General features: G+C 43.5%; 3 protein-coding genes across 13 annotated transcripts in view; 2 read left to right on the plus strand and 1 right to left on the minus strand.

Annotated features, from left to right (window-relative positions):
- LOC131708097 (zinc finger protein 492-like) overlaps positions 1 to 10,832 on the minus strand; it is a 10,842-nt gene extending 10 nt beyond the window's left edge. The window contains exons 1-4 of one of the 2 annotated variants that reach the window (XM_059010202.1): positions 10,309 to 10,832; positions 9,035 to 9,391; positions 6,716 to 7,069; positions 1 to 1,462 (exon numbers count right to left, since the gene is read on the minus strand). The exon at positions 1 to 1,462 is cut by the window's left edge and continues 10 nt beyond it. In XM_059010202.1, the coding sequence (XP_058866185.1) occupies positions 699 to 1,462; positions 6,716 to 7,069; positions 9,035 to 9,391; positions 10,309 to 10,729 (1,896 nt within the window). In that variant the 5' untranslated portion in view covers positions 10,730 to 10,832 and the 3' untranslated portion in view covers positions 1 to 698. The remainder of the gene's footprint in view (positions 1,463 to 6,715; positions 7,070 to 9,034; positions 9,392 to 10,308) is intronic. The other variant, XM_059010203.1, reaches the window with a different exon arrangement.
- A 6,558-nt stretch (positions 10,833 to 17,390) lies between these two features.
- Positions 17,391 to 35,541, plus strand: LOC117397422 (uncharacterized). Of its 8 annotated transcripts, none has more exons than XM_059010072.1 (9): positions 17,391 to 17,561; positions 18,616 to 18,774; positions 18,946 to 19,091; positions 19,323 to 19,349; positions 20,368 to 20,471; positions 21,001 to 21,108; positions 24,342 to 24,431; positions 27,416 to 29,424; positions 31,250 to 35,541. In XM_059010072.1, the coding sequence occupies exons 2-9, from the start codon at positions 18,639 to 18,641 to the stop codon at positions 32,578 to 32,580; spliced, it is 3,951 nt and encodes a 1,316-aa protein (XP_058866055.1). In that variant the 5' UTR covers positions 17,391 to 17,561; positions 18,616 to 18,638; the 3' UTR covers positions 32,581 to 35,541. The 8 variants fall into 8 exon arrangements, with proteins under 8 accessions (XP_058866055.1, XP_058866054.1, XP_058866056.1 ...); XM_059010071.1 differs by having other exon boundaries at positions 18,634 to 18,774; XM_059010073.1 differs by having other exon boundaries at positions 18,634 to 18,774; positions 21,004 to 21,108.
- Positions 35,542 to 37,541: 2,000 nt separating this feature from the next.
- Positions 37,542 to 53,276, plus strand: LOC117397379 (gastrula zinc finger protein XlCGF57.1-like). Of its 3 annotated transcripts, none has more exons than XM_059010211.1 (3): positions 37,542 to 38,141; positions 44,876 to 45,278; positions 48,532 to 53,276. In XM_059010211.1, the coding sequence occupies exons 2-3, from the start codon at positions 44,891 to 44,893 to the stop codon at positions 49,971 to 49,973; spliced, it is 1,830 nt and encodes a 609-aa protein (XP_058866194.1). In that variant the 5' UTR covers positions 37,542 to 38,141; positions 44,876 to 44,890; the 3' UTR covers positions 49,974 to 53,276. The 3 variants fall into 3 exon arrangements, with proteins under 3 accessions (XP_058866194.1, XP_058866193.1, XP_058866195.1); XM_059010210.1 differs by having other exon boundaries at positions 37,543 to 38,156; XM_059010212.1 differs by lacking the exon at positions 37,542 to 38,141 and adding an exon at positions 39,652 to 39,802.
- The last annotated feature ends 18,651 nt before the right edge of the window (positions 53,277 to 71,927 follow it).

Below are 71,927 nucleotides of genomic sequence, written 5' to 3' on the forward strand. Positions count from 1 at the left end.
TGGCTAACAGCAAATCCGCTGTTATAGTTTGATTTTAGAAAACATTTCATTCAATTGAAATAGTTGCATGTGTTTATTTATTTGACTACATACCAAAGTCAGTTATTTATTGCATTGTGAGGTTTTCAATTGTATTTTTATGCATTTTATAAAATGTAAAGTATATAAACATTTGCAAAACGGTTTTGTTTATTTCATGTGATAAGACATTTAAAAGTGAAAATGAATCAATTGAATTTCCTGGAGACAGTACTTTTATAGTATAGTTACAGTAACATTGTATTAACAGTAAACAACATTTACCATTAGTTATATAAAAACTTAATTCAACATAAACGTTGTTGTATGCATGTACAAATATTACAAGGGTATAGGACAGAAATGTCCCTCCCTTCATAATATTACAAATTATACAGAAGAAACAAGCAATTTCAATACCAAAGAAAAAAAATCCTTGACAATAGAAAAAATGCTTGTCCCGCCTCCTTTTGCCCCAAACTTCCTCTTTCCTAATTAAAGCATATCATTAGTTCCATTAAGGGCTTAAGTAAGTAACTGATAACTCAGTTGGAATGAAAACCAGCAGACACACACTTTACCATGAGTTTGAGATGGTGCTCATCTTAGTAGTTTGTGTGGTATTAACATTTTTACAAAACCTTGAAAGAAAATTGATCCCTGTGAACGCGCTGGTGATATCAAAGGCTTCCTAGCTGTGTGGAACTCTTCCCACACTCAGTACAGTGATAAGGTTTCTCTCCTGTGTGAATGCGCTGGTGGGTTTTAAGCCTTCTTAACTGTGCGAAACATTTCCCACAAACAGTGCAGCGATGAGGTTTCTCTCCCGTGTGAAGGAGCTTGTGGGTTTTAAGATTTACTAAATGACTGAATCTCTTTCCACAGTCAGCACAGTGATACGGTTTCTCTCCTGTGTGAACACGCTGGTGTCTTTTAAAATTTACTAAATCACTGAATCTCTTTCCACATTCAGCACAGTGATAAGGTTTCTCTCCAGTGTGAATGCGCTGGTGGGTTTTAAGATTTCCTAAATGACTGAATCTCTTTCCACAGTCAGCACAGTGATGAGGTTTCTCTCCTGTGTGAACGCGCTGGTGTATTTTAAGCCGTGATAAACGTTTGAAACTCTTCCCACAATCGGCACAAGTTAATGCAGTCCCTCGTGTGGGATTTGTAGGAGAGCCTAGTTGACCTGTAATAGAATGAGGCAAGGTCTTCAAGGTGTCCTGGGTTTCACTATTGTTAAAACACACAGAATGTCCCGTCTCTGTGCTCTCCACAGCATGTCGGTGTCTGTCTTGTAAAGGAAGTTTAACGGAGAGAGTTCTCAACGTCTTCACATTTTCTTCTTGGGGTGTCGTCTCTCTGCGTTTCTTGCACTGTGGTTTGCCACTAGAAGAGTTTTTGCAGTGGGGTGATGGAGTGGAGTCATATTCTCCTTCATCTACAAAGAAAGAAAGGAGAGACTAAGGTTATTGTCCAGCATATTCAGGAATGTAGATAAAAGCCAGGAAAAATTCACGGCTATTTTCATAGAATTCACGGCTATTTTCATAGAATTCACGGCTATTTTCTCCTCTTGCCTGCCTCTGTCCCTGTGTTGAAGACACAAGTGAACGAGCGGTTCAGTGATTGGTTGCTTGAGACGGATTCATTTATCAATTAGTGTCCCGCAAGTTTGAGTGACGGCAAGAATGATGTCAACGTGTCATTAAAGCGGAAAACAAAAAACCAGGAGGATGTGCTTTTTTTTTTTTTTACCCTGTTTAAATTGAATATTTGAATCTATCTGAATCCGCAGTACAGCGAGGGCTGATATAACGAGGGGTGGGTGTATTTGAATCTATCTGAATCCGCAGTACAGCGAGGGCTGATATAACGAGGGGTGGGTGTATTTGAATCTATCTGAATCCGCAGTACAGAGAGGGCTGATATAACGAGGGGTGGGTGTATTTGAATCTATCTGAATCCGCAGTACAGAGAGGGCTGATATAACGAGGGGTGGGTGTATTTGAATCTATCTGAATCCGCAGTACAGCGAGGGCTGATATAACGAGGGGCGGGTGTATTTGAATCTATCTGAATCTGCAGTACAGCGAGGGCTGATATAACGAGGGGCGGGTGTATTTGAATCTATCTGAATCTGCAGTACAGCGAAGGGTGATATAGCGAGGGGCGGGTGTATTTGAATCTATCTGAATCCGCAGTACAGCGAGGGCTGATATAACGAGGGGTGGGTGTATTTGAATCTATCTGAATCCGCAGTACAGCGAGGGCTGATATAACGAGGGGCGGGTGTATTTGAATCTATCTGAATCCGCAGTACAGCGAGGGCTGATATAACGAGGGGCGGGTGTATTTGAATCTATCTGAATCCGCAGTACAGCGAGGGCTGATATAACGAGGGGCGGGTGTATTTGAATCTATCTGAATCTGCAGTACAGCGAGGGGTGATATAACGAGGGGTGGGTGTATTTGAATCTATCTGAATCCGCAGTACAGCGAGGGCTGATATAACGAGGGGCGGGTGTATTTGAATCTATCTGAATCCGCAGTACAGCGAGGGGTGATATAACGAGGGGTGGGTGTATTTGAATCTATCTGAATCCGCAGTACAGCGAGGGCTGATATAACGAGGGGCGGGTGTATTTGAATCTATCTGAATCCGCAGTACAGAGAGGGGTGATATAACGAGGGGCGGGTGTATTTGAATCTATCTGAATCCGCAGTACAGCGAGGGCTGATATAACGAGGGGCGGGTGTATTTGAATCTATCTGAATCCGCAGTACAGAGAGGGCTGATATAACGAGGGGTGGGTGTATTTGAATCTATCTGAATCCGCAGTACAGCGAGGGGTGATATAACGAGGGGCGGGTGTATTTGAATCTATCTGAATCCGCAGTACAGCGAGGGGCGATATAACGAGGGGTGGGTGTATTTGAATCTATCTGAATCCGCAGTACAGCGAGGGCTGATATAACGAGGGGTGGGTGTATTTGAATCTATCTGAATCCGCAGTACAGAGAGGGCTGATATAACGAGGGGTGGGTGTATTTGAATCTATCTGAATCCGCAGTACAGCGAGGGGTGATATAACGAGGGGTGGGTGTATTTGAATCTATCTGAATCCGCAGTACAGCGAGGGCTGATATAACGAGGGGTGGGTGTATTTGAATCTATCTGAATCCGCAGTACAGCGAGGGCTGATATAACGAGGGGCGGGTGTATTTGAATCTATCTGAATCCGCAGTACAGAGAGGGGTGATATAACGAGGGGCGGGTGTATTTGAATCTATCTGAATCCGCAGTACAGCGAGGGCTGATATAACGAGGGGGTGGGTGTATTTGAATCTATCTGAATCCGCAGTACAGCGAGGGCTGATATAACGAGGGGCGGGTGTATTTGAATCTATCTGAATCCGCAGTACAGCGAGGGCTGATATAACGAGGGGCGGGTGTATTTGAATCTATCTGAATCCGCAGTACAGCGAGGGCTGATATAACGAGGGGCGGGTGTATTTGAATCTATCTGAATCCGCAGTACAGCGAGGGGCGGGTGTATTTGAATCTATCTGAATCCGCAGTACAGCGAGGGCTGATATAACGAGGGGTGGGTGTATTTGAATCTATCTGAATCCGCAGTACAGCGAGGGGCGGGTGTATTTGAATCTATCTGAATCCGCAGTACAGCGAGGGCTGATATAACGAGGGGTGGGTGTATTTGAATCTATCTGAATCCGCAGTACAGCGAGGGCTGATATAACGAGGGGCGGGTGTATTTGAATCTAGCTGAATCCGCAGTACAGCGAGGGGTGATATAACGAGGGGTGGGTGTATTTGAATCTATCTGAATCCGCAGTACAGCGAGGGCTGATATAGCGAGGGGTGGGTGTATTTGAATCTATCTGAATCCGCAGTACAGCGAGGGCTGATATAACGAGGGGTGGGTGTATTTGAATCTATCTGAATCCGCAGTACAGCGAGGGCTGATATAACGAGGGGTGGGTGTATTTGAATCTATCTGAATCCGCAGTACAGCGAGGGCTGATATAACGAGGGGTGGGTGTATTTGAATCTATCTGAATCCGCAGTACAGCGAGGGCTGATATAACGAAGGGCGGGTGTATTTGAATCTAGCTGAATCCGCAGAACAGCGAGGGGCGATATAACGAGGGGTGGGTGTATTTGAATCTAGCTGAATCCGCAGTACAGCGAGGGCTGATATAACGAGGGGTGGGTGTATTTGAATCTATCTGAATCCGCAGTACAGCGAGGGCTGATATAACGAGGGGTGGGTGTATTTGAATCTAGCTGAATCCGCAGTACAGCGAGGGCTGATATAACGAGGGGTGGGTGTATTTGAATCTATCTGAATCCGCAGTACAGCGAGGGCTGATATAACGAGGGGTGGGTGTATTTGAATCTATCTGAATCCGCAGTACAGCGAGGGCTGATATAACGAGGGGGTGGGTGTATTTGAATCTATCTGAATCCGCAGTACAGCGAGGGCTGATATAACGAGGGGCGGGTGTATTTGAATCTATCTGAATCCGCAGTACAGCGAGGGGCGGGTGTATTTGAATCTATCTGAATCCGCAGTACAGCGAGGGCTGATATAACGAGGGGTGGGTGTACTGGAATCTATCTGAATCCGCAGTACAGCGAGGGCTGATATAACGAGGGGCGGGTGTATTTGAATCTATCTGAATCCGCAGTACAGCGAGGGCTGATATAACGAGGGGCGGGTGTATTTGAATCTATCTGAATCCACAGTACAGAGAGGGCTGATATAACGAGGGGTGGGTGTATTTGAATCTATCTGAATCCGCAGTACAGCGAGGGGTGATATAGCGAGGGGCGGGTGTATTTGAATCTATCTGAATCCGCAGTACAGAGAGGGCTGATATAACGAGGGGCGGGTGTATTTGAATCTATCTGAATCCGCAGTACAGCGAGGGCTGATATAACGAGGGGTGGGTGTATTTGAATCTATCTGAATCCGCAGTACAGCGAGGGCTGATATAACGAGGGGTGGGTGTATTTGAATCTATCTGAATCCGCAGTACAGAGAGGGCTGATATAACGAGGGGTGGGTGTATTTGAATCTATCTGAATCCGCAGTACAGCGAGGGCTGATATAACGAGGGGGGGGTGTATTTGAATCTATCTGAATCCGCAGTACAGCGAGGGCTGATATAACGAGGGGTGGGTGTATTTGAATCTATCTGAATCCGCAGTACAGAGAGGGGTGATATAACGAGGGGTGGGTGTATTTGAATCTATCTGAATCCGCAGTACAGCGAGGGCTGATATAACGAGGGGTGGGTGTATTTGAATCTATCTGAATCCGCAGTACAGCGAGGGCTGATATAACGAGGGGTGGGTGTATTTGAATCTATCTGAATCCGCAGTACAGCGAGGGCTGATATAACGAGGGGCGGGTGTATTTGAATCTATCTGAATCCGCAGTACAGCGAGGGCTGATATAACGAGGGGCGGGTGTATTTGAATCTATCTGAATCCGCAGTACAGCGAGGGCTGATATAACGAGGGGCGGGTGTATTTGAATCTATCTGAATCCGCAGTATAGCGAGGGGTGATATAGCGAGGGGTGGGTGTATTTGAATCTATCTGAATCCGCAGTACAGCGAGGGCTGATATAGCGAGGGGCGGGTGTATTTGAATCTATCTGAATCCGCAGTACAGCGAGGGCTGATATAACGAGGGGTGGGTGTATTTGAATCTATCTGAATCCGCAGTACAGCGAGGGCTGATATAACGAGGGGTGGGTGTATTTGAATTTAGCTGAATCGAGATTTTTTGTAGATAACTGTTGAGATTGTGTGTAAAATCTCTGTACAGCAAAGCCCTACAATTCGCAGATTCCCTTTCACAGCCTCACAAAGCCTTTCCAGGTTTTATCTTGCAACGCACAGATCCCCCCCCCCCCCCCCGAATAAAATGGGTGTGCGAGAGCCTCAGAATATCACTCACATTTACCACTCACTGATTTCCACCCCACTAATACCACTCCTACAAATACAAGTAGATCAGATTTATATGCAAGTGCTGCACTGAGGTGATGCTAAGGAACCCGATTGGATTTGGCATCACCCAGTGATGAGGCTTGTGATCCCTGCAGCTCTGTAAAGCTGTGGGAGCAGCACAACTGCAAACAGTCTACCACAGGGGCGTCGATCTCCAGTCCTCGAGGGACGCAGGGTCTTCTGGTTTTCATTCCAACTTAAGATCTCAAGTAACTTAACTGATCAAATTATTTGTCCAATTTGACATATTTAACATCTTTCAAGGTCTTTTACAGTTGATGGTTTAAAATGCACTTGACTCAGGTACACTAGCCATGAAACATTTTGAGACCTGGAGAGAAGTGTTAAACATGTCCAATTAATAATTAGGAGAGAACGAAAGCCAGAAGACCCTGCGGCCCTCCAGGAACGGAGTTTCACACCCCTGCTCTACCAGAAATGGGGAAAGGCACAGCTCTGACACAAGGGAGTTCAATGCTGGCCCTTCCACTCCTGGTCTTTGTTCCAACCCTGTTCTAAATTGTTTAACTGAACATCTAGCAGGGGCCTCAGTAGCAAGGACAGTTATGCAGCAAGCCTTTGACATGGTGGTTGGGCAGCTCCCCCTGGTTTGAACATGAATCTCAAGCACACTGCTGGCGTTCAGTACCCAGTTTCTGCAGGATTACTCGGCGGCTCAATGCAGCTTGTTTTGCACGATGACGTTTCAATCCCACTTCACATTCAGATGGAGGATCATCACACAGGTTGGATCCCAGCTTGTTCTCCTCAAGGGTACAGACATTATTTTCTGTGTCTGCGATGGGGACACATTGCTGCTCAATGAATTCCTCTTTAATAGGATCACATTCCTGTTGAGGGACGTCTTCATCTTTATCAAACACCAGCTCTGTAACCTGCATTAGACTTCCACGGCTCTCCTGCTCAAAGGACTCCTCTTGTGTGGAAACTGCTTCCATCTTTGGCCCCTCCTGTGCTTCAGGTTCAGGGATAGCGTGGCTCTCTGTGGGAAACAAAATTGTACAGAATTATAACCTCTTACTTACTGGCTAGGTTCCTCGAGGGAAAGAAAGAAAGAAAGAAAGAAAGAGAAAGAAATAGAAAGAAAGAGAAAGAAAGAGAAAGAAAGAGAAAGAAAGAAACGGGAAGGATGTGCTTTTTTGTTTGTTAGTTTTTTTTACCCTGTTTAAATTGAATATCTGAATCCGCAGTACAGCGAGGGATGATATAACGAGGGGCGGGTGTATTTGAATCTATCTGAATCCGCAGTACAGCGAGGGCTGATATAACGAGGGGTGGGTGTATTTGAATCTATCTGAATCCGCAGTACAGCGAGGGCTGATATAACGAGGGGTGGGTGTATTTGAATCTATCTGAATCCGCAGTACAGCGAGGGGCTGATATAACGAGGGGTGGGTGTATTTGAATCTATCTGAATCCGCAGTACAGAGAGGGCTGATATAACGAGGGGTGGGTGTATTTGAATCTATCTGAATCTGCAGTACAGCGAGGGGTGATATAACGAGGGGTGGGTGTATTTGAATCTATCTGAATCCACAGTACAGCGAGGGCTGATATAACGAGGGGTGGGTGTATTTGAATCTATCTGAATCCGCAGTACAGAGAGGGGTGATATAACGAGGGGGTGGGTGTATTTGAATCTATCTGAATCCGCAGTACAGCGAGGGCTGATATAACGAGGGGTGGGTGTATTTGAATCTATCTGAATCCGCAGTACAGCGAGGGCTGATATAACGAGGGGTGGGTGTATTTGAATCTATCTGAATCCGCAGTACAGCGAGGGCTGATATAACGAGGGGTGGGTGTATTTGAATCTATCTGAATCCGCAGTACAGCGAGGGGTGATATAACGAGGGGTGGGTGTATTTGAATCTATCTGAATCCGCAGTACAGCGAGGGCTGATATAACGAGGGGCGGGTGTATTTGAATCTATCTGAATCCGCAGTACAGCGAGGGCTGATATAACGAGGGGCGGGTGTATTTGAATCTATCTGAATCCGCAGTACAGCGAGGGGTGATATAACGAGGGGTGGGTGTATTTGAATCTAGCTGAATCGAGATTTTTTGTAGATAACTGTTGAGAGTGTGTGTAAAATCTCTGTACAGCAAAGCCCTACAATTCCCAGATTCCCTTTCACAGCCTCACAAAGCCTTTCCAGGTTTTATCTTGCAACGCTTGGCACAGATCCCCCCCCCCCCCCCCCGAATAAAATGGGTGTGCAAGAGCCTCAGAACATCACTCACATTTACCATTCACTGATTTCCACCCCACTAATACCACTCCTACAAATACAAGTAGATCAGATTTATATGCAAGTGCTGCACTGAGGTGATGCTAAGGAACCCAATTGGATTTGGCATCACCCAGTGACGAGGCTTGTGATCCCTGCAGCTCTGTAAAGCTGTGGGAGCAGCACAACTGCAAACAGTCTACCACAGGGGCGTCGATCTCCAGTCCTCAAGGGACGCAGGGTCTTCTGGTTTTCATTCCAACTTAAGATCTCAAGTAACTTAACTGATCAAATGATTTGTCCAATTTGACATATTTAACATCTTTCAAGGTCTTTTACAGTTGATGGTTTAAAATGCACTTGACTCAGGTACACTAGCCATGAAACATTTTGAGACCTGGAGAGAAGTGTTAAACATGTCCAATTAATAATTAGGAGAGAACGAAAGCCAGAAGACCCTGCGGCCCTCCAGGAACGGAGTTTCACACCCCTGCTCTACCAGAAATGGGGAAAGGCACAGCTCTGACACAAGGGAGTTCAATGCTGGCCCTTCCACTCCTGGTCTTTGTTCCAACCCTGTTCTAAATTGTTTAACTGAACATCTAGCAGGGGCCTCAGTAGCAAGGACAGTTCTGCAGCAAGCCTTTGACATGGTGGTTGGGCAGCTCCCCCTGGTTTGAACATGAATCTCAAGCACACTGCTGGCGTTCAGTACCCAGTTTCTGCAGGATTACTCGGCGGCTCAATGCAGCTTGTTTTGCACGATGACGTTTCAATCCCACTTCACATTCAGATGGAGGATCATCACACAGGTTGGATCCCAGCTTGTTGTTCTCCTCAAGGGTACAGACATTATTTTCTGTGTCTGCGATGGGGACACATTGCTGCTCAATGAATTCCTCTTTAATAGGATCACATTCCTGTTGAGGGACGTCTTCATCTTTATCAAACACCAGCTCTGTAACCTGCATTAGACTTCCACGGCTCTCCTGCTCAAAGGACTCCTCTTGTGTGGAAACTGCTTCTATCTTTGGCCCCTCTTGTGCTTCAGGTTCAGGGATAGCGTGGCTCTCTGTGGGAAACAATTGTACAGAATTATAACATCTTACTTACTGGCTAGGTTCCTCGAGGGAAAGAAAGAAAGAAAGAAAGAAAGAAAGAAAGAAAGAAAGAAAGAAAGAAAGAAAGAAACGAGAAGTGAAATGTGCTTTTTTGTTTGTTTGTTTTTTTACCCTGTTTAAATTGAATATTTGAATCTAGCTGAATCCGCAGTACAGCGAGGGGCGATATAACGAGGGGTGGGTGTATTTGAATCTATCTGAATCCGTAGTGCAGCGAGGGGTGATATAACGAGGGGTGGGTGTATTTGAATCCATCTGAAAAACAATAAAGTCTACCAAAAGATTTCACGGGAATTGAGAAATACGGGACTAAACCACAGCGGGAAACAGTGTCGTGAAAAAAACAAAACACAAAAACAGGATTACAATAAAACCAAAAATCCTAACAAAGCGGGTCAGAGCGGCACAATAATTAAATATTATGATTTAATGGACTCAGTTCTTGGTCACAGACCTGCAACGACCGAGATGATCATTTAAAAAAAAATACTGTATATTTACATTGCCTGTATAAAAACAAGTTGTAAAGAAAAATCTCTTTAAAGATGCTACCAACGTTCATGTTCGTGTTCGTATTTTTTCTCAATGTCGTCCTTGTGGACGTCCTCTGAATGCCTTTTAATTTAAATGCAAAACCATTTAAATGCAAAACCATAACAAAACATGTATACAGGCTTTTTTAATTTCTTATTTGTCCAGCGGTTGCCTTTAATTTTTCTGCATGTTCTACTACTTTGTATATGATGCGAGTGTAAATCACAATACTCTTTCATATATTAAATAAGACACATTCTAACCAAGATCTTCCCAATAAAAGGTGAGTTAAGGTGTTGGACTGACCAAGCAATAAATAAAAAATCAATCTTACCTTGAAATATCAGCGGTTGTTTAATGTCTGCATCTGCAGCGTTCATGCATTCTCGCACAGCGTTCAGCTCGCTCTCTGATATTTCCAATCTCAGCCTCAGGATTTCATTCTCTTTCTCCTTTCCAGCCATTTCCACTCGCAATTCAGTGAATTTGCTGCCGACAACTTTTGTAATTTCACGCAAGAGTGTGTCCACAGCCGCTTTCACCGCATGCTGGACGGTAGAGGCGAGCTCGTCTTGAAAGAAGGACACAGAGACACAGGCGTCCATCTTAGCTGCTCGTAAGGGACTGTGCAACAGTAAGCAACTTCCGATAGGAGCAGAGCACGTTAACTTAAAAAACCCGACTTGTAATAGACTTGCATCTCTGATTCGCTCTGAATACTTTAAACACACCACGACTACCGAGTGACGGCACATTGCCACCTTTCTATTGGAGACTCCGCTTGCGAGATTTAAAACGAGATTACAGTCAGGATGGATGCTGGTAACGGGAATTAAAACTGTATTACAGTGAAAATACGGAGGATTTAAAACAGAATTGTGTGCGAAATGTAAAAAAAAAAATGCCTCCACACAAAACCCCCAGAAGAATGTGCCGTGACCAGAAAAGGAAAGAAGGGACAACTTAAGTGTGCAAGTACTGTCGAGTTACAGAAGCCCTAAATATAATATGGACAATGTTTTTAAGTACTTTCCCATCCACTCAAAAATAATCAAAATAATTACATTTTTAAAAAATATATCACAAATAGCTCCCTGAATAAAACGTGTTTAAAATACAAAAGACTAATGCAGCACACCTACCGCCCATTAATGAACAATCTAAGGATTGTAACTCAATAAAAAAAAGGGGTGGGGGTGAAATGTGAACTATTATTATTTATTTATTTATTTATTTATTAGCAGACGCCCTTATCCAGGGCGACTTACAGTCGTAAACAAAAATACATTTCAAGAATCACAGTACAAGTAATAATACAATTAAGAGCAACTAGAGACGTAGGGGGTATAGAAAATGTTTATATATATATATATATATATATATATATATATATATATATATATATATATATATATATCAGATTTACATAATTGTAAATGTTGCTGGGCGTTTAGTATGGCAAAATTCGCCTATGGAGCAAACATACTGCCCATCTCTGAACATCTAAGGATTGTACCTCACTCAGAGGGGGGTGAAATATAATGTAGCGACCCAAACAGATTAGGAAATAATATGGGCTGTATCACTGTTACGTCACTGTAGAAAATAAACCACCATTTACACCGTTAGTGAATAGCTAAAACCATACATTTTTACATAATGATATTTTTAGATTGTAAATAAAAATGTTTCCCAGGGCATTCTACATACATAACTAAATAAAAATAACGTGCCAGGGAATGCTCGTCAAGAATGCTATACTTTAAAACAGGAAGTAACAAATGTTAACAAAATAAGCAGATGTGAATTCCACAGCTTCTCCCATCTGTTTGCCTGGAACACCACCAATTTATTTCTGATTCTGTCGGTTCAGGAAACACTGCCAATATTTTCACAGTAAAGGCTGTTTAATTGTTGACTCCTTTGAACCCACTGCTGGACCTCCTCCCTTTAGCTTCTTCCAATTTTAAATTCACAGAATAAAAAATCTGAACTACATGCTGCAGTATTTGTGTGTGGACTCACTTTGCTCTCTTTACTCACAGTGGTGTTAGAGTGTCTTTGCTGACCATTTCCCTCCCTGTCACTGTACCTGCTCTCAGCCCTTCCTCCTCCCGTCACCTTACCTACTCTCAGCCCTTCCTCCTCCCGTCACCTTACCTGCTCTCAGCCCTTCCTCCTCCCGTCACCTTACCTGCTCTCAGCCCTTCCTCCTCCCTGTCACCTTACCTACTCTCAGCCCTTCCTCCTCCCTATCACCTTACCTGCTCTCAGCCCTTCCTCCTCCCCAGTCACCTTACCTGCTCTCAGCCCTTCCTCCTCCCTGTCACCTTACCTGCTCTCAGCCCTTCCTCCTCCCTATCACCTTACCTACTTTCAGCCCTTCCTCCTCCCTATCACCTTACCTGCTCTCAGCCCTTCCTCCTCCCGTCACCTTACCTGCTCTCAGCCCTTCATCCTCCCCAGTCACCTTACCTACTCTCAGCCCTTCCTCCTCCCCAGTCACCTTACCTGCTCTCAGCCCTTCATCCTCCCGTCACCTTACCTACTCTCAGCCCTTCCTCCTCCCCAGTCACCTTACCTGCTCTCAGCCCTTCATCCTCCCGTCACCTTACCTGCTCTCAGCCCTTCCTCCTCCCCAGTCACCTTACCTACTCTCAGCCCTTCCTCCTCCCCAGTCACCTTACCTGCTCTCAGCCCTTCCTCCTCCCGTCACCTTACCTGCTCTCAGCCCTTCATCCTCCCTGTCACTGTACCTGCTCTCAGCCCTTCCTCCTCCCCAGTCACCTTACCGGCTCTCAGCCCTTCCTCCTCCCTGTCACCTTACCTGCTCTCAGCCCTTCCTCCTCCCTGTCACTGTACCTACTCTCAGCCCTTCCTCCTCCCTGTCACTGTACCTGCTCTCAGCCCTTCATCCTCCCCAGTCACCTTACCTGCTCTCAGCCCTTCCTCCTTCCTGTCACCTTACCTGCTCTCAGCCCTTCCTCCTCCCTGTCACTGTACCTGCTCTCAGCCCTTCCTCCTCCCTGTCACCGTACCTGCTCTCAGCCCTTCATCCTCCCGTCACCTTACCTGCTCTCAGCCCTTCCTCCTCCCTGTCACTGTACCTGCTCTCAGCCCTTCCTCCTCCTGTCACCTTACCTGCTCTCAGCCCTTCCTCCTCCCGTCACCTTACCTGCTCTCAGCCCTTCATCCTCCCGTCACTGTACCTGCTCTCAGCCCTTCATCCTCCCTGTCACCTTACCTGCTCTCAGCCCTTCCTCCTCCCTGTCACTGTACCTGCTCTCAGCCCTTCCTCCTCCCGTCACCTTACCTGCTCTCAGCCCTTCATCCTCCCTGTCACCTTACCTGCTCTCAGCCCTTCCTCCTCCCGTCACTGTACCTGCTCTCAGCCCTTCCTCCTCCCCAGTCACCTTACCTGCTCTCAGCCCTTCCTCCTCCCTGTCACCTTACCTGCTCTCAGCCCTTCCTCCTCCCCAGTCACCTTACCTGCTCTCAGCCCTTCCTCCTCCCTGTCACCTTACCTGCTCTCAGCCCTTCCTCCTCCCGTCACCTTACCTGCTCTCAGCCCTTCCTCCTCCCTGTCACCTTACCTACTCTCAGCCCTTCCTCCTCCCTATCACCTTACCTGCTCTCAGCCCTTCCTCCTCCCTATCACCTTACCTGCTCTCAGCCCTTCCTCCTCCCCAGTCACCTTACCTGCTCTCAGCCCTTCCTCCTCCCCAGTCACCTTACCTGCTCTCAGCCCTTCCTCCTCCCGTCACCTTACCTGCTCTCAGCCCTTCCTCCTCCCTGTCACCTTACCTACTCTCAGCCCTTCCTCCTCCCTGTCACCTTACCTGCTCTCAGCCCTTCCTCCTCCCTGTCACCTTACCTGCTCTCAGCCCTTCCTCCTCCCTGTCACCTTACCTACTCTCAGCCCTTCCACCTCCCAGTCACTGTACCTGCTCTCAGCCCTTCCTCCTCCCGTCACTGTACCTGCTCTCAGCCCTTCCTCCTCCCTGTCACTGTACCTGCTCTCAGCCCTTCCTCCTCCCTGTCACTGTACCTGCTCTCAGCCCTTCCTCCTCCCTGTCACTGTACCTGCTCTCAGCCCTTCCTCCTCCCTGTCACTGTACCTGTTCTCAGCCCATCCTCCTCCCTGTCACTGTACCTGCTCTCAGCCCTTCCTCCTCCCCAGTCACCTTACCTGCTCTCAGCCCTTCCTCCTCCCGTCACCTTACCTGCTCTCAGCCCTTCATCCTCCCTGTCACTGTACCTGCTCTCAGCCCTTCCTCCTCCCCAGTCACCTTACCGGCTCTCAGCCCTTCCTCCTCCCTGTCACCTTACCTGCTCTCAGCCCTTCCTCCTCCCTGTCACTGTACCTACTCTCAGCCCTTCCTCCTCCCTGTCACTGTACCTGCTCTCAGCCCTTCATCCTCCCCAGTCACCTTACCTGCTCTCAGCCCTTCCTCCTTCCTGTCACCTTACCTGCTCTCAGCCCTTCCTCCTCCCTGTCACTGTACCTGCTCTCAGCCCTTCCTCCTCCCTGTCACTGTACCTGCTCTCAGCCCTTCATCCTCCCTGTCACCTTACCTGCTCTCAGCCCTTCCTCCTCCCTGTCACTGTACCTGCTCTCAGCCCTTCCTCCTCCTGTCACCTTACCTGCTATCAGCCCTTCCTCCTCCCGTCACCTTACCTGCTCTCAGCCCTTCATCCTCCCGTCACTGTACCTGCTCTCAGCCCTTCATCCTCCCTGTCACCTTACCTGCTCTCAGCCCTTCCTCCTCCCTGTCACTGTACCTGCTCTCAGCCCTTCCTCCTCCCGTCACCTTACCTGCTCTCAGCCCTTCATCCTCCCTGTCACCTTACCTGCTCTCAGCCCTTCCTCCTCCCGTCACTGTACCTGCTCTCAGCCCTTCCTCCTCCCCAGTCACCTTACCTGCTCTCAGCCCTTCCTCCTCCCTGTCACCTTACCTGCTCTCAGCCCTTCCTCCTCCCCAGTCACCTTACCTGCTCTCAGCCCTTCCTCCTCCCTGTCACCTTACCTGCTCTCAGCCCTTCCTCCTCCCGTCACCTTACCTGCTCTCAGCCCTTCCTCCTCCCTGTCACCTTACCTACTCTCAGCCCTTCCTCCTCCCTATCACCTTACCTGCTCTCAGCCCTTCCTCCTCCCTATCACCTTACCTGCTCTCAGCCCTTCCTCCTCCCCAGTCACCTTACCTGCTCTCAGCCCTTCCTCCTCCCCAGTCACCTTACCTGCTCTCAGCCCTTCATCCTCCCGTCACCTTACCTGCTCTCAGCCCTTCCTCCTCCCTGTCACCTTACCTACTCTCAGCCCTTCCTCCTCCCTGTCACCTTACCTGCTCTCAGCCCTTCCTCCTCCCTGTCACCTTACCTGCTCTCAGCCCTTCCTCCTCCCTGTCACCTTACCTACTCTCAGCCCTTCCACCTCCCAGTCACTGTACCTGCTCTCAGCCCTTCCTCCTCCCGTCACTGTACCTGCTCTCAGCCCTTCCTCCTCCCTGTCACTGTACCTGCTCTCAGCCCTTCCTCCTCCCTGTCACTGTACCTGCTCTCAGCCCTTCCTCCTCCCTGTCACTGTACCTGCTCTCAGCCCTTCCTCCTCCCTGTCACTGTACCTGTTCTCAGCCCATCCTCCTCCCTGTCACTGTACCTGCTCTCAGCCCTTCCTCCTCCCCAGTCTTGTGTGGTAAATTGATTGTAAATTATGCTAGCTCCATGAATCAAATAAGAGCCCCTAGTCTGAGAGCCGTTAGTTCTGCTAGGAATGGGGAGTGAGGGGGCGAGGAGAGTTGCTCTAAGAAAAAAGTTTAAAGTTGTTTGGTAGAAGAATGTATTTTATTAAACAGTTTCTCAAGAAGGATTTACTTTGAAGAAGTTTACTTTGCTTAGATCATTTTTGTCTCTTGAGTTTGTTTGAAAATAAAGATATTTTTTTTAAATTTTCAAGAAGCCGGACTTCATGTTTTATGACATTATGTAAAGTATTACTCCCTATAAAAAGAATCATTTCTGTTCTCCTCACAATCCATTTTTGCAGCAAATTGAGGACTGTTTTTTTTCTAATTTATTAGAAAGACAGGGGCTTAAGCACAGTCCAGTCATCTAGATCTGTCTAAACACAAAGGACTTGCTGTTAGCATCATATGTCTTTTATAGACTTACTAAGTCAAGGGATACAGATTTCCATAGATTAAACCCTGCTATTGTATATTCCTCTGCAGCTTCACTCCATAGATTAAACCCTGCTATTGTATATTCCTCTGCAGCTTCACTCCATAGATTAAACCCTGCTATTGTATATTACTCTGCAGCTTCACTCCATAGATTAAACCCTGCTATTGTATATTCCTCTGCAGCTTCACTCCATAGATTAAACCCTGCTATTGTATATTCCTCTGCAGCTTCACTCCATAGATTAAACCCTGCTATTGTATATTACTCTGCAGCTTCACTCCATAGATTAAACCCTGCTATTGTATATTCCTCTGCAGCTTCACTCCATAGATTAAACCCTGCTATTGTATATTACTCTGCAGCTTCACTCCATAGATTAAACCCTGCTATTGTATATTACTCTGCAGCTTCACTCCATAGATTAAACCCTGCTATTGTATATTACTCTGCAGCTTCACTCTATAGATTAAACCCTGCTATTGTATATTACTCTGCAGCTTCACTCCATAGATTAAACCCTGCTATTGTATATTACTCTGCAGCTTCACTCTATAGATTAAACCCTGCTATTGTATATTACTCTGCAGCTTCACTCCATAGATTAAACCCTGCTATTGTATATTACTCTGCAGCTTCACTCCATAGATTAAACCCTGCTATTGCATATTACTCTGCAGCTTCACTCCATAGATTAAACCCTGCTATTGTATATTACTCTGCAGCTTCACTCCATAGATTAAACCTTGCTATTGCATATTACTCTGCAGCTTCACTCGCATGAAGGCGTTAAACCGGTCACTATATGATCATTATTATGCGGGGGACAAACTCAAGCACGTGTTTGTTCAAAGTGAAAATAAAATTAGCAACGTTACCCTTTGCTAAATAATAATCACCATTTCTCTTAACCTACAAAAAAACGCCGTTATTTACAGTTATGTACACTGGTAGCAGCTACATCAAAACCTAAACAAATAGCCTACTAATTTAAAGGTTTAATTAAAGGTTTAAATTGTTAGGTTTTTTTAGGGGTTATATTTAAATATTTGATAATACTGTATCTTTTCTCAAAGATTAAACATCCTAATATGATTTTCTATATTAATAATAACAGTGTCATTATTAGCCGAGCGCAGCAGCAGAAATGCAAACCTGAGCCTCGGGCACAAAACTATGACGCGTGTGCGTGCAGCGATCTTTAAAAACACCATCTGCGCACGCGTCAGATCCAGGGGGTACAGAAACCCGCGCAGCACCGGAAGTACTCATATTCTGGTGCTCGCCTCACACTGTTCAGGTTTATGAAGTGAAAAAAAAACCTTCCGTCGTTATGAACAGAAGAACAACAAAATAACATTATATGGCTCAAATAAAGGATTTCGACTGGAGCTGATCTCCGGCGGCACAGTAAGTAATTAGTTATTTTGATCACTGTATCATAAGCGGCGAGGCTTGCGGTTTTTCACTTGCCTGCCAGGTCCCCCCTCCTGTGTTTATATCCAGCTGCAGTGAGACACTCATACGATATTCAGTCTTCAAATGGGGTTAAAACATGAAGTGAGACACCTATTCATTATTTAGAGTTTATAACGTATAACTGACCATTAGGGATAAGAGCAACAAACGTATTGCCTCCGCCCCCAAACAAAAAATCAAACACCCAGTCCCAACACCACCACTAAAAAAACATATTTTTTAAAATAAGTGATTGATATTCGAGCCGCTGTGTCACTTAGCCATCACTATGATTTGAACGTGCTAACTGTACACAAAATATTGATGCCAAATCTATATTTTTAGTGGTGGTGGTGGGGACGGGGTATTTGCGTTTGATTTGGGGACGGGGCAATACATTTGTTAACTTTATTTTGCTTCAGAAACACAAAGTAATGAATGCGTGTCTAACGTTAGGGTTTTATATGTGTGAATGAACAGTTATGTACCGATTAGTGCCGCAGATAAAAAAACAAACATGTTTATTGTGTTAAATTACGAGATAATATTGTGTTATTGTTACGAGATAGTTTATCAGGGATAAAGATGTCCTAGTGCAGTAGTGTCTTACCTACAATAAATACTTTGCACTGGTTTATCATTTTAAAGCAAAACGACGAGACTGAATGAATAGTGACGTGGGTGCTGTGAATGACCAAAACTATCTATTTAGTGCAAAATAATATCTCGTAATAACGCAATACATACCTTTTGTCTGTGTGGCACTAATGAGCTTCTGTACTTCTAATTTCTAAAGGGGTGTGTAAGAGCTCAATTTATTAAGGAAAACCATTCTTCCAATGTCGTGAATTTGACATTAATAACTGCTATATAGGTATTTGTGTGAACAGTGAAACTGTGCAGTGAGTATGAGTGTGTACTTTGCTCAAATTGAGTGATGGTGTGAGAATGTCTGTGTTGTATCACACTAGAAACAAATGCATTAAGCTGTGAAATCCCTTTCCAGCTGTTGATTTTGTTCCAGAGACCATGGGCAGTGGCCGGGCCTCCCCACTTGGGGGTGATGTGGATCTGTGTGGACTGGACAATCAGATAGAGGGCATTCTGGAAATGTGGAAGATAGGAGATGACAGCCCTGGTCTAAAGGAGCCTTGGAGTCACCCAGGTAAGAGACGCACAAACAGGATTCCTCACAACTTCAAGCACTGAAAACACGACGCCAGCTTTGTCTGCTTCAGAGCAGTTGGCGGCAGATGTTTTTCAAAGCATTTGTTACATTGCTGTTATTGAAAAGCCTCGCTGGTCGTTGATGTGGGTTTGACTGCTCCTGTCTCAGGTGGAAGTTCAGATGTTGGTCGTGTTACAGACAGAGAGACCCTAGAACGGAATGGGGACTGGACAATGACCATCTCCTCAGAAAGGCAGCTACTCACTGAGAGGCGAGTGCCGGGGATCCCAGCTCACAGAGATCCCTTTACTTCGGTTAGTAGTGTATTTATACATTCCCATTTCATCGCACGGTTGTTCAGTCTTTGCTGCTTTCAGTCCTTTTTTTTTTTTTGCATAACATATAAAGGGCTGAAACAGACAGTGTGCAGGTGCTTTCATTAAGTGTGTTGAAGGGACTCATGATTTCTACTCCCCGGGTCCCGAGACACACGCCACCACAATACACACCATCACTTTTCACTTGCATTTTACCCTCTACTGCAGTGCCTCACCTGCCACTTCTGTATCCTGGTATTTGATGGATGGATGGATGGATGGATGGATGGATGGATGGATGGATGGATGGATGGATGAAGGTTCTCCCCAGGCGTTTTCAGACAGGTGGATCACCCGGCGAAGTGGCTGAATAAAAACCTGATCCGCCCGTCTTGCGGATGCTGCTGTGCCTTTAACAATAAGGACTGATTGTGCGATAGATGACTGCTTTTCTTTTAAAAATGGTTAAAATGAACAGTTAGTTGCATTAAAAAAATGTAGAACAGCGAAAAACAAAAATAGATGTGCATTAACAACATGCCCTGAAAAGTTAACATAAAGAAAACCATTTAAATGAAGCAATAACCTCAATAATTACACTAAAAAGGAAGTGAAAAGGTTACCATTTTTTTTGTTAACTCCAATAACCCAACATTATCTTTCCCCAGTCAAATCGTAGAGTGCCTAAATAAGTAGGTAATTTACCATAATAAAAAACAGTCATGAAAAAGAGAGTGTAGAACATAAAGCACAACCAGATATAGTCAGCGAAAGACAACACATTATTCAAATTCTTTGTCGTATTATATATTTAAGGTAAGGCAAGTTTATTTTTCCTTTAAGTGATCCCGTCTATAATGTTCTGCCGCCCGGCTGTACAGAATTCCTGGGGAGAACGTGTATGTATGTATGTGTGTGTGTATGTATGTGTGTGTGTGTGTGTGTGTGTGTATGTATGTGTGTGTGTGTGTGTCTGTGTGTGTGCGTGTGCGTGTGTGTAATTCGGATTCAGTTAACTAGCCTTGTCCTACGTGTTTCATTGTGGAGCACTGCACATTGTTAAACTGCATTGGTAATAAAACTGGTAAAGGACATCCTTTAACAAAAGTTCTTATGAGCAGCAGCATCTGGGGAGATGTGCAGGCGTCTGTCCTGTGAATAGTGTGATTGTTAGACCTCATACAGAAGCTCTTTTTGGGTTAGGGTTAAGCTATTTTGTTGTGGCTTTCTGTTTGATTTACTCATCAAGACTTTTCTCTCTCGCTCTCTCCAGCAGGACAGAGATCTAAAGAGAAACCGGAGCCTGACAGCACTGGAGGGAATGATTGAGCGACAGATTCGAGAGGCGAGGAAACAAAGGAGAGTGGAGGAGCTTCAGTGAGTCTTTACATTATCATAGCTCCGGGTAAAGCCGTGACGGGCTCACTGACTAGCAGTGTCTTTATCTTCACCATTGTCATCACAATCATCAGTACAGGTCATCTCCTGCACTCCTAGTCAAAGCACCATAACACAGACCTTTACAAATAAAACAAGTGAATTGCACAAAAGAGCCACTGTGAATGAATGCAAGCATGATAAGAAGGTACAGCACCTGGAGAACATGTGACCGCTCCAGGATAGGAGACCGGTTTCTGAAATCAGCCAAGCACAGCAGTGTAATTGACATTTTTAGAACTACACAAGATAGCAAAGGGATTGCTCTGAGAACCAGGGTGTACAGCGAGTCCATTTAAGAAGTATTACTGTTGGCATGAATATTGGAGTGACATGACAAACGCTTGGCTGTGAAGAGGTTAAACGATTAAGACATGTAATATAAAGAAAATGTGGATGATGTAAATGTCCCTGTAATGTTTTGTTTGCACAGTACTGACCCACATTGTTAATATTCTTGTTCTCCCAGCAGTTTTGGGAATGCTGTCGGCAGCGCATCCCAGAGTGTGAACGTGCTGCCGGGAACGCTGGAGTGTCAGAGAGCTGGAGAACGAGCGGTCAGAGAGGAGGAGCTGCAGTGAGTGGAGTTTACAATGACTTTACTACAGTATCTAGAGCACAGCATTCACAGGTACCTGCAGGGAGTGGAGTTTACAATGACTTTACTACAGTATCTAGAGCACAGCATTCACAGGTACCTGCAGGGAGTGGAGTTTGCAATGACTTTACTACAGTATCTAGAGCACAGCATTCACAGGTACCTGCAGAGAGTGGAGTTTACAATGACTTTACTACAGTATCTAGAGCACAGCATTCACAGGTACCTGCAGGGAGTGGAGTTTACAATGACTTTACTACAGTATCTAGAGCACAGCATTCACAGGTACCTGCAGGGAGTGGAGTTTGCAATGACTTTACTACAGTATCTAGAGCACAGCATTCACAGGTACCTGCAGGGAGTGGAGTTTGCAATGACTTTACTACAGTATCTAGAGCACAGCATTCACAGGTACCTGCAGAGAGTGGAGTTTGCAATGACTTTACTACAGTATCTAGAGCACAGCATTCACAGGTACCTGCAGGGAGTGGAGTTTACAATGACTTTACTACAATATCTAGAGCACAGCATTCACAGGTACCTGCAGGGAGTGGAGTTTACAATGACTTTACTACAGTATCTAGAGCACAGCATTCACAGGTACCTGCAGGGGGTGGAGTTTACAATGACTTTACTACAATATCTAGAGCACAGCATTCACAGGTACCTGCAGGGAGTGGAGTTTACAATGACTTTACTACAGTATCTAGAGCACAGCATTCACAGGTACCTGCAGGGAGTGGAGTTTACAATGACTTTACTACAATATCTAGAGCACAGCATTCACAGGTACCTGCAGGGAGTGGAGTTTACAATGACTTTACTACAGTATCTAGAGCACAGCATTCACAGGTACCTGCAGGGAGTGGAGTTTACAATGACTTTACTACAGTATCTAGAGGACAGCATTCACAGGTACTTGCAGGGAGTGGAGTTTACAATGACTTTACTACAGTATCTAGAGCACAGCATTCACAGGTACCTGCAGGGAGTGGAGTTTACAATGACTTTACTACAATATCTAGAGCACAGCATTCACAGGTACCTGCAGGGAGTGGAGTTTGCAATGACTTTACTACAGTATCTAGAGGACAGCATTCACAGGTACCTGCAGGGAGTGGAGTTTACAATGACTTTACTACAGTATCTAGAGCACAGCATTCACAGGTACCTGCAGGGAGTGGAGTTTACAATGACTTTACTACAGTATCTAGAGCACAGCATTCACAGGTACCTGCAGGGAGTGGAGTTTACAATGACTTTACTACAATATCTAGAGCACAGCATTCACAGGTACCTGCAGGGAGTGGAGTTTACAATGACTTTACTACAGTATCTAGAGCACAGCATTCACAGGTACCTGCAGGGAGTGGAGTTTACAATGACTTTACTACAGTATCTAGAGGACAGCATTCACAGGTACTTGCAGGGAGTGGAGTTTACAATGACTTTACTACAGTATCTAGAGCACAGCATTCACAGGTACCTGCAGGGAGTGGAGTTTACAATGACTTTACTACAATATCTAGAGCACAGCATTCACAGGTACCTGCAGGGAGTGGAGTTTGCAATGACTTTACTACAGTATCTAGAGGACAGCATTCACAGGTACCTGCAGGGAGTGGAGTTTACAATGACTTTACTACAGTATCTAGAGCACAGCATTCACAGGTACCTGCAGGGAGTGGAGTTTACAATGACTTTACTACAATATCTAGAGCACAGCATTCACAGGTACCTGCAGGGAGTGGAGTTTACAATGACTTTACTACAGTATCTAGAGGACAGCATTCACAGGTACCTGCAGGGAGTGGAGTTTACAATGACTTTACTACAGTATCTAGAGCACAGCATTCACAGGTACCTGCAGGGAGTGGAGTTTACAATGACTTTACTACAGTATCTAGAGCACAGCATTCACAGGTACCTGCAGGGAGTGGAGTTTACAATGACTTTACTACAGTATCTAGAGCACAGCATTCACAGGTACCTGCAGTGAGTGGAGTTTACAATGACTTTACTACAGTATCTAGAGCACAGCATTCACAGGTACCTGCAGGGAGTGGAGTTTACAATGACTTTACTACAGTATCTAGAGCACAGCATTCACAGGTACCTGCAGGGAGTGGAGTTTACAATGACTTTACTACAGTATCTAGAGCACAGCATTCACAGGTACCTGCAGGGAGTGGAGTTTACAATGACTTTACTACAGTATCTAGAGCACAGCATTCACAGGTACCTGCAGGGAGTGGAGTTTACAATGACTTTACTACAGTATCTAGAGCACAGCATTCACAGGTACCTGCAGGGAGTGGAGTTTACAATGACTTTACTACAGTATCTGGAGCACAGCATTCACAGGTACCTGCAGAGAGTGGAGTTTACAATGACTTTACTACAGTATCTAGAGCACAGCATTCACAGGTACCTGCAGGGAGTGGAGTTTACAATGACTTTACTACAGTATCTAGAGCACAGCATTCACAGGTACCTGCAGGGAGTGGAATTTACAATGACTTTACTACAGTATCTAGAGCACAGCATTCACAGGTACCTGCAGGGAGTGGAGTTTACAATGACTTTACTACAGTATCTAGAGCACAGCATTCACAGGTACCTGCAGGGAGTGGAGTTTACAATGACTTTACTACAGTATCTAGAGCACAGCATTCACAGGTACCTGCAGGGAGTGGAATTTACAATGACTTTACTACAGTATCTAGAGCACAGCATTCACAGGTACCTGCAGGGAGTGGAGTTTACAATGACTTTACTACAGTATCTAGAGCACAGCATTCACAGGTACCTGCAGGGAGTTCCTTAGGGGTTCATTTGATATCTGTTGGTCACATGATTCATTATTTAAAGTCCTTTGCATCACTGGAGAGTAGCCCTGGATTGCATGCACTGCCTGTATGTTATCCTGGGATTAGCTCCTAATGGAAGTGGTTTAGCAATCCATGCTGATTCCCTGCTAGTCTTAAAATGCTCCTGCTATCATTTATAGTGTTTTAAAAAGTAGTGAGATGGCATTAGCATTGAATCATTGAGCATAGTTCTCATGGTGTTTGTTATTTGGTTCTTTTTAAAGCGTCTTTGAGGATAGCCGTGCTGTAATTAGCGTGTAACCCTCGGGGTTGAGAGAGTCGGAGCGCACGTGTGGTGTTAATGTGTTCGCTTCATTTTGTGCTTTTTCTTCTCTTGGATAGGCAATGGCAGGGGGATAGCGTCGTCTTCTCGGATTGCTCTGCTCACTTTGAATTGTCTGAGAGCGAGGGAGAGGGACAGCTGGCCAAAGGGTGAATCCACTTTTACAAATATTACTGCATTCGTCAAAATAGTTCTGTGTGCCAACGGAATTTTGAATTGATCAAAGAGGACATCTGATGCAATCTAAAGGCGTCCTTCACTTTGACCTGTCATGTGACTTTTTGTTTTCCCTTTCAGAATTGGCTTCGCACTTCGTACACAGCTGCATTTAGTCATTCTTTCACTCCAGCTTGATCGTGGGTATTGTGAAAGAATAGGGCTGGACCGCTGTAAAATGTGCGCGGTGTGGTAACCGTCAAAAAAAAAAAAAAAAGTGGTAACCTTAATATCACGGTATACATCGTACATCATCAAGATTTAAAACGAAGGCTTACAAAAACTTGAGAAATACCACTGTAAGTTACTTACACTAATTCAAAATTTAAAATGTTTTTAAGACAATACAAACATCCTCAAGTATAGTAGATGCTATACTCACAGTATGTTTTGAGCAAATGACAGCTCTTAATAATACAACTTTGAGCTGCAGTAAGAAACATTGTTAAAAATTCTAATGTATAAAATAAATAATTAATGAACTTTGTTCAGCTGATGGTAAACAGAAATTGTAAACGATCGCTCATATTGCTTAAACAAACATATACTAATACAGGTCATTATTTAAGAGCAGAGATGAGTTGTGTGTTTTTGGCACGGGGTAAATAAGACGTATGGCAAAACCATTAAACATGAATTTTAATACCAAGACGTAGGCCTGTGTTATTTGGATTTATATCTGCAGTTCACGTGACGTTGCACAAGTAAGCTTCCAATGTTGTTAATGATTATTAAACGCTGGAATACTGTAAATAACGAGAATAAGCAGGCTCTCCCCCTGCCCTCACTGATCTCTGCTTTTGAGACATTGCAACTTGCATTCTGTGTCGTTTGACAGTTTCCTTCAAAACCTTTGTAAAAATACAGTGTAAATCGGTTCACAAAAAGATCTTCCTCAGACACTGAGGCTTCAGGTGTCGTCGCTTGGTTTGGACGCAGGTTCATAAAAAGATCTTCCTCAGACACTGAGGCTTCAGGTGCCGTCGCTTGGTTTGGACGCAGGTTCATAAAAAGATCTTCCTCAGACACTGAGGCTTCAGGTGCCGTCGCTTGGTTTGGACGCAGGTTCATAAAAAGATCTTCCTCAGACACTGAGGCTTCAGGTGTCGTCGCTTGGTTTGGACGCAGGTTCATAAAAAGATCTTCCTCAGACACTGAGGCTTCAGGTGTCGTCGCTTGGTTTGGACGCAGGTTCATAAAAAGATCTTCCTCAGACACTGAGGCTTCAGGTGCCGTCGCTTGGTTTGGACGCAGGTTCATAAAAAGATCTTCCTCAGACACTGAGGCTTCAGGTGTCGTCGCTTGGTTTGGACGCAGGTTCATAAAAAGATCTTCCTCAGACACTGAGGCTTCAGGTGCCGTCGCTTGGTTTGGACGCAGGTTCATAAAAAGATCTTCCTCAGACACTGAGACTTCAGGTGCCGTCGCTTGGTTTGGACGCAGGTTCATAAAAAGATCTTCCTCAGACACTGAGGCTTCAGGTGTCGTCGCTTGGTTTGGACGCAGGTTCATACAGCAGGAACACAAACATGGCGTTAAGCGTTGTGTATTGTAATTACAGTGTACAGTAACAGGAACGGTATCAGCACCATCATGTCCCTCATCCGGTGCACCGACTCACCCCTGGTAAAGAAAAGTGAAGGTGTCAGTTAATTGTAAAACTTCTGCCGCCAGTGTCAAAGCCTTTTCTCTTTGACACAGTTAGGTATGGTCTTCATATTTGAACCCTGCTTGCTGTACGTAATGGGCAATGTGAGACTGACCTCTGACCTCATGTGGATGCCATATTGAGGTTGTCACTTTGTTTCTGCTGCAGAGACAGTACACTTCGAGTTACTGTCTTAAAGCTTAGAACAGAGCTGTGTTCTTTCATTTTCTTAGTTCCATAACCAGAGTCAAAAAGTGACACACTGAGCCCATCCCAAAACTGTCAGGACTGTTTTAAAGAATGATTTTTTTTTTTTAAGGAATGAGATTTAACCATAAAACCACCTCCTAAACAATGAATGTATTATGATCTGATAACTTTATTAAAAACAAACTAAACATTCCTTAAAACAGACCCTACAGTTTTGTGAAAGGGGCCCATTTTCTATCCTCTAGTCATGTCGGAGGTACAGACCACATGCTTTGAATCAGAGTTTATTTAGAGTTGGTCCACAGCTATATTCTCTCTGCAAAGATAATGAACCGTTTCACTTGCTTTAACCTGTCAATGGTACAGATCTTTTTCACATATCCATTTTATTTCATGATTACAGACCATTCACTCTGTTATGATGTTCCTGTTGGAATGCCCTCTGTGAACATCATTAATTGACTGAAATAGTTTTGTTTGAGCTCAAGGATCAACTGATTTCCTTGTATGGTTACTTCTGCGATTTTAAATAGCCGCCTATCTGGTTGTTTCATGCTTTTTGTTTGACACGTTGTTTCATAGTATTAAAGGTAGATTATAAAATTTAACAATTCTCTCATCCACATGTCAGTGATGTTATTTTAAAAAGTTTAGTCTCATCCAAAGATTTCTAGACACAGAGTCTTCTCACGAAGACCAATAGAACATGTCTAACTAGGACAGAGACTGGGTCACTCGGGGCTGAGCACAGCTTTTTCTCCAGGTCTGCTAAACAGTTATGTTTCACTGTAATTCCCATTGTAATTCCCATTAAAATACTAATCCTATTGAAAGGTCATATATAGGTCATGTATAGATGTGTTATGTTCCAAAGGACATCACTCTGCCCCCTACCATTGCTGCGATATTAATGGTTGAAAATTGGAAATTAACATAGAAACAAAGTTGAAATCATAACTGTAGCTGCACTATAATAAGGGATAACTTAAAATGCAGTCAGTTTAATAGGTGCGTTAGTGAGGCAATGTCTAATCATCTGTTCTGCATTTATTGTTACAGGGAGTGCTTTGAGAACGTTTCTGAAAGTGGGATGGGGCCAGTGAGTGTAAATCACATGGAAGGATTGAACTACCTGAAGCCACAGCCTGTGGGAGAGAGCCGGGATTTACTTCCCTCTGGATCCTTTAGTCTTCTGAAGCTGGAGGAGATGCTGATCCAGCAAAAGCCAGCGCCGCAGTTGTGTGTTGTCACAAACAACAGAGCTGCCAGGGAATGTACTGGGAGGTGGGCTCAGAAACTGGAAGATGATGGTGCCAGGTGTAATGAAAATTCTGTGAAGACTACTGGAATTCGAAATAATGTTGCATCTGAGAAAGACCATATCTCGAGTGTCAAAGCTGAAGAAACATATTTGGCTCCTTTTCAAGAGATTGTCATACCTGAAGACGATATCAGAAGAGAGAAAGTTTATCCTCTAGCATCTCTGAAGAATAATCCCAGAGATGTGAAAAGCCCAGAAAAAGATACATTACCTGAGAATGAAGTACAAATTGTTAAAGTTTCACCTGAAGAGGATTTTAAAGTTTTTAGACTGGCCGATGATGTCATCTCTACTCCTGAAGACGATGTCATCTCTACTCCTGAAGATGATGTCATAGTTGTGGGAGTTCTTAATAAAGGTCTCTCAACTCAGAATGATGACCTGACAAGTGCCAAAGATCAAAATGGCAGCACTGCGTTTTCTGAAGATACGATAGTTTTAAAAGTTCAGAAAGATCTCACAAGTGTGAAACCTACAAATGACCTCCAGCATCCTGAAGATAATGTTGTGACTGACAGCCCTCAATCTTCTTGTGTCTTGCCAAAGACTGATGACACGACTGCTACTGATCCAGCAGATGGCAGCAGTTCACTTCCAGGTGGTTTTACAGTTTCACAGGAAAGTAATGACACTAGTGTAAGAGTCTCAGAAAATACAACTGGGTTGCAGGAAGATGAAGTCACCGGTATTTCAATTCCAAGTGATCATATCTCATCACAGAAAGATCCGACACCTTTAAAACCTTCTGACCACGACTGCGTAGCTTCTGAAGACGTCATATTTGTCTGTGACGTCAGCTTAAAGACTGATGCTGCTGGTTCCAAACATAAAGGTTCTGGTTTTGTTTCAAAGAGAGATGATGTCGTGGTGGTTCTAAGCAAAGGTACGGTGTCTGAAAACGATGGTGTCACTTGTGTTCTAAATGACCCCACCACATCGCAAGCAGATAAACCCACAACTGCCGGTATGCTAGAAAAGGGTATTGCGTCACAAAATAACAATTTGCTAAGTGGCAGCATTACAAATAAGAGTTCACAGAAAGCTGATGCAAGTGCCAACAGTTTCAAAAATGACGTTTTTTCTAAAGATGACATGACTGTTAACATCTGCAGTGCCAGGACTCAGAAAGATCTATCAACAGCTGGTAAGCTTGAGAGTGAAGTCCTTAATCAGACCATTCCAGAAAACGTGTCTACTCCTGATTTCACAGCTGTCGGAGATAGCAGCAGGTCACAAGGAGGTGATGCTGAAGTTCTCGCATTGCAGCCCATGCTGGAAAAGGACGCTGTCTCCCTGAAGAGTTCCAGAGCTCCGGGTCATGTTCTGCTGCACAAAGTGGATGTGTTGTGTGCTAATGCTCAAGAAAATGCCACCTTCCAAAATGATTTCCCAAACATTACAATCCAAAAAGACGTATCAAAGAAAAGTGCCAGAGTTTCAGAAAATGCCATTACAAATCTTACAAATTATGTCCACAGTTTCAAAGTTCTAAACGACAGAGCCGTGTCAAAGCCTGATGGCACCCATGGTGCCCGAGTTTTCAGAAATCATGTCACAGGTGTGTCAATCCCAAAGGCCTGTAGGACGGATCTGAGGGCTGCAGCTGTTGAAAGACAGAGTCCAGGGGATGGCAGCAGCCAGGGTAAAAGATGCCCAGGAGCAGGAGTTGAGGGGATCAGCAGGAAATGGACTTCGGTGGATGCCAACCAAAAGAGGGCAAGGGTGGCATCAGACTGGAGCAATACATGTAAGATGTTCTTTCTGTCTCATAAGGCCCTACCACGTGCATGCTTGTTATAGGATGAAACACAAATAGCACAGCCTCTTAATCACGATGTTTATTTAATTCATGAAATGCAGATTTTTGTTGAACATCGCTGTAGATCAAAAATATTCAGTCACTTCTTGTACAGAGTTCAAGTTAGCTGTAGCATTTTGTAAGTAACTTGAACTCTGCAACTGTTTAAGAGCTGAAAACAATTACAAAGGTCTCATTAAGCAAATTATCATTTCAATTATGCGTCTAGTTAAATAATTGAGAGGTCAGCTGGAATGAAAACCAGCAGACACGGGGTCCCCAGGAGCGGGGTTGAAAACCACTGATTTAGAGGACAGATCTCAAACCCCAGAGCACTAGAGCAGCCATTGTGAAAAGAGCTAAGTGTACAAAGTTGTCAGGATGTTAACAGTGAAAGGAAAAACGTCAGGTACGTTATTTAAACAGGTGTAGCAACACGTGGGGACGGGTGACGCTATATTTTTCGGAACCCCGCTGCTTGCTCTTAATGTGAAGTGAATGCCATAATACTTGGTGCTTCCTGTGTGCTTGTATGTAATTACCTTGTTGCCTCCCTGGGACGCCTTTGTAAGCAAGCTGCTTGCCGCTCACGTGGCTTTGTACATTTTCAAAAGTGTATAAAATACCAAAGAACCAAAATATCTTCAACATAAGAAAATGGGTCTAGTGATCTTACTGGTGCTGATAGGAAGAAAGTTTAACCGTCCTTGAATAGAAACCAAGATTTAAAGACTGGGTCAAAGAATGAATTTACTATTTCCAAAATGTATGATATCTTCCACTTACATTAACAGGATTTCTGAATTCCCCTTTTCTGGTTTTGTAATTGGCATTTCATTCCCCACCTAACCCAGTAGACAAACACAAGCTGCTGGTGTTTTCCCTGTAAATAGTCTGCCTGGAGCAGAAAGTGTCAGTGATGATGCATAAACACGTTTTAATGGCAAGAACCCGATATTACACAAGATTGAGGTTTCAAAACTGATGACTATCAAAACAATCACTTGCGTTGGATAAAATATTGCAGGAATAGTAAATGTTGCTCGTTGACGGCTCTTTGGTTCTGGTTGTGTTTCAGGGTTATCGGAGTTGTCGGCTCTTTGGTTCTGGTTGTGTTTCAGGGTTATCGGAGTTGACGGCTCTTTGGTTCTGGTTGTGTTTCAGGGTTATCGGAGTTGTCGGCTCTTTGGTTCTTGTTGTGTTTCAGGGTTATCGGAGTTGTCGGCTCTTTGGTTCTGGTTGTGTTTCAGGGTTATCGGAGTTGTCGGCTCTTTGGTTCTTGTTGTGTTTCAGGGTTATCGGAGTTGTCGGCTCTTTGGTTCTGGTTGTGTTTCAGGGTTATCGGAGTTGACGGCTCTTTGGTTCTGGTTGTGTTTCAGGGTTATCGGAGTTGACGGCTCTTTGGTTCTGGTTGTGTTTCAGGGTTATCGGAGTTGACGGCTCTTTGGTTCTGGTTGTGTTTCAGGGTTATCGGAGTTGACGGCTCTTTGGTTCTGGTTGTGTTTCAGGGTTATCGGAGTTGACGGCTCTTTGGTTCTGGTTGTGTTTCAGGGTTATCGGAGTTGACGGCTCTTTGGTTCTGGTTGTGTTTCAGGGTTATCTGAATAACATGTATTCTTGCTACTCTCTCTGAAAGTAGCTTGGAGCAGCAATCGCTGTTTAAGGTTAATTCACCCAAAGGTTTGAAATTAATTGCAATGTGTCCCATGACCAACTCTCAATATTTTATCTCTGTATACATCTGTTTTTATCTTCTCTTGTTTTCTTTTTACAGTGGGAGAAGAGAAGTTTATGCCCAAGGTCAGTTTTCACCCCACCACCCCTCCTCCAGGTCGACCCTCTCGTCAAGACCCCCAGAAGCGCTCGTTTGAGGACAGCGTTACCAATACAGGGGTCCCATCAGCTAAGAAACTGTGCACTGTGGAGAGCATCCTGGAAGTAGGAAGAGATGAAACTCTCAAATATTCTAGCAAGCCATCTCGGGGTGTGGTGGCTTCAGCTAGGCAGCTGCAGAATGCACAAGAAGCAACAAAAGATGGGACAAGCACACAAACATACAGAGCTGGAGACCACAGTAATGGGAGTAGAACTGTAAGAGACGGGTTTGCAATGCTGGGACACTCTGCCAGTGTGTTGAAATTCACTAAAGAACAGAGAGAGATTTCTGAATCGCTAGGGCACAACTTCAGAAGTCAGGGAATGAAAAGAGATTGGATGAGCATTCCAAAACAGGAATCAACTGGAGAGCTGAGAACGGTGTCTCATCATCTTAAAGACCAGTCCAGAGCAACAAGAGAAAGGCTCAGGGTACCTTGGGATGACGTGGCAGTGATGGGGAATGTCTCCAGCATGGTGTTAACTGAGAAGTCTAGAGCTTTAGATCCTGCTGCTTCTAGAGCGCCTGTTGATAGAACAGCAGAAAGTCTGAGGAACGCACACAAGTATGTGACTCCGCTGAAAAGAGAGCCACAGCAGACCAGCAGGGAGTCCAGAGAAAGGCAGTGTTTGGGGAGAAGCAGTGTGCCAGTAGAGGAGGAGTTGAGCCCCTCTGCCCCACTGCTGGGTCCCAGCAGTCTGGAGCAACTGAACAGGATGTTAACCAGGGCGGGCTGGGATGTGCCAGGCTCTGGGGATAGGGCTTTGCAGAAAGCAGAATCTTCATCAGTTAGTTACAGGGCCTCGATGCATGATTGTGAGGCGAGACACCCTGGGGACAGAACCCCAGAACAAATAGAGTCTCTGTTCTTGGGGAGCAGGTCCCCTCACCAAGCAGAACATCTATTTTCTGGAGGCCAGGCCTCTGAAGATAGGACCCAAAGGCAGGTGGAATCAGAGCTGTTTGGGGACAGCGCCCCAGGGAGCAGGCTGTTATTACAGGGAGCTCACAGCTCCATGGGAAGGGCTCGACAGCAGCCCATGAGACTCCACCTCTCATCGGGGTCAGGACTCCGGATCAGAGTGGCTCAGGGGGCTGAGCTGGAGATGGTTATGCCAGACGGGGCAGAGCTTACCATTGATTTTCCTGCGGCACAGGGCAGTGCTACAAATGAAACTGGCAGGGCCTACAAAGAAGATGCTGAGGAAGGGCCAAGATGGCTAAACTGACAGCAGAGAGTACTGTTAACTGGGGGCAAAAGCTTTGTACCTCTGAGAGGGGAGGGGTGTTCTTCAAGCACAACACTAGTACAAAATCACCTTGTGTTTGTGTTTTTTATGCTGTGTTTTTTCTATGAGGATAACATTTTGCAAGAAACACTTCTGCATCGGATATTTTCATCACACTTAAAAGCAGCTACCTCCTTAGCCATGTATGTACTCATTCGTAACCCTATCGGGCAGTACACATTTTACATGGTATTTCCAGAGTGTATTGTTTTGTCTTGCATGTTTTATAACCTTGATATGTATAATCTTGATATGGTGTACAATCTGGAGTGAAGCACAGTGATGCCAGGAAAGCTTGAAGGGGAAAGCGGTCTCAAACTTCTGCTGCACTCATCAGTGCTGACATCACAGAGAGAAAGTTGTGCTATTCTATAAGATGGGGTCACAGGAAAAGAAGGTAACATATTTTTTTAGCCAGAGCAATACATAATGAATGATGGGTATAACGTTTCCAGAGGAGAACTGTAAGATACACAAGTTTACTGCAATAAAATGGTTACTGATTATCAACAATGATGAAAAATGATGAAGGCTAATATTTAATGAAATCGTTAAGAGGAATTCAAAATAATGACCAACAGATTTTTTGGAGAGAGAGTATGCTACATGTCTGCTTTGACAACCACACAATTATATTCCCATATCTGTAGTCAGAAATCTGGGTGTAATCCTTGAATCAGACTTGTTTCATGATACAGGATTGCACATAGCCATCTTCATAAAGGTATTGTTTTTAATATTTTTTATTTTCTGCTCCTAAAGCATAATTTTCTACTTTTATCAAATTATGAAAGCGGAGAATTGGTGCATCCCAAAAACGTTTTGCCTGCGTTGACTCCAGTCGTTGCTGTGACAGCGCGGTCACAGTACTGACTCTACATTGTTAAAATGTTTTGCCTGCGTTGACTCCAGTCGTTGCTGTGACAGCGCGGTCACAGTACTGACATTACATTGTAAAAACGTTTTGCCTGCGTTGACTCCAGTCGTTGCTGTGACAGCGCGGTCACAGTACTGACACTACATTGTAAAAACGTTTTGCCTGCGTTGACTCCAGTCGTTGCTGTGACAGCGCGGTCACAGTACTGACACTACATTGTAAAAACGTTTTGCCTGCGTTGACTCCAGTCGTTGCTGTGACCGCGCTGTCACAGTACTGACAGTACATTGTAAAAACGTTTTGCCTGCGTTGACTCCAGTCGTTGCTGTGACAGCGCGGTCACAGTACTGACTCTACATTGTAAAAACGTTTTACCTGCGTTGACTCCAGTCGTTGCTGTGACAGCGCGGTCACAGTACTGACTCTACATTGTAAAAACGTTTTGCCTTCGTTGACTCCAGTCGTTGCTGTGACAGCGCGGTCACAGTACTGACTCTACATTGTTAAAATGTTTTGCCTGCGTTGACTCCAGTCGTTGCTGTGACAGCGCGGTCACAGTACTGACTCTACATTGTAAAAACGTTTTGCCTGCGTTGACTCCAGGCGTTGCTGTGACAGCGCGGTCACAGTACTGACACTACATTGTTAAAATGTTTTGCCTGCGTTGACTCCAGTCGTTGCTGTGACCGCGCTGTCACAGTACTGACAGTACATTGTAAAAACGTTTTGCCTGCGTTGACTCCAGTCGTTGCTGTGACAGCGCGGTCACAGTACTGACTCTACATTGTTAAAATGTTTTACCTGCGTTGACTCCAGGCGTTGCTGTGACAGCGCGGTCACAGTACTGACAGTACATTGTAAAAACGTTTTACCTGTGTTGACTCCAGTCGTTGCTGTGACAGCGCGGTCACAGTACTGACTCTACATTGTTAAAATGTTTTACCTGCGTTGACTCCAGTCGTTGCTGTGACATCGCGGTCACAGTACTGACTCTACATTGTAAAAACGTTTTACCTGCGTTGACTCCAGTCGTTGCTGTGACCGCGCGGTCACAGTACTGACACTACATTGTAAAAACGTTTTACCTGTGTTGACTCCAGTCGTTGCTGTGACAGCGCGGTCACAGTACTGACTCTACATTGTAAAAACGTTTTGCCTGCGTTGACTCCAGTCGTTGCTGTGACAGCGCGGTCACAGTACTGACTCTACATTGTAAAAACGTTTTACCTGTGTTGACTCCAGTCGTTGCTGTGACAGCGCGGTCACAGTACTGACTCTACATTGTAAAAATGTTTTGCCTGCGTTGACTCCAGTCGTTGCTGTGACAGCGCGGTCACAGTACTGACACTACATTGTAAAAACGTTTTACCTGCGTTGACTCCAGTCGTTGCTGTGACAGCGCGGTCACAGTACTGACTCTACATTGTAAAAACATTTTACCTGCGTTGACTCCAGTCGTTGCTGTGACAGCGCGGTCACAGTACTGACACTACATTGTAAAAACGTTTTACCTGCGTTGACTCCAGTCGTTGCTGTGACAGCGCGGTCACAGTACTGACTCTACATTGTAAAAACGTTTTGCCTGCGTTGACTCCAGTCGTTGCTGTGACAGCGCGGTCACAGTACTGACTCTACATTGTAAAAACGTTTTACCTGTGTTGACTCCAGTCATTGCTGTGACAGTGTGGTCACAGTACTGACACTACATTGTATTTCCCTTTCAGGTACCTGGTTCAACAGCCAGTATTAGTAGGCTACTAGCCGTTTCCTCTTTCTGTGTGAAACAGCACAACATGATGGTTGCTACAGGGTATCAAACAAATCAGCAACTACATTGCAAAAAGCATACTTCAAACATACGGTCGTATCAGATAACAATAAATACAATGTATATGTACTGGTTTTAGCTTTTTAATATTTTCATATTTACTTGTTTTTACTGCTGTTTTCTTGTTATCTGTGTTAAGTGCTTTGAGACCCTTTGATGAAAGGTGCTATATAAATAAATATTGTATAGAAACAAGGTTCTGAGTTTTGCTGCAGCATTTTTTCCAATAGAAAGGATGCACAACAAAGGGTGTTTTGTGTGTGTGTGTGTGTGTGTGTGTGTGCTGTCGCTGATACCTTTTTAGGATTAATTGAAACAGCTATATGTAATACACTAGTTTTGGGGATTTTTTTTTTTCTCAGATGTGAAGCAGAAATTAAACTAAGTGTCTAAGGAGGGGCTCCCCTCATCAAAGACAATGTGACTGAGGAGGGACTCCCCCCTCATCAAAAACAATGTGACTGAGGAGGGGCTCCCCCTCATCAAAGACAATGTGACTGAGGAGGGGCTCCCCCCTCATCAAAAACAATGTGACTGAGGAGGAGCTCCCCTCATCAAAGACAATGTGACTGAGGAGGGGCTCCCCCTCATCAAAGACAATGTGACTGAGGAGGGGCTCCCCCCTCATCAAAAACAATGTGACTGAGGAGGAGCTCCCCTCATCAAAGACAATGTGACTGAGGAGGAGCTCCCCCTCATCAAAGACAATGTGACTGAGGAGGGGCTCCCCTCATCAAAGACAATGTGACTGAGGAGGGGCTCCCCCCTCATCAAAGACAATGTGACTGAGGAGGAGCTCCCCCTCATCAAAGACAATGTGACTGAGGAGGGGCTCCCCCTCATCAAAGACAATGTGACTGAGGAGGGGCTCCCCCTCATCAAAGACAATGTGACTGAGGAGGAGCTCCCCCTCATCAAAGACAATGTGACTGAGGAGGGGCTCCCCCTCATCAAAGACAATGTGACTGAGGAGGGGCTCCCCTCATCAAAGACAATGTGACTGAGGAGGGGCTCCCCCTCATCAAAGACAATGTGACTGAGGAGGGGCTCCCCCCTCATCAAAGACAATGTGACTGAGGAGGAGCTCCCCCTCATCAAAGACAATGTGACTGAGGAGGGGCTCCCCCTCATCAAAGACAATGTGACTGAGGAGGGGCTCCCCCTCATCAAAGACAATGTGACTGAGGAGGAGCTCCCTTCATCAAAGACAATGTGACTGAGGAGGAGCTCCCTTCATCAAAGACAATGTGACTGAGGAGAAGCACCCCCTCTTCAGATCAAAAAGAAAACCATTTTAATAGAAAACTATTTAACTTTCATGTTTAGCTACGAAGGGGAAATGTTGTCATAACAAACTCTTTTTCACTGTGCACAGTGAGTGTGTGCATCGCTCTCCATCATTCAGCCCTCAGCTTGTTCTGACTGAACTGATACACACATTTACTCTAGCTTTCATTGGATCCCTGACTCCAATTAAGAACAATTCAACATCTCTGTGGCTGTAAAAACTAACTCTGTTCCCTCAGCGCCGTTTCTAGCTGAAGTTCACTTTCTTCTGCTAAGTTCTGCTAATTCTTCTTCCATGCCAACCATGGCGCTGCTTCTACCCTTTCGGATTCTTCACAGCCCCTCAGCTGCCTCTGGAAAACAATGTTGCCAGTGTCCTTTTTAATGTGAAAGATCTGAAGTTATTATTAATGTGCTTAGTTCACTCCTCCCCACCTAAATAAATCAATCAGTAAAATGCATTTCCATGTCATGACCCATTTATCCAGTTCTTTCTGACTCTATTGATGTATTTATGTTAAATATGATCCCTTCTTATTGGATGAATGTCTGTCTGAATCAGGATGTTTTTTTTTTGCCATGCTCTTTCCAGCCTGCGTTTTTAAGTCATGCCCATCAGCCCCCTGAGATGAGATTATTTTAATGTCAGTGCTGCTTCTGGGAGTGTGACGGGTGATTAACTGTATTAGTTGTGTGTGTGGTAGGACTGCCCTGCCCCATGGTGCCTGTCAGAGTACACACTTCAGTTTATCACAGGTAATTACTCAGCCAAGTGAAACGGTTACTTCGTCATGAATGAAGCACATAGCACTTTAACCGTGCTGCTACCAACAGGTGAAAGAGTTCTAACACTAAACCGATGGGATCGGCAGCCTGTAAACGGTGCCTTCTTCCCAGTATTAACGATTTGAAATGCGCTGCTATTACAATCATAACGGTACAGCTGAACGCACTCTGCAGTCACCTCATCTCTCCAAGGGGAAAAAAAAGGAAAGCTAAAATAATAAACAACTACTAATGGAAATGTGTCATCCCGACAATACTGTCAAATCATCAGCCCGATATTGCCTGTCCTAGCTTCCACGCGGTCTATAAGACTGTGATTGAAAGCGGGTCTCTGCAGCTTTAGCTACATCGATCCTCAATTGTTTTCTCTCGAAAAGCTGCTTTTCTACATCCAAGGTTGGTTGCCCCGTGACCTGCCAGGAAAACTGGAACGCGGTTGGCTGAGCCCCGCGTCATTCCTGAAGGGCGAGTGACTCGGGAGAACCCGATTGGTTTACACCCTGTCAGACTGGGCGGGGCCGGGGCACGGTGGTCGGCTGTACATTGACTCTGAAGAGTCGCTGGTGAATCTGTATTTAACAGCAGCGCTCGGTTTGGATTGGAGTTGAAAGATACATGATTTTTCTGTGAAGAGTTCGCATTGAAGGTCGGTGAGACGCTGCGGAGAGCAGGAAAACAACATTCACGGGGCAAGGACACTCGTGACCGAGTCTTGACCCTGAAGTGAGGGTATTAAAGGTACGAGGAGTCCCTGCAGGGCTCCACAGTAACACAGCGCGCAGCTTTGCTGTTTGCGTTCAATTGTTAAAGGGCTGGAGCGCATGAACCTGCACTGTGAGCTGGAATTACAGGGAGGGCAGACACTGTGCACAGACCTTATAACGGCACCGGTCCTGCGATTTCTTCATCTAACGTTATTTTAAAAGGAAGGAGCAGTTTATTTTAGATTTATCACGTTTGTTTTGTGTACATGACAGCCCTTGACAGGGAATTTACAAATTTATAAACAGATTGACAGAAGTGGTGTCTGACCTTTTCATGCACGTTGCAAAGCAAGATTGGGAGGGTGCAAGTGGGGGGGGGGGCTTTTTGTAGGTATGAAGAATGACATCTTGCAGGCTGGCCTGTCATTCTAATGTGCTTGTTTCTGTAATTGCTAAATGCTGTTTATATGCATGGTGTGGCAGGATGAAAACTCCTCGCATATGTGTTTATTTTGTATTTTATGTAAATAGCTTATTTATTTTGTCCCATTACTTTCATTCACTTCCATATTCTGCGGTTTAAATGTGCACAATTATCCCACCAGCTACACCGATAACCCGGTAATCCTTATTTTCACATTTAATTGTGTTAGCTGTATTATACCTGTTAAACAGTGGTGTAACATGCGTGTGTTTACCGAACCCAGGAAAGGTCTAACTCTGAGCCTCAGATACTTCATAGCCTGTTTCCACATGCAGGGTGTCAGCTAGGAGTGATGCTGACTTTCCAGCTGATGGGACTCTGAACATCTTAAACACCGCGAGTTCAGAGCACCGGGTTGAGTCTCTCAGGAGCTGAGAGAAGATGAAGGCAGTCAGACGCAGGAGGCTGGGACGGAGAGAGAGAGAGAGAGAGAGAGAGAGAGAGGGAGAGGAGAGAGAGAGAGAGAGAGAGAGAGAGAGAGAGAGAGAGAGAGAGAGAGAGAGAGAGAGAGAGAGAGAGAGAGAGAGAGAAGCTTTTTGTGTGCAGAAAGCAGCCACAGGGATGCAAATCTTTTGTGATCGGTTCTGTGGGAAGGGAGTTGTGTGCTCTGGCCAGCTGAAAACTCATGCATGTAAAGTTGAAAACAATACCATTTAAATAATCCTTCCTTTCATTATTACACGACAGAGAACAAAACGAATGGAATGTTTTATATATTAGGGGTCGGCACGGGTAGAAAACACGGCTCTTTTTCGATAACGATTAAAAAAATCTCATATATGAATGTTTTAAGAGCGTGATACATATTGAAATACTATACAGTACACATACATTTAGTCTCTTCGGATGTGGAGACTTGTGTATCCTTTTTAAGTACTGGAAACATCGAAATAATAATATAATAAAACGTCTCAGTTTGAGTACAGTTTTTCATGTTAAATGCACTGCATGCTGTGAGACTCTCTCTCTCTCTCTCTTGATAGATGGATAGATAGATGGATAGATAGATGGATAGATGGATAGATGGATAGATATGTCTTGCCATAGTCCGCTGCTGTTGTTTTAAAACATGGCATCCAGCACAGGAGCTTTGTGTGGAATTTCATTACCAAAGCAGGAGAAAACGGATTTTGCCAAGGAAATATTTTATTCAGGAGGAAGAACAAATATCTTTTATTTAACCCAAAACGAAACAGGTAAGCGTCTGGTCAGAGTGTGGGTGTGGTCAGAGAGAACGGGAATGCTGTCTTCTGATTGGTTGAGCTGTAGAGGGCGTTAATGGCCAGGAAATGCCCTCAGAGTGTCCACCAAAAATTCCATCTAGCATAACTGTCAGAACCACAAACCCATGAAATAATGGCTGTAACAGGGCACATAAATGAGTCCTCTGTACAGGATTACTGGCTCCGTCTCTGTCCAGCAAACGAGAATGGGCTTCACATCTTTCCAGTGTCTTTCCACCAGCCGTCAATAAAATCAGCAGCAAACCTTCCAACAAACAGCAAACCTGCAAAAGCACATTCAAAACCCGAAGCCTAATGCTTTACTCCACCCTGAGAAATCTCAGCCGTGAACACAGCTGCTACGTTTCAAAACTGCTCTTCACAGGAAACCTGCAATTCAACTTGACATGAATAAACTTAAAAAAACAAACCAAAAAAATAAATAAATAAATAACTACAAAATAAATAACTCAAGTATTTAAATGACTAATTCAATTCCTTTCTTTTAAGAATAAATTCATTTGTTTAATAATACTGTTAGTTCTAGAATCAGTTTGTTATATTTTCCTAATTAAAACTGTAACTTTTCTTTTTGAAAAAGCAGACGAAACACAGCGGTCTTAAATGTCTTCCCTGTCTTAAATAAATTAATGTTTGGTTTGTTTAAGAAAACTCGTCCCGTTCGCTGTTCGCAGGTGGAATTATCCATCGATGAACCGCAGCAGCAGCACCGCCGGACACATCGAAAAACATAAACAAGAGGTTATAAATCTTAATGTTACTGCTGTTAAAACCACGACAAAGGGTTATAATAGCAGTAATCACCTCCAGCCAGGGAAAAAAACTAATTTTTTAAATTAAAAAATTAAAAAAAACACACAGCTGTAGCGAGTCATGAAAAGAAAATACTGTCTGCTTTTGCTCCTTTTGTGGAGATGAAATAAAATACATAAAACAAAGAAATAGTCTGGGTGCGCCGCACACTATAAAACATGACGTTTAACAGTGATTGTTTACATGTGATCTGGTTTAACATGTAAATCATTCAAAAACAATACAGCCACACGTACTACTTTGTAAATACCGAGAAAATTAGTTTAATATACTTTTTTATTTTTATTTTCAGTTTTAATAAAATCTTCAGTTAGTGTGTGAATGTGATGATTATTATTATTATTATTATTATTATTATTATTATTATTGGTCAACATTATTAAAACAAAGAAGCGTCATTTTACAGAAATACGAAACCAGTGTGTGTCACTCTCCGTCACTTTGACTAAAATTAAGGTGAAATAAAGAGAGACAGACATACCATGAATTTCCAATGGTTCTGTTATTTCTTTCCATGTGGCGTCTTTCTTTGTATTGTCTTTATATCCACTGGCTTCATAAAGAACATTATTTTTTTTTGACTTTAATAATTCCATTCCCATTGATGTCCATTTCTCTTATTTCTGTGGTAATTTCTGCGTGAACGAGAATAGTGACGGTCTGACAGCCTCTCCTTCGACTCTGTCCGAGTGATGACACGTTCAGAAACATAAAAGGCTGACGCAGACGAGCTGTCAGTTTGAGACGACAAGGCAGTTCTGTCTTTGGAGTAGGGGGGAGTTTGCGTAGCAGCCTCAGCAATATTGAACGCTGATGTACACCTCACACAAGTCTGAATACCAAAATAGCAGTGAAGCATCGTCCGTAAAAAAACACAGTGAATAAACGATATAGTGTGATTAGCCCTTAACAGACATGACATGTTTTAACACTGGTAACCCGATTGTCGCCACATTCAGTTGTAAGTGACAAATCACATGCAAATCGCATGCAAATCACATGTAAATCACATGCAGATCACATGCAGATCGCGTCTGAGTAGAACTGCAGCTCGTATTTACTCAAATTTACCCCTGAATTTGCACCCCCAAATACGAAGACAACCCCCCCCCCAAAAAAAACGAAATGCAAGCCGCAGTTAACACTTGAAAAGAACTCAATAATTAATGGTAAATTGCCTTTTAATTTCTAGGTGCCAGCATGGAACGCTGTATTACTGTATGTTACCCCCTTGGCTGTTATTGGACGATACGTCCTCAGAAACGCTCGTTTAGTGCTGCCGGATGTACCAGGCACGTTCTTATTGAAAACATGTTTAAAAAACAATGCTGGAGTGCCGTTATTTCACTTGGAGTCGCGCATCGAGAAGTTCTTACACACACGGTCAGCACTCGGATATCCGTCAGATACGCGTCAGTCGCGTTTTACCGCCCTTGTGTTCAAATAAAATCAGTCCCCATTTATAATATATGTAACAAATGAATGCCCTTCCCCGTCACACGTGATTTCCGACTTCATCACTAGTTTTCTGATACAAAGCCCGTCTCTTCATTGTTACAATGTACTTGTTTATCCGTCACAGACCACTGTTTTATTTTTCTCGCATGTCAAATCAGTCTGTCTTTATTGTGCAGTTACACAGCGCTTCCTCCGATTTCAAAGCGAACGAGACAAGCTACAGTAATGTAACACAGTTCATCATTAAACAGGTTTAACTACACCAGACCTCACAGCCAAAGGAAATGTTGAGATTGGAAACCACATACAGTACTTGAAACCAAAAGTGTTTCACAGAATTTGTTAGAGTGATCCCTAAGCTTCATACAGCAATACTAACATCTTAGGACCCGCATCCCCTACAGGGTAAAGGGTTGGGCTAAAGTTTGAATAACTTGCCAGGAGTGAGTACGGTGCTCCTGGTATTTGTGTCTCTCAAGCCCTGTTCATTACGAGTCGAACGAGGTGCTGCACATGATGGGAGCGTCTAAGTTGAGCCCAGGGTGATTTTTCTGGTCAGAGTCACTGTTTCACTTTGCCAGGTCACAGCTCGAAGGGGATGAGTTTAGCCGGAGACCTTGCCCATGGGTGCTGACAGCTACCCGCAATGCTGGCCGAATGGACAATGACATCATACAGTCTAGAACCGCAGATAGGAAGTGGCTCGTAGGGCCTCCTCCCCCAAAGACAAAGCAAAGCACACTGCAGGCAGGAGGAGGCCAGACAGAAGAAGCGACAGGAATGAAAGCCACGCACAGTTTATACAGCGCTTGGATAGGACGTGTTGATTAGTGGGTGGATTCTCCATAAAGAAATACACCCAAATTTTCTTCGATGTGACACAGTTATTAGACCTAATTTTAGAGCCTGCTTGAACGCTAGTGAAACATACAGAGTGAATTTAAAACAATCTGTGTGTAGCTTTCGTTTCTGTTCAATGAGGATCGATAATAAAAAAGGTTTCTTTTGATTAGGAGCTGTGTTACTGAGCTGTGTTTCATGGAATTAGCTTTGAAGGAGCACATCTGATTATTTTCTGTATCTTGTTTTGTTGATGTGACCATGCTGGAAAAAACTTCCTACTTCTGAGGCTGTCCTATCGACGCCATTAATGTTGAAACTGCACGGCTTAGTGCTGAAACTGCAAGGCTTAGTGCTGAAACTGCACGGCTTAGTGCTGAAACTGCACGGCTTAGTGCTGAAACTGCACGGCTTAGTGTTGAAACTGCACGGCTTAGTGCTGAAACTGCACGGCTTAGTGCTGAAACTGCCCACCGCTTTTCCATTGTACGAAACAATTCGGTTCGGTTTTCTCTTTCGTCGGTATCGTTCGGTTTGTAATGTTATGCACGTGTCCGTTTCTGTTTGAGGAAAATCAGAACTCTTGCATCCCTATTTTAATTATGTTTGGGGTTAAACAGGCACCCCTAATATAAGATCCTTTTTATTAAGGGGGAGCTGGCCGTAGATGTGTGTGTTGCCACAAGGAATATGCAAATGCAGCGTTCGGGTTAACCTGCGGCTGGATGACCGGACTGGAGGGGAACCTTAAGCGTGTGAATAGAACTGGTCAAGCTGAATTGTTTAACTGATTAGCAGTGCAGCCAGTCCAGCTGCATTGAGGCACAGCCCTTTGTACTCGAGTTAGTTCTGTTCTGGACTCCAGGGAGAGGCTAGTTACCCAAGGGCTCTCCTGCTCTGCTGCTGTACATAGAACTGCTCTGATACAAGCCTGTTAGGCAGCTTCTGTTTCATTTAATAAAAGAGCTGTTTTGAAATAAATCTAACGTTCTAAAACCCTTCAGTCTAGAGATAGCTGTGCAGGATAAACACAGCTTATATGAATGTGAAACTCGCTGTTCATGATACAGCACGAGACTGCAATGTGATACACTGCTCTCATATTCTGTAATACAGGATAAACACAGCTTATATGAATGTGAAACACACTGTTCATCATACAGCACAAGACTGCAATGTGATACACTGCTCTCATATTCTGTAATACAGGATAAACACAGCTTATATGAATGTGAAACTCGCTGTTCATGATACAGCACAAGACTGCAATGTGATACACTGCTCTCATATTCTGTAATACAGGATAAACACAGCTTATATGAATGTGAAACACACTGTTCATCATACAGCACAAGACTGCAATGTGATACACTGCTCTCATATTCTGTAATACAGGATAAACACAGCTTATATGAATGTGAAACACACTGTTCATCATACAGCACAAGACTGCAATGTGATACACTGCTCTCATATTCTGTAATACAGGATAAACACAGCTTATATGAATGTGAAACTCGCTGTTCATGATACAGCACAAGACTGCAATGTGATACACTGCTCTCATATTCTGTAATACAGGATAAACACAGCTTATATGAATGTGAAACACACTGTTCATCATACAGCACAAGACTGCAATGTGATACACTGCTCTCATATTCTGTAATACAGGATAAACACAGCTTATATGAATGTGAAACACACTGTTCATCATACAGCACAAGACTGCAATGTGATACACTGCTCTCATATTCTGTAATACAGGATAAACACAGCTTATATGAATGTGAAACTTGCTGTTCATGATACAGCACAAGACTGCAATGTGATACACTGCTCTCATATTCTGTAATCCTGCATCCTGTTACAGTTATTTTGTACAAACCCTGTGTGTTTGTTTTTTTTACGTAGGTGCAGTCATACCTGATGGAGTTGGAAGTTTCTATAATGGAGGCAGTTAGCTCAAAAGATGTTTCTGGAATGGAGTGTGTCCACATTAAAGAGGAGGCTCCTGAAATTAAACCTGTCTGCATTGAAGAGGAGGTCACAGAGCCAGGTCCTGTCTGCATTGAAGAGGAGGTCACAGAGCCTGGTCCTGTCTGCATTGAAGAGGAGGTCACAGAGCCTGGTCCTGTCTGCATTGAAGAGGAGGTCACAGAGCCTGGTCCTGTCTGCATTGAAGAGGAGACCCCTGAACTGGTCCCTGTCCATGTGAAAGGCTATAAAGACACTTGTAGTAAAAATGTGGGGACTCCTCTGGAAGACACCACCCAGCTAGAAGAGAGGAGTATGTCTTCCACTGCCAGTGCTGCATGTACGTATTACTGGAGTCTAACTTTTAATGTGACATTAATGAGAGCGTCACTCAATCTGAGTAAACTAACAATTCAGTCAAACTAACAACCATTTGTACAGTGTGATAGAATCACAGCTCCTGCAGGATTAACCCTGTTCAGTATCAGAGGTAATTGATTCAGGTGTGATCACATTTATAGGGTGATCTGGGACTTCAAAGGGTTTTAGATTCATTTTAAACACACTAGGGTGCATTTGAATATTTGTATTTACTAACATTAGTTTGCATTATCCCCATTTGTATCCCCTGCCTGTGTTTGTCATGTGAATTTTGTAATTGATAGAGAATTATGAATATAAAAGCATCAAGCAGCACATTGTACACTTTGGGTCATGTTTTAGGACCCGTAAGTCATTTATTTTGTTGAAGTCATTATTAGTAAGTTTAATGATTTTTAGGGCTGTCAATTAATCAGTGTTAACTTGTGTGATTAACGCGTTCATTATCAATCACCCTGTGTCATGACCCTCTCAGCACACCGTAATTCATTCCCTTCGGCACTATTTTAATATACTCGAGTGCATGCAACACAATAAGGGCAGCCATCATTTGAATAGGAAGCTAGTCACAGAACTGCATTGTGGAGCAGAGCACGAAAGTGAAGGACTTATGAATGGGAAGTTTATTTTGTGACTTTCTGACAGTTCATTGGATAGAAAGACTGTTATTTGTATCTGTTAGTTCCAGAATTACAGAACGCATCCAGTCTGCTGTACCCCCTGCGTGCTGTAAACACGCCTTCACTGCTCAAAATACACTTTCTAGCAGGTATTCAGCTACAGGCAGCAACAACAAATGAAAGACGACAGTTTCGAGTTTCGACAGAGTGCTTCAGGGTCTCTGAAGCCTGTGAATCAAGCTACATCATGTCGGTACGATACAGGCTGTCCCACTTGAAGGTAGTCCTGTAAGGATTTCAGTCCCGCTTGAAGGTAGTCCTGTAAGGATTTCAGTCCCGCTTGAAGGTAGTCCTGTAAGGATTTCAGTCCTTCTTGAAGGTAGTCCTGTAAGGATTTCAGTTCCGCTTGAAGGTAGTCCTGTAAGGATTTCAGTCCCGCTTGAAGGTAGTCCTGTAAGGATTTCAGTCCCTCTTGAAGGTAGTCCTGTAAGGATTTCAGTCCCGCTTGAAGGTAGTCCTGTAAGGATTTCAGTCCCTCTTGAAGGTAGTCCTGTAAGGATTTCAGTCCCTCTTGAAGGTAGTCCTGTAAGGATTTCAGTCCCTCTTGAAGGTAGTCCTGTAAGGATTTCAGTCCCTCTTGAAGGTAGTCCTGTAAGGATTTCAGTCCCTCTTGAAGGTAGTCCTGTAAGGATTTCAGTCCCTCTTGAAGGTAGTCCTGTAAGGATTTCAGTCCCTCTTGAAGGTAGTCCTGTAAGGATTTCAGTCCTTCTTGAAGGTAGTCCTGTAAGGATTTCAGTCCCGCTTGAAGGTAGTCCTGTAAGGATTTCAGTCCCTCTTGAAGGTAGTCCTGTAAGGATTTCAGTCCCTCTTGAAGGTAGTCCTGTAAGGATTTCAGTTCCGCTTGAAGGTAGTCCTGTAAGGATTTCAGTCCTGCTTGAAGGTAGTCCTGTAAGGATTTCAGTCCCTCTTGAAGGTAGTCCTGTGAGGATTTCAGTCCCGCTTGAAGGTAGTCCTGTAAGGATTTCAGTCCCGCTTGAAGGTAGTCCTGTAAGGATTTCAGTCCCTCTTGAAGGTAGTCCTGTAAGGATTTCAGTCCCTCTTGAAGGTAGTCCTGTAAGGATTTCAGTCCTGCTTGAAGGTAGTCCTGTGAGGATTTCAGTCCCGCTTGAAGGTAGTCCTGTAAGGATTTCAGTCCCGCTTGAAGGTAGTCCTGTAAGGATTTCAGTCCCTCTTGAAGGTAGTCCTGTAAGGATTTCAGTCCCTCTTGAAGGTAGTCCTGTAAGGATTTCAGTCCTGCTTGAAGGTAGTCCTGTAAGGATTTCAGTCCTGCTTGAAGGTAGTCCTGTAAGGATTTCAGTCCTGCTTGAAGGTAGTCCTGTAAGGATTTCAGTCCCTCTTGAAGGTAGTCCTGTAAGGATTTCAGTCCTGCTTGAAGGTAGTCCTGTGAGGATTTCAGTCCCGCTTGAAGGTAGTCCTGTAAGGATTTCAGTCCCGCTTGAAGGTAGTCCTGTAAGGATTTCAGTCCCTCTTGAAGGTAGTCCTGTAAGGATTTCAGTCCTGCTTGAAGGTAGTCCTGTAAGGATTTCAGTCCTGCTTGAAGGTAGTCCTGTAAGGATTTCAGTTAGAGGTTGGCATTCAGCCCATGTCCAGGCTGGGAGTGACATTCCTGTATAAAGCGAGTTTGTAATAACGAGGATTCCTGCGCATGTCTGTGCTGCTCCGTCATGGGATTATGTGTTTATTATTTATTTATGTGTACGTTGTAATACTTGTACGTCTTACAGGGGATGCTTTCTGTATAAACAATGCTGTTGCAAAGTGGATAGCTACAGACTTTTAATCGTATTTCTGTTACCAAATTTATTTTAAAAGATATTCTTTACAATAAGGAACATGTAACCGTTACTCAGTGAATGCTTGGTTTTATTTAGATATTTTAAGATATAAAAATAATTTAATACCCTTTTAAAGGAAACTGATAAGAAAATATACAGTTTAATTTGAAATGCAGTAAGGTGAGTAATAAACTGACTCCATTGTGATTTAGCAGTTGGTTCAAACAAGTTAACAGCAAATACTGGAGTTATTTTGTATAGTTCTGTGTAAATAAATAAAACCGTAAAGAGGGGCCAACAATATGAATCCAGAAATAAGAAAACAGAGTTTTTATTTTATGATGCACTGTTTGTTTTTTTAATGATGTTTAATATTAAAAATAATATCAGTAATAAAACAAATTTGAATGAGATTCTACTAATTAAATATGCAATTAAAACCAAGATTAACTGAGATAAAAAAATTGTTATCGCGAGATTAATCACGATTCATGTTTTTAATCACTTGACAGCCCTATTTTTGTAACGTACTATTAAATAGAAAAAAATAAGTCATGTAATTTTGATGACAGTAAATTTGAAGTGATTATTTAAATTAAATTAGTAATAAAATAAAATGTTATAACATTTATAACATTGATATACTTTGTCCATATGTTCAGATGTTTTTTAGAGGATGTGACTATATTGGACCGGACCTGCACTATGAAACAGTCTGAGTGCTGTGTTTGTAATGACTTGCTTTCTCTCCCTGCAGGGTTTCAGAAACAAGAGGAGGAATCCTGTCCGTGTCCCTGCTGTGAAATGTCGTTTCCTAGGAAAGAAGATCTTGAGAAGCATTTTAAGACGCACCACAGAGAAAATGTTAGTTTATCAAGAACAGTCAATGCCACAAATACTTCAGTGCAGCCTAAGAAACATCTTGCTTCCCGTTCAGACCCAGCGTTGAGCCATTGGACTGAATGTGAACAGAGTTCAACGACAATGAACAAGTCAAACCGAACCACCGAACAGAACCCATATCCGTGCAGTGAATGTGGCAAGAGTTTCACTATGATGGGAACCCTAAAAGCACACCAGCGAGTTCACAGAGAAAAGCCCACCCATCCGTGCACTGAATGTGGCAAGAGTTTCAGGGATTCGACTAAACTCAAGATACATCAGAGGACTCACACAGGAGAGTCCCCATATCACTGCACTTTATGTGAGAAGAGTTTCAAAGAATCTGGAACGCTTACAAAACACCAGCGAACTCACACAGGAGAGACTCCCTATCACTGCACTGTCTGTGACAAAACGTTCAGTATCTTAGGAACCCTTAAAAGACACCAACGGATTCACACTGGAGAGACACCCTATCACTGTGGTGTATGTGGAAGGAATTTCAGGGCCTCAGGAAGTCTTACAACACATCGGCGCGTTCACACAGGAGAGACCCCATACCACTGCACTGTATGTGAGAAAAGTTTCAGTCAGTTAGGAACTCTTAAGAAACACCAGAGAATTCACACAGGAGAGACGCCCTACCACTGCACTGTGTGTGGAAAAACATTCAGCATTTCAGAAACACTTAAAAAACACCAGAGAATTCACACAGGAGAGACGCCGTTTCACTGCACTGTATGCGGGAAGGGATTCAGAGAGTCTGGAAGTCTTAAAAAACACAAGCGAATTCACACAGGCGAGACACCCTATCACTGTACTGAATGTGGAAAGAGCTTCAAGGAGTCTGGGAAGCTGAAAATCCACCAGCGATCTCACACAGGAGAGACCCCTTACCACTGCACTGTCTGTGGGAAGAGTTTCAGTTTGTCTGGAACTCTTAAGATACACCAGCGTGTTCACACAGGAGAGACCCCGTATCACTGTCCTGATTGTGGGAAGAGCTTTAGTCGGACCGGAGCCCTTAAAAAACACCAGAGGACTCACACAGGGGAGACGCCTTACCTCTGTTCTGTCTGTGGGAAAGGATTCAGGGAGTCTGGAAGTCTTAAAAGACACCAGCGTATCCACACAGGAGAAATGCCATATCACTGTACTGTATGTAAGAAGAATTTCAGTGAACTGGGAAATCTTAAAAAACACCAGAGAATTCACACAGGTGAGACCCCCTATCACTGTACAGAATGTGGAAAGAGATTTGTGTACTCTGGCCAGCTGAAAACTCATGCATGTAAAGTTGAAAACAATACCATTTAAATAATCCTTCCTTTCATTATTACATAATAGAAAACAAAACAAATTTAATGTTTGCATATATATAGGAGGAAAAGTTGACCATGGCAAGACTTTGTTTTCTTGAAGTCGTGCAATTGTAATCCTAGCACTGTGTGGTCTTGCATTGTCCTGCTGGAAAATCGACACTTCCAGATTGGCTTGCAGGAACGGCAGGACTTCATCAATGTATCACTGAGCAGTAAGGTTGCCCTCCATCTGCACCAGAGGCGTTCTTGTGTTAAAGGAGATTCCTAACCACATCATCACACTTCCACCGGTTGTCTTGAGCAACGCAACAGTCAGCGTAACGCTCACCACGACGTCTTCACACACGTTGTCTTCCGTCAGGTCTGTCAAGGGCAAAACGACATTCATCGATGAATAAAACACTCCACCGCTCTCTCTGCAGCCACCTCAGCTGTTCTCTGGCCCACAGAAGACGGCGATTTTGTCTCTCTGCTGTCAACATGTTACCCCTGAACGGCATCCGAGCATGCAAATCATTTTCATGCAGACGGCGAGCTACAGTCATTCTGCTGATGCGCAGGTTATTTCTTCCTGGAATTTCTCATGCTGTAGCCACTGCAGTCTGAAAATGATCACACAGACGGATCAGTCAGATGTGACGGTCCTGGGGCGGTGTGGTGACCCTCTGCCTTCCAGGACGTGGCCTGTCTCTCACAGAGCCGGTTTCCTGGTTTCTCTGGACTAGTCTGCTGATTGTTGAAGCAGAACATCTCATTCTCCAGGCAACTTCTCTCCCAGACAGGCCACCTTCAATCATGCCGATAGCGACCAGGCAATCTTCATTACTCAAGTGAGGCATGGTCGTGTCTTTCGCTGTTCTTGCATTAATTGAAATCATGTCTTTTCGAATGGCTATTTATACAGATTCTTAATCAACTCATTTTGGCAATTTTAACTTAACTCAAATACCAAACACTGAGCACCTGGTGTTTTTATGAAATCACATGACTTGAGCTCAATATTTTGTTATCCCAAGGAAAAATACTACTCAAACAATCAACAAACCTCTCTGCTCACTATTTAAAATGTAAATAACAGTATGTATGTGCCCAATGAGCTATTGATGTCAAACTTAGACTGTGTTGTGTTTTCACTATGCATCTATATATATATATATATGTGTATGTATGTGTGTATATATATATATATAATATATTGGGCTGACACCTGGCAGACTTCATCTTGTGTGTAATAGTAACAGATACCTGAGGACAAATTTAAAGAAACAAGGTAAAGGCAACCGTCCAAACAAAGCTGAAGCACTAACAGATAACGACTCAGAACGTCTGTACAGAACTGAAACACGAACGCAGAACGTCTGTACAGCGCTGAAACACGAACGCAGAACGTCTGTACAGCGCTGAAACACGAACGCAGAACGTCTGTACAGCGCTGAAACACGAACGCAGAACGTCTGTACAGCGCTGAAACACGAACGCAGAACGTCTGTACAGCGCTGAAACACGAACGCAGAACGTCTGTACAGCGCTGAAACACGAACGCAGAACGTCTGTACAGCGCTGAAACACGAACGCAGAACGTCTGTACAGCGCTGAAACACGAACGCAGAACGTCTGTACAGCGCTGAAACACGAACGCAGAACGTCTGTACAGAACCGAAACACGAACGCAGAACGTCTGTACAGAACCGAAACACGAACGCAGAACGTCTGTACAGAACTGAAACACGAACGCAGAACGTCTGTACAGGACCGAAACACGAACGCAGAACGTCTGTACAGGACTGAAACACGAACGCAGAACGTCTGTACAGCGCCGAAACACTAACGTAGAACGTCTGTACAGAACAGAAACACGAACGCAGAACGTCTGTACAGAACAGAAACACGAACGCAGAACGTCTGTACAGAACTGAAACACGAACGCAGAACGTCTGTACAGGACCGAAAAACGAACGCAGAACGTCTGTACAGGACTGAAACACGAACGCAGAACGTCTGTACAGCGCCGAAACACTAACGCAGAACGTCTGTACAGCGCCGAAACACGAACGCAGAACGTCTGTACAGAACCGAAACACGAACGCAGAACGTCTGTACAGAACCGAAACACGAACGCAGAACGTCTGTACAGAACCGAAACACGAACTCAGAACGTCTGTACAGAACCGAAACACGAACTCAGAATGTCTGTACGGAACCGAAACACTAACGTAGAACGTCTGTACAGAACCGAAACACTAACGTAGAACGTCTGTACAGCGCCGAAACACTAACGTAGAACGTCTGTACAGCGCTGAAACACTAATGCAGAACGTCTGTACAGCGCTGAAACACTAACGCAGAACGTCTGTACAGCGCAGAAACACTAACGCAGAACGTCTGTACAGAACTGAAACACTAACGCAGAACGTCTGTACAGCACTGAAACACTAACGCAGAACGTCTGTACAGCGCTGAAACACGAACGCAGAACGTCTGTACAGCGCTGAAACACGAACGCAGAACGTCTGTACAGCGCTGAAACACGAACGCAGAACGTCTGTACAGCGCTGAAACACTAACGCAGAACGTCTGTACAGCGCTGAAACACTAACGCAGAACGTCTGTACAGCACTGAAACACTAACTCAGAACGTCTGTACAGAACTGAAACACTAAGTTTAATAAACCCTACTGCACTGCTGAACCTCATCTTCAATACTGGCATCTAAATTCACTCGTAATTTGAACAACACCCATTTTATTGTTGTTTTTTTTCGTTTTTTTTTTATAGATACTAATATCCATGTATTAAAAAATAACAGATGGGCCTCTTCAGTAAGTTACAGGAAAACAATTCCATCTCGGTGTTCTGTGACAGTTTATAAACTCAACGGTCTTGTAGTTTGTGATGTCACAGAAACCCTAGATGGAATTATTTGTCTGTAACTCACTGAAGCCCATCTATTATTTTTTATAATATATATGTATATGTATTCATTGCATTAAACTGTATTAAGCAGTGTGGAGTAGTGGTTAGGGCTCTGGACTCTTGACAGACGGGTCGTGGGTTCAATCCCAGGTGGGGGACACTGCTGCTGTACCCTTGAGCAAGGTAATTTACCTAGATTGCTCCAGTAAAAAAACAACTGTATGAATGGGTAATTGTATGTAAATATAATGTGATATCTTGTAACAATTGTAAATCGCCCTGGATTAGGGTGTCTGCTAAGACATAAATAATATTAATAAACTGAGGGATGCAAGTCATTAGTTATGATTAGTTTGTTTTTTATATCAACTCTTCCAGCTATTTTTGACATCCAGTCAGTTTTCGTTAAACCAAAACTAATGTTTACAACCAAAAAGCCGGACTGAATTTGTGCAGCCAAGGGAGAAAGACACATGAGACACAAAGGAAGAGAGACAGAGCATTATTACACACTGTGACTGTGAAATACACTCAGCACAGTGTGATTGCATCACTCATACCAGCGTATTACACATGAGACACAAAGGAAGAGTGACAGAGCATTATTACACACTGTGACTGTGAAATACACTCAGCACAGTGTGATTGCATCACTCATACCAGCGTATTACACATGAGACACAAAGGGAGAGAGACAGAGCATTATTACACACTGTGACTGTGAAATACACTCAGCACAGTGTGATTGCATCACTCATACCAGCGTATTACACATGAGACACAAAGGAAGAGAGACAGAACATTATTACACACTGTGACTGTGAAATACACTCAGCACAGTGTGATTGCATCACTCATACCAGCGTATTACACATGAGACACAAAGGGAGAGAGACAGAGCATTATTACACACTGTGACTGTGAAATACACTCAGCACAGTGTGATTGCATCACTCATACCAGCGTATTACACATGAGACACAAAGGAAGAGAGACAGAGCATTATTACACACTGTGACTGTGAAATACACTCAGCACAGTGTGATTGCATCACTCATACCAGCGTATTACACATGAGACACAAAGGAAGAGAGACAGAGCATGTGTAATACGCTGGTATGAGTGATGCAATCACACTGTGCTGAGTGTATTTCACAGTCACAGTGTGTAATAATGCTCTGTCTCTCTTCCTTTGTGTCTCATGTGTAATACACTGGTATGAGTGATGCAATCACACTGTGCTGAGTGTATTTCACAGTCACAGTGTGTAATAATGCTCTGTCTCTCTTCCTTTGTGTCTCATGTGTAATACACTGGTATGAGTGATGCAATCACACTGTGCTGAGTGTATTTCACAGTCACAGTGTGTAATAATGCTCTGTCTCTCTTCCTTTGTGTCTCATGTGTAATACACTGGTATGAGTGATGCAATCACACTGTGCTGAGTGTATTTCACAGTCACAGTGTGTAATAATGCTCTGTCTCTCTCCCTTTGTGTCTCATGTGTAATACACTGGTATGAGTGATGCAATCACACTGTGCTGAGTGTATTTCACAGTCACAGTGTGTAATAATGCTCTGTCTCTCTTCCTTTGTGTCTCATGTGTAATACACTGGTATGAGTGATGCAATCACACTGTGCTGAGTGTATTTCACAGTCACAGTGTGTAATAATGCTCTGTCTCTCTTCCTTTGTGTCTCATGTGTAATACACTGGTATGAGTGATGCAATCACACTGTGCTGAGTGTATTTCACAGTCACAGTGTGTAATAATGCTCTGTCTCTCTTCCTTTGTGTCTCATGTGTAATACGCTGGTATGAGTGATGCAATCACACTGTGCTGAGTGTATTTCACAGTCACAGTGTGTAATAATGCTCTGTCTCTCTTCCTTTGTGTCTCATGTGTAATACGCTGGTATGAGTGATGCAATCACACTGTGCTGAGTGTATTTCACAGTCACAGTGTGTAATAATGCTCTGTCTCTCTTCCTTTGTGTCTCATGTGTAATACACTGGTATGAGTGATGCAATCACACTGTGCTGAGTGTATTTCACAGTCACAGTGTGTAATAATGCTCTGTCTCTCTCCCTTTGTGTCTCATGTGTAATACACTGGTATGAGTGATGCAATCACACTGTGCTGAGTGTATTTCACAGTCACAGTGTGTAATAATGCTCTGTCTCTCTCCCTTTGTGTCTCATGTGTAATACACTGGTATGAGTGATGCAATCACACTGTGCTGAGTGTATTTCACAGTCACAGTGTGTAATAATGCTCTGTCTCTCTTCCTTTGTGTCTCATGTGTAATACACTGGTATCAGTGATGCAATCACACTGTGCTGAGTGTATTTCACAGTCACAGTGTGTAATAATGCTCTGTCTCTCTCCCTTTGTGTCTCATGTGTAATACACTGGTATGAGTGATGCAATCACACTGTGCTGAGTGTATTTCACAGTCACAGTGTGTAATAATGCTCTGTCTCTCTTCCTTTGTGTCTCATGTGTAATACACTGGTATGAGTGATGCAATCACACTGTGCTGAGTGTATTTCACAGTCACAGTGTGTAATAATGCTCTGTCTCTCTTCCTTTGTGTCTCATGTGTAATACACTGGTATGAGTGATGCAATCACACTGTGCTGAGTGTATTTCACAGTCACAGTGTGTAATAATGCTCTGTCTCTCTTCCTTTGTGTCTCATGTGTAATACGCTGGTATGAGTGATGCAATCACACTGTGCTGAGTGTATTTCACAGTCACAGTGTGTAATAATGCTCTGTCTCTCTTCCTTTGTGTCTCATGTGTAATACACTGGTATGAGTGATGCAATCACACTGTGCTGAGTGTATTTCACAGTCACAGTGTGTAATAATGCTCTGTCTCTCTCCCTTTGTGTCTCATGTGTAATACACTGGTATGAGTGATGCAATCACACTGTGCTGAGTGTATTTCACAGTCACAGTGTGTAATAATGCTCTGTCTCTCTTCCTTTGTGTCTCATGTGTAATACGCTGGTATGAGTGATGCAATCACACTGTGCTGAGTGTATTTCACAGTCACAGTGTGTAATAATGCTCTGTCTCTCTTCCTTTGTGTCTCATGTGTAATACGCTGGTATGAGTGATGCAATCACACTGTGCTGAGTGTATTTCACAGTCACAGTGTGTAATAATGCTCTGTCTCTCTTCCTTTGTGTCTCATGTGTAATACGCTGGTATGAGTGATGCAATCACACTGTGCTGAGTGTATTTCACAGTCACAGTGTGTAATAATGCTCTGTCTCTCTTCCTTTGTGTCTCATGTGTAATACGCTGGTATGAGTGATGCAATCACACTGTGCTGAGTGTATTTCACAGTCACAGTGTGTAATAATGCTCTGTCACTCTTCCTTTGTGTCTCATGTGTAATACGCTGGTATGAGTGATGCAATCACACTGTGCTGAGTGTATTTCACAGTCACAGTGTGTAATAATGCTGTCTCTCTTCCTTTGTGTCTCATGTGTAATACGCTGGTATGAGTGATGCAATCACACTGTGCTGAGTGTATTTCACAGTCACAGTGTGTAATAATGCTCTGTCTCTCTTCCTTTGTGTCTCATGTGTAATACGCTGGTATGAGTGATGCAATCACACTGTGCTGAGTGTATTTCACAGTCACAGTGTGTAATAATGCTCTGTCTCTCTTCCTTTGTGTCTCATGTGTAATACACTGGTATGAGTGATGCAATCACACTGTGCTGAGTGTATTTCACAGTCACAGTGTGTAATAATGCTCTGTCTCTCTCCCTTTGTGTCTCATGTGTAATACGCTGGTATGAGTGATGCAATCACACTGTGCTGAGTGTATTTCACAGTCACAGTGTGTAATAATGCTCTGTCTCTCTTCCTTTGTGTCTCATGTGTAATACGCTGGTATGAGTGATGCAATCACACTGTGCTGAGTGTATTTCACAGTCACAGTGTGTAATAATGCTCTGTCTCTCTTCCTTTGTGTCTCATGTGTAATACACTGGTATGAGTGATGCAATCACACTGTGCTGAGTGTATTTCACAGTCACAGTGTGTAATAATGCTCTGTCTCTCTCCCTTTGTGTCTCATGTGTAATACACTGGTATGAGTGATGCAATCACACTGTGCTGAGTGTATTTCACAGTCACAGTGTGTAATAATGCTCTGTCTCTCTTCCTTTGTGTCTCATGTGTAATACGCTGGTATGAGTGATGCAATCACACTGTGCTGAGTGTATTTCACAGTCACAGTGTGTAATAATGCTCTGTCTCTCTTCCTTTGTGTCTCATGTGTAATACGCTGGTATGAGTGATGCAATCACACTGTGCTGAGTGTATTTCACAGTCACAGTGTGTAATAATGCTCTGTCTCTCTTCCTTTGTGTCTCATGTGTAATACGCTGGTATGAGTGATGCAATCACACTGTGCTGAGTGTATTTCACAGTCACAGTGTGTAATAATGCTCTGTCTCTCTTCCTTTGTGTCTCATGTGTAATACGCTGGTATGAGTGATGCAATCACACTGTGCTGAGTGTATTTCACAGTCACAGTGTGTAATAATGCTCTGTCACTCTTCCTTTGTGTCTCATGTGTAATACGCTGGTATGAGTGATGCAATCACACTGTGCTGAGTGTATTTCACAGTCACAGTGTGTAATAATGCTGTCTCTCTTCCTTTGTGTCTCATGTGTAATACGCTGGTATGAGTGATGCAATCACACTGTGCTGAGTGTATTTCACAGTCACAGTGTGTAATAATGCTCTGTCTCTCTTCCTTTGTGTCTCATGTGTAATACGCTGGTATGAGTGATGCAATCACACTGTGCTGAGTGTATTTCACAGTCACAGTGTGTAATAATGCTCTGTCTCTCTTCCTTTGTGTCTCATGTGTAATACACTGGTATGAGTGATGCAATCACACTGTGCTGAGTGTATTTCACAGTCACAGTGTGTAATAATGCTCTGTCTCTCTTCCTTTGTGTCTCATGTGTAATACACTGGTATGAGTGATGCAATCACACTGTGCTGAGTGTATTTCACAGTCACAGTGTGTAATAATGCTCTGTCTCTCTTCCTTTGTGTCTCATGTGTAATACGCTGGTATGAGTGATGCAATCACACTGTGCTGAGTGTATTTCACAGTCACAGTGTGTAATAATGCTCTGTCTCTCTCCCTTTGTGTCTCATGTGTAATACACTGGTATGAGTGATGCAATCACACTGTGCTGAGTGTATTTCACAGTCACAGTGTGTAATAATGCTCTGTCTCTCTTCCTTTGTGTCTCATGTGTAATACGCTGGTATGAGTGATGCAATCACACTGTGCTGAGTGTATTTCACAGTCACAGTGTGTAATAATGCTCTGTCTCTCTTCCTTTGTGTCTCATGTGTAATACACTGGTATGAGTGATGCAATCACACTGTGCTGAGTGTATTTCACAGTCACAGTGTGTAATAATGCTCTGTCTCTCTCCCTTTGTGTCTCATGTGTAATACACTGGTATGAGTGATGCAATCACACTGTGCTGAGTGTATTTCACAGTCACAGTGTGTAATAATGCTCTGTCTCTCTTCCTTTGTGTCTCATGTGTAATACGCTGGTATGAGTGATGCAATCACACTGTGCTGAGTGTATTTCACAGTCACAGTGTGTAATAATGCTCTGTCTCTCTCCCTTTGTGTCTCATGTGTAATACGCTGGTATGAGTGATGCAATCACACTGTGCTGAGTGTATTTCACAGTCACAGTGTGTAATAATGCTGTCTCTCTTCCTTTGTGTCTCATGTGTAATACGCTGGTATGAGTGATGCAATCACACTGTGCTGAGTGTATTTCACAGTCACAGTGTGTAATAATGCTCTGTCTCTCTTCCTTTGTGTCTCATGTGTAATACGCTGGTATGAGTGATGCAATCACACTGTGCTGAGTGTATTTCACAGTCACAGTGTGTAATAATGCTCTGTCTCTCTCCCTTTGTGTCTCATGTGTAATACACTGGTATGAGTGATGCAATCACACTGTGCTGAGTGTATTTCACAGTCACAGTGTGTAATAATGCTCTGTCTCTCTTCCTTTGTGTCTCATGTGTAATACGCTGGTATGAGTGATGCAATCACACTGTGCTGAGTGTATTTCACAGTCACAGTGTGTAATAATGCTCTGTCTCTCTCCCTTTGTGTCTCATGTGTAATACGCTGGTATGAGTGATGCAATCACACTGTGCTGAGTGTATTTCACAGTCACAGTGTGTAATAATGCTCTGTCTCTCTCCCTTTGTGTCTCATGTGTAATACACTGGTATGAGTGATGCAATCACACTGTGCTGAGTGTATTTCACAGTCACAGTGTGTAATAATGCTCTGTCTCTCTCCCTTTGTGTCTCATGTGTAATACACTGGTATGAGTGATGCAATCACACTGTGCTGAGTGTATTTCACAGTCACAGTGTGTAATAATGCTCTGTCTCTCTTCCTTTGTGTCTCATGTGTAATACGCTGGTATGAGTGATGCAATCACACTGTGCTGAGTGTATTTCACAGTCACAGTGTGTAATAATGCTCTGTCTCTCTCCCTTTGTGTCTCATGTGTAATACGCTGGTATGAGTGATGCAATCACACTGTGCTGAGTGTATTTCACAGTCACAGTGTGTAATAATGCTCTGTCTCTCTTCCTTTGTGTCTCATGTGTAATACGCTGGTATGAGTGATGCAATCACACTGTGCTGAGTGTATTTCACAGTCACAGTGTGTAATAATGCTCTGTCTCTCTTCCTTTGTGTCTCATGTGTAATACGCTGGTATGAGTGATGCAATCACACTGTGCTGAGTGTATTTCACAGTCACAGTGTGTAATAATGCTCTGTCACTCTTCCTTTGTGTCTCATGTGTAATACGCTGGTATGAGTGATGCAATCACACTGTGCTGAGTGTATTTCACAGTCACAGTGTGTAATAATGCTGTCTCTCTTCCTTTGTGTCTCATGTGTAATACGCTGGTATGAGTGATGCAATCACACTGTGCTGAGTGTATTTCACAGTCACAGTGTGTAATAATGCTCTGTCTCTCTTCCTTTGTGTCTCATGTGTAATACACTGGTATGAGTGATGCAATCACACTGTGCTGAGTGTATTTCACAGTCACAGTGTGTAATAATGCTCTGTCTCTCTTCCTTTGTGTCTCATGTGTAATACACTGGTATGAGTGATGCAATCACACTGTGCTGAGTGTATTTCACAGTCACAGTGTGTAATAATGCTCTGTCTCTCTTCCTTTGTGTCTCATGTGTAATACACTGGTATGAGTGATGCAATCACACTGTGCTGAGTGTATTTCACAGTCACAGTGTGTAATAATGCTCTGTCTCTCTTCCTTTGTGTCTCATGTGTAATACGCTGGTATGAGTGATGCAATCACACTGTGCTGAGTGTATTTCACAGTCACAGTGTGTAATAATGCTCTGTCTCTCTCCCTTTGTGTCTCATGTGTAATACGCTGGTATGAGTGATGCAATCACACTGTGCTGAGTGTATTTCACAGTCACAGTGTGTAATAATGCTCTGTCTCTCTTCCTTTGTGTCTCATGTGTAATACACTGGTATGAGTGATGCAATCACACTGTGCTGAGTGTATTTCACAGTCACAGTGTGTAATAATGCTCTGTCTCTCTCCCTTTGTGTCTCATGTGTAATACACTGGTATGAGTGATGCAATCACACTGTGCTGAGTGTATTTCACAGTCACAGTGTGTAATAATGCTCTGTCTCTCTTCCTTTGTGTCTCATGTGTAATACGCTGGTATGAGTGATGCAATCACACTGTGCTGAGTGTATTTCACAGTCACAGTGTGTAATAATGCTCTGTCACTCTTCCTTTGTGTCTCATGTGTAATACGCTGGTATGAGTGATGCAATCACACTGTGCTGAGTGTATTTCACAGTCACAGTGTGTAATAATGCTGTCTCTCTTCCTTTGTGTCTCATGTGTAATACGCTGGTATGAGTGATGCAATCACACTGTGCTGAGTGTATTTCACAGTCACAGTGTGTAATAATGCTCTGTCTCTCTTCCTTTGTGTCTCATGTGTAATACACTGGTATGAGTGATGCAATCACACTGTGCTGAGTGTATTTCACAGTCACAGTGTGTAATAATGCTCTGTCTCTCTTCCTTTGTGTCTCATGTGTAATACACTGGTATGAGTGATGCAATCACACTGTGCTGAGTGTATTTCACAGTCACAGTGTGTAATAATGCTCTGTCTCTCTTCCTTTGTGTCTCATGTGTAATACACTGGTATGAGTGATGCAATCACACTGTGCTGAGTGTATTTCACAGTCACAGTGTGTAATAATGCTCTGTCTCTCTTCCTTTGTGTCTCATGTGTAATACGCTGGTATGAGTGATGCAATCACACTGTGCTGAGTGTATTTCACAGTCACAGTGTGTAATAATGCTCTGTCTCTCTCCCTTTGTGTCTCATGTGTAATACGCTGGTATGAGTGATGCAATCACACTGTGCTGAGTGTATTTCACAGTCACAGTGTGTAATAATGCTGTCTCTCTTCCTTTGTGTCTCATGTGTAATACGCTGGTATGAGTGATGCAATCACACTGTGCTGAGTGTATTTCACAGTCACAGTGTGTAATAATGCTCTGTCTCTCTTCCTTTGTGTCTCATGTGTAATACGCTGGTATGAGTGATGCAATCACACTGTGCTGAGTGTATTTCACAGTCACAGTGTGTAATAATGCTCTGTCTCTCTTCCTTTGTGTCTCATGTGTAATACGCTGGTATGAGTGATGCAATCACACTGTGCTGAGTGTATTTCACAGTCACAGTGTGTAATAATGCTCTGTCTCTCTCCCTTTGTGTCTCATGTGTAATACGCTGGTATGAGTGATGCAATCACACTGTGCTGAGTGTATTTCACAGTCACAGTGTGTAATAATGCTCTGTCTCTCTTCCTTTGTGTCTCATGTGTAATACGCTGGTATGAGTGATGCAATCACACTGTGCTGAGTGTATTTCACAGTCACAGTGTGTAATAATGCTCTGTCTCTCTTCCTTTGTGTCTCATGTGTAATACGCTGGTATGAGTGATGCAATCACACTGTGCTGAGTGTATTTCACAGTCACAGTGTGTAATAATGCTCTGTCTCTCTTCCTTTGTGTCTCATGTGTAATACGCTGGTATGAGTGATGCAATCACACTGTGCTGAGTGTATTTCACAGTCACAGTGTGTAATAATGCTCTGTCTCTCTTCCTTTGTGTCTCATGTGTAATACGCTGGTATGAGTGATGCAATCACACTGTGCTGAGTGTATTTCACAGTCACAGTGTGTAATAATGCTCTGTCTCTCTTTCTTTGTGTCTCACGTGTAATACACTGGTATGAGTGATGCAATCACACTGTGCTGAGTGTATTTCACAGTCACAGTGTGTAATAATGCTCTGTCTCTCTCCCTTTGTGTCTCATGTGTAATACGCTGGTATGAGTGATGCAATCACACTGTGCTGAGTGTATTTCACAGTCACAGTGTGTAATAATGCTCTGTCTCTCTTCCTTTGTGTCTCATGTGTAATACGCTGGTATGAGTGATGCAATCACACTGTGCTGAGTGTATTTCACAGTCACAGTGTGTAATAATGTTCTGTCTCTCTTCCTTTGTGTCTCATGTGTAATACGCTGGTATGAGTGATGCAATCACACTGTGCTGAGTGTATTTCACAGTCACAGTGTGTAATAATGCTCTGTCTCTCTCCCTTTGTGTCTCATGTGTAATACGCTGGTATGAGTGATGCAATCACACTGTGCTGAGTGTATTTCACAGTCACAGTGTGTAATAATGCTCTGTCTCTCTTCCTTTGTGTCTCATGTGTAATACGCTGGTATGAGTGATGCAATCACACTGTGCTGAGTGTATTTCACAGTCACAGTGTGTAATAATGCTCTGTCTCTCTCCCTTTGTGTCTCATGTGTAATACGCTGGTATGAGTGATGCAATCACACTGTGCTGAGTGTATTTCACAGTCACAGTGTGTAATAATGCTCTGTCTCTCTTCCTTTGTGTCTCATGTGTAATACGCTGGTATGAGTGATGCAATCACACTGTGCTGAGTGTATTTCACAGTCACAGTGTGTAATAATGCTCTGTCTCTCTTCCTTTGTGTCTCATGTGTAATACGCTGGTATGAGTGATGCAATCACACTGTGCTGAGTGTATTTCACAGTCACAGTGTGTAATAATGCTCTGTCTCTCTTCCTTTGTGTCTCATGTGTAATACGCTGGTATGAGTGATGCAATCACACTGTGCTGAGTGTATTTCACAGTCACAGTGTGTAATAATGCTCTGTCTCTCTTCCTTTGTGTCTCATGTGTAATACGCTGGTATGAGTGATGCAATCACACTGTGCTGAGTGTATTTCACAGTCACAGTGTGTAATAATGCTCTGTCTCTCTCCCTTTGTGTCTCATGTGTAATACACTGGTATGAGTGATGCAATCACACTGTGCTGAGTGTATTTCACAGTCACAGTGTGTAATAATGCTGTCTCTCTTCCTTTGTGTCTCATGTGTAATACACTGGTATGAGTGATGCAATCACACTGTGCTGAGTGTATTTCACAGTCACAGTGTGTAATAATGCTCTGTCTCTCTTCCTTTGTGTCTCATGTGTAATACGCTGGTATGAGTGATGCAATCACACTGTGCTGAGTGTATTTCACAGTCACAGTGTGTAATAATGCTCTGTCTCTCTTCCTTTGTGTCTCATGTGTAATACACTGGTATGAGTGATGCAATCACACTGTGCTGAGTGTATTTCACAGTCACAGTGTGTAATAATGCTCTGTCTCTCTTCCTTTGTGTCTCATGTGTAATACGCTGGTATGAGTGATGCAATCACACTGTGCTGAGTGTATTTCACAGTCACAGTGTGTAATAATGCTCTGTCTCTCTCCCTTTGTGTCTCATGTGTAATACGCTGGTATGAGTGATGCAATCACACTGTGCTGAGTGTATTTCACAGTCACAGTGTGTAATAATGCTCTGTCTCTCTTCCTTTGTGTCTCATGTGTAATACGCTGGTATGAGTGATGCAATCACACTGTGCTGAGTGTATTTCACAGTCACAGTGTGTAATAATGCTCTGTCTCTCTCCCTTTGTGTCTCATGTGTAATACGCTGGTATGAGTGATGCAATCACACTGTGCTGAGTGTATTTCACAGTCACAGTGTGTAATAATGCTCTGTCTCTCTCCCTTTGTGTCTCATGTGTAATACATTGGTATGAGTGATGCAATCACACTGTGCTGAGTGTATTTCACAGTCACAGTGTGTAATAATGCTCTGTCTCTCTCCCTTTGTGTCTCATGTGTAATACACTGGTATGAGTGATGCAATCACACTGTGCTGAGTGTATTTCACAGTCACAGTGTGTAATAATGCTCTGTCTCTCTCCCTTTGTGTCTCATGTGTAATACACTGGTATGAGTGATGCAATCACACTGTGCTGAGTGTATTTCACAGTCACAGTGTGTAATAATGCTCTGTCTCTCTTCCTTTGTGTCTCATGTGTAATACACTGGTATGAGTGATGCAATCACACTGTGCTGAGTGTATTTCACAGTCACAGTGTGTAATAATGCTCTGTCTCTCTCCCTTTGTGTCTCATGTGTAATACGCTGGTATGAGTGATGCAATCACAGTGTGTAATACTGCTCTGTCTCTCTCCCTTTGTGTCTCATGTGTAATACGCTGGTATGAGTGATGCAATCACACTGTGCTGAGTGTATTTCACAGTCACAGTGTGTAATAATGCTCTGTCTCTCTTCCTTTGTGTCTCATGTGTAATACGCTGGTATGAGTGATGCAATCACACTGTGCTGAGTGTATTTCACAGTCACAGTGTGTAATAATGCTCTGTCTCTCTCCCTTTGTGTCTCATGTGTAATACGCTGGTATGAGTGATGCAATCACACTGTGCTGAGTGTATTTCACAGTCACAGTGTGTAATAATGCTCTGTCTCTCTTCCTTTGTGTCTCATGTGTAATACGCTGGTATGAGTGATGCAATCACACTGTGCTGAGTGTATTTCACAGTCACAGTGTGTAATAATGCTCTGTCTCTCTCCCTTTGTGTCTCATGTGTAATACGCTGGTATGAGTGATGCAATCACACTGTGCTGAGTGTATTTCACAGTCACAGTGTGTAATAATGCTCTGTCTCTCTCCCTTTGTGTCTCATGTGTAATACATTGGTATGAGTGATGCAATCACACTGTGCTGAGTGTATTTCACAGTCACAGTGTGTAATAATGCTCTGTCTCTCTCCCTTTGTGTCTCATGTGTAATACACTGGTATGAGTGATGCAATCACACTGTGCTGAGTGTATTTCACAGTCACAGTGTGTAATAATGCTCTGTCTCTCTCCCTTTGTGTCTCATGTGTAATACACTGGTATGAGTGATGCAATCACACTGTGCTGAGTGTATTTCACAGTCACAGTGTGTAATAATGCTCTGTCTCTCTTCCTTTGTGTCTCATGTGTAATACACTGGTATGAGTGATGCAATCACACTGTGCTGAGTGTATTTCACAGTCACAGTGTGTAATAATGCTCTGTCTCTCTCCCTTTGTGTCTCATGTGTAATACGCTGGTATGAGTGATGCAATCACAGTGTGTAATACTGCTCTGTCTCTCTCCCTTTGTGTCTCATGTGTAATACGCTGGTATGAGTGATGCAATCACACTGTGCTGAGTGTATTTCACAGTCACAGTGTGTAATAATGCTCTGTCTCTCTTCCTTTGTGTCTCATGTGTAATACGCTGGTATGAGTGATGCAATCACACTGTGCTGAGTGTATTTCACAGTCACAGTGTGTAATAATGCTCTGTCTCTCTCCCTTTGTGTCTCATGTGTAATACGCTGGTATGAGTGATGCAATCACACTGTGCTGAGTGTATTTCACAGTCACAGTGTGTAATAATGCTCTGTCTCTCTCCCTTTGTGTCTCATGTGTAATACATTGGTATGAGTGATGCAATCACACTGTGCTGAGTGTATTTCACAGTCACAGTGTGTAATAATGCTCTGTCTCTCTCCCTTTGTGTCTCATGTGTAATACACTGGTATGAGTGATGCAATCACACTGTGCTGAGTGTATTTCACAGTCACAGTGTGTAATAATGCTCTGTCTCTCTCCCTTTGTGTCTCATGTGTAATACACTGGTATGAGTGATGCAATCACACTGTGCTGAGTGTATTTCACAGTCACAGTGTGTAATAATGCTGTCTCTCTCCCTTTGTGTCTCATGTGTAATACGCTGGTATGAGTGATGCAATCACACTGTGCTGAGTGTATTTCACAGTCACAGTGTGTAATAATGCTCTGTCTCTCTTCCTTTGTGTCTCACGTGTAATACGCTGGTATGAGTGATGCAATCACACTGTGCTGAGTGTATTTCACAGTCACAGTGTGTAATAATGCTCTGTCTCTCTTCCTTTGTGTCTCATGTGTAATACACTGGTATGAGTGATGCAATCACACTGTGCTGAGTGTATTTCACAGTCACAGTGTGTAATAATGCTCTGTCTCTCTTCCTTTGTGTCTCATGTGTAATACACTGGTATGAGTGATGCAATCACACTGTGCTGAGTGTATTTCACAGTCACAGTGTGTAATAATGCTCTGTCTCTCTTCCTTTGTGTCTCATGTGTAATACACTGGTATGAGTGATGCAATCACACTGTGCTGAGTGTATTTCACAGTCACAGTGTGTAATAATGCTCTGTCTCTCTCCCTTTGTGTCTCATGTGTAATACACTGGTATGAGTGATGCAATCACACTGTGCTGAGTGTATTTCACAGTCACAGTGTGTAATAATGCTCTGTCTCTCTTCCTTTGTGTCTCATGTGTAATACGCTGGTATGAGTGATGCAATCACACTGTGCTGAGTGTATTTCACAGTCACAGTGTGTAATAATGCTCTGTCTCTCTCCCTTTGTGTCTCATGTGTAATACACTGGTATGAGTGATGCAATCACACTGTGCTGAGTGTATTTCACAGTCACAGTGTGTAATAATGCTCTGTCTCTCTCCCTTTGTGTCTCATGTGTAATACGCTGGTATGAGTGATGCAATCACACTGTGCTGAGTGTATTTCACAGTCACAGTGTGTAATAATGCTCTGTCTCTCTTCCTTTGTGTCTCATGTGTAATACACTGGTATGAGTGATGCAATCACACTGTGCTGAGTGTATTTCACAGTCACAGTGTGTAATAATGCTCTGTCTCTCTCCCTTTGTGTCTCATGTGTAATACACTGGTATGAGTGATGCAATCACACTGTGCTGAGTGTATTTCACAGTCACAGTGTGTAATAATGCTCTGTCTCTCTCCCTTTGTGTCTCATGTGTAATACGCTGGTATGAGTGATGCAATCACACTGTGCTGAGTGTATTTCACAGTCACAGTGTGTAATAATGCTCTGTCTCTCTTCCTTTGTGTCTCATGTGTAATACACTGGTATGAGTGATGCAATCACACTGTGCTGAGTGTATTTCACAGTCACAGTGTGTAATAATGCTCTGTCTCTCTCCCTTTGTGTCTCATGTGTAATACACTGGTATGAGTGATGCAATCACACTGTGCTGAGTGTATTTCACAGTCACAGTGTGTAATAATGCTCTGTCTCTCTTCCTTTGTGTCTCATGTGTAATACGCTGGTATGAGTGATGCAATCACACTGTGCTGAGTGTATTTCACAGTCACAGTGTGTAATAATGCTCTGTCTCTCTTCCTTTGTGTCTCATGTGTAATACGCTGGTATGAGTGATGCAATCACACTGTGCTGAGTGTATTTCACAGTCACAGTGTGTAATAATGCTCTGTCTCTCTCCCTTTGTGTCTCATGTGTAATACGCTGGTATGAGTGATGCAATCACACTGTGCTGAGTGTATTTCACAGTCACAGTGTGTAATAATGCTCTGTCTCTCTTCCTTTGTGTCTCATGTGTAATACACTGGTATGAGTGATGCAATCACACTGTGCTGAGTGTATTTCACAGTCACGGTGTGTAATAATGCTCTGTCTCTCTTCCTTTGTGTCTCATGTGTAATACACTGGTATGAGTGATGCAATCACACTGTGCTGAGTGTATTTCACAGTCACAGTGTGTAATAATGCTCTGTCTCTCTCCCTTTGTGTCTCATGTGTAATACACTGGTATGAGTGATGCAATCACACTGTGCTGAGTGTATTTCACAGTCACAGTGTGTAATAATGCTCTGTCTCTCTCCCTTTGTGTCTCATGTGTAATACACTGGTATGAGTGATGCAATCACACTGTGCTGAGTGTATTTCACAGTCACAGTGTGTAATAATGCTCTGTCTCTCTCCCTTTGTGTCTCATGTGTAATACGCTGGTATGAGTGATGCAATCACACTGTGCTGAGTGTATTTCACAGTCACAGTGTGTAATAATGCTCTGTCTCTCTTCCTTTGTGTCTCATGTGTAATACACTGGTATCAGTGATGCAATCACACTGTGCTGAGTGTATTTCACAGTCACAGTGTGTAATAATGCTCTGTCTCTCTCCCTTTGTGTCTCATGTGTAATACACTGGTATGAGTGATGCAATCACACTGTGCTGAGTGTATTTCACAGTCACAGTGTGTAATAATGCTCTGTCTCTCTTCCTTTGTGTCTCATGTGTAATACACTGGTATGAGTGATGCAATCACACTGTGCTGAGTGTATTTCACAGTCACAGTGTGTAATAATGCTCTGTCTCTCTTCCTTTGTGTCTCATGTGTAATACACTGGTATGAGTGATGCAATCACACTGTGCTGAGTGTATTTCACAGTCACAGTGTGTAATAATGCTCTGTCTCTCTTCCTTTGTGTCTCATGTGTAATACACTGGTATGAGTGATGCAATCACACTGTGCTGAGTGTATTTCACAGTCACAGTGTGTAATAATGCTGTCTCTCTTCCTTTGTGTCTCATGTGTAATACACTGGTATGAGTGATGCAATCACACTGTGCTGAGTGTATTTCACAGTCACAGTGTGTAATAATGCTCTGTCTCTCTTCCTTTGTGTCTCATGTGTAATACACTGGTATGAGTGATGCAATCACACTGTGCTGAGTGTATTTCACAGTCACAGTGTGTAATAATGCTCTGTCTCTCTTCCTTTGTGTCTCATGTGTAATACACTGGTATGAGTGATGCAATCACACTGTGCTGAGTGTATTTCACAGTCACAGTGTGTAATAATGCTCTGTCTCTCTTCCTTTGTGTCTCATGTGTAATACACTGGTATGAGTGATGCAATCACACTGTGCTGAGTGTATTTCACAGTCACAGTGTGTAATAATGCTGTCTCTCTTCCTTTGTGTCTCATGTGTAATACACTGGTATGAGTGATGCAATCACACTGTGCTGAGTGTATTTCACAGTCACAGTGTGTAATAATGCTCTGTCTCTCTCCCTTTGTGTCTCATGTGTAATACACTGGTATGAGTGATGCAATCACACTGTGCTGAGTGTATTTCACAGTCACAGTGTGTAATAATGCTCTGTCTCTCTTCCTTTGTGTCTCATGTGTAATACACTGGTATGAGTGATGCAATCACACTGTGCTGAGTGTATTTCACAGTCACAGTGTGTAATAATGCTCTGTCTCTCTTCCTTTGTGTCTCATGTGTAATACACTGGTATGAGTGATGCAATCACACTGTGCTGAGTGTATTTCACAGTCACAGTGTGTAATAATGCTCTGTCTCTCTTCCTTTGTGTCTCATGTGTAATACACTGGTATGAGTGATGCAATCACACTGTGCTGAGTGTATTTCACAGTCACAGTGTGTAATAATGCTCTGTCTCTCTCCCTTTGTGTCTCATGTGTAATACACTGGTATGAGTGATGCAATCACACTGTGCTGAGTGTATTTCACAGTCACAGTGTGTAATAATGCTCTGTCTCTCTTCCTTTGTGTCTCATGTGTAATACGCTGGTATGAGTGATGCAATCACACTGTGCTGAGTGTATTTCACAGTCACAGTGTGTAATAATGCTCTGTCTCTCTTCCTTTGTGTCTCATGTGTAATACGCTGGTATGAGTGATGCAATCACACTGTGCTGAGTGTATTTCACAGTCACAGTGTGTAATAATGCTCTGTCTCTCTCCCTTTGTGTCTCATGTGTAATACACTGGTATGAGTGATGCAATCACACTGTGCTGAGTGTATTTCACAGTCACAGTGTGTAATAATGCTCTGTCTCTCTCCCTTTGTGTCTCATGTGTAATACACTGGTATGAGTGATGCAATCACACTGTGCTGAGTGTATTTCACAGTCACAGTGTGTAATAATGCTGTCTCTCTCCCTTTGTGTCTCATGTGTAATACGCTGGTATGAGTGATGCAATCACACTGTGCTGAGTGTATTTCACAGTCACAGTGTGTAATAATGCTCTGTCTCTCTTCCTTTGTGTCTCATGTGTAATACGCTGGTATCAGTGATGCAATCACACTGTGCTGAGTGTATTTCACAGTCACAGTGTGTAATAATGCTCTGTCTCTCTCCCTTTGTGTCTCATGTGTAATACACTGGTATGAGTGATGCAATCACACTGTGCTGAGTGTATTTCACAGTCACAGTGTGTAATAATGCTCTGTCTCTCTTCCTTTGTGTCTCATGTGTAATACGCTGGTATGAGTGATGCAATCACACTGTGCTGAGTGTATTTCACAGTCACAGTGTGTAATAATGCTCTGTCTCTCTTCCTTTGTGTCTCATGTGTAATACACTGGTATGAGTGATGCAATCACACTGTGCTGAGTGTATTTCACAGTCACAGTGTGTAATAATGCTCTGTCTCTCTTCCTTTGTGTCTCATGTGTAATACACTGGTATGAGTGATGCAATCACAGTGTGTAATACTGCTCTGTCTCTCTCCCTTTGTGTCTCATGTGTAATACACTGGTATGAGTGATGCAATCACACTGTGCTGAGTGTATTTCACAGTCACAGTGTGTAATAATGCTCTGTCTCTCTTCCTTTGTGTCTCATGTGTAATACGCTGGTATCAGTGATGCAATCACACTGTGCTGAGTGTATTTCACAGTCACAGTGTGTAATAATGCTCTGTCTCTCTCCCTTTGTGTCTCATGTGTAATACACTGGTATGAGTGATGCAATCACACTGTGCTGAGTGTATTTCACAGTCACAGTGTGTAATAATGCTCTGTCTCTCTTCCTTTGTGTCTCATGTGTAATACGCTGGTATGAGTGATGCAATCACACTGTGCTGAGTGTATTTCACAGTCACAGTGTGTAATAATGCTCTGTCTCTCTTCCTTTGTGTCTCATGTGTAATACACTGGTATGAGTGATGCAATCACACTGTGCTGAGTGTATTTCACAGTCACAGTGTGTAATAATGCTCTGTCTCTCTTCCTTTGTGTCTCATGTGTAATACACTGGTATGAGTGATGCAATCACACTGTGCTGAGTGTATTTCACAGTCACAGTGTGTAATAATGCTCTGTCTCTCTTCCTTTGTGTCTCATGTGTAATACGCTGGTATGAGTGATGCAATCACACTGTGCTGAGTGTATTTCACAGTCACAGTGTGTAATAATGCTCTGTCTCTCTTCCTTTGTGTCTCATGTGTAATACACTGGTATGAGTGATGCAATCACACTGTGCTGAGTGTATTTCACAGTCACAGTGTGTAATAATGCTCTGTCTCTCTCCCTTTGTGTCTCATGTGTAATACACTGGTATGAGTGATGCAATCACACTGTGCTGAGTGTATTTCACAGTCACAGTGTGTAATAATGCTCTGTCTCTCTTCCTTTGTGTCTCATGTGTAATACACTGGTATGAGTGATGCAATCACACTGTGCTGAGTGTATTTCACAGTCACAGTGTGTAATAATGCTCTGTCTCTCTTCCTTTGTGTCTCATGTGTAATACGCTGGTATGAGTGATGCAATCACACTG

This window comes from Acipenser ruthenus, chromosome 40 (assembly GCF_902713425.1).
Source record: "Acipenser ruthenus chromosome 40, fAciRut3.2 maternal haplotype, whole genome shotgun sequence".
Lineage (NCBI taxonomy): Eukaryota > Metazoa > Chordata > Actinopteri > Acipenseriformes > Acipenseridae > Acipenser > Acipenser ruthenus.

Bases quoted from the DNA above. Each gene is read 5' to 3' on its own strand.
- LOC117397422 (XM_059010072.1), top strand. From the start codon at position 18,639: ATGGGCAGTGGCCGGGCCTCCCCACTTGGGGGTGATGTGGATCTGTGT. The intron at 19,092-19,322 runs GTTAGTAGTGTA...CCTCTACTGCAG, and splicing joins ACAGAGATCCCTTTACTTCG to TGCCTCACCTGCCACTTCTG. The intron at 20,472-21,000 runs GTGAGTCTTTAC...TTGTTCTCCCAG, and splicing joins AGGAGAGTGGAGGAGCTTCA to CAGTTTTGGGAATGCTGTCG.
- LOC117397379 (XM_059010211.1), top strand. From the start codon at position 44,891: ATGGAGTTGGAAGTTTCTATAATGGAGGCAGTTAGCTCAAAAGATGTT. The intron at 45,279-48,531 runs GTACGTATTACT...CTCTCCCTGCAG, and splicing joins TTCCACTGCCAGTGCTGCAT to GGTTTCAGAAACAAGAGGAG.